The sequence below is a fragment of the Dromiciops gliroides genome, chromosome 3, assembly GCF_019393635.1.
Source record: "Dromiciops gliroides isolate mDroGli1 chromosome 3, mDroGli1.pri, whole genome shotgun sequence".
Taxonomy (NCBI): domain Eukaryota; kingdom Metazoa; phylum Chordata; class Mammalia; order Microbiotheria; family Microbiotheriidae; genus Dromiciops; species Dromiciops gliroides.
In genome coordinates this window covers 421,536,443-421,608,531 of record NC_057863.1, presented here as the reverse complement: position 1 = coordinate 421,608,531, position 72,089 = coordinate 421,536,443, and positions in this window count along the sequence as shown.

Here is a 72,089-nt window from a genome sequence, read left to right as displayed (position 1 = left end):
AAATCTCATCAATATAAACTATTATAGCAACTTCCATTGCCTTCAGCCTAATTCCATCACCTGAGGATTACTCCTAGTACTTGATAACTGATCATATCTCCCAATGATGCAATAGGGAGGTACTAAGATGACACTTCCTCATTGAAATGTATAGCCAATGAGAAGAAGACAAAGCTATGTGGCTTGAGAATGTGCTCTGTCATCTTGTTAATCACTATAAAAGATCCTATCATCCCTAACTCTGGGTCTTTGGATGTTGGGGAAAAGTGGAGCTCTTTTATTGGCAAATGCTCACCATGCTAATTAAGGGAACATTCTCATTTTACCTTAATTCATATCATGACAATTGTATTTAATAAATTCCCAAGCCCTAACTACTGGAATAAGGACTCACCATTCAAAACAATGATTGGGAAAATTTGATAGCATCCTGATAGAAATGGAGTGTAGACTAACATCACAATATGCAGCAAAATAAGTTTCAAATGGATATGTGCAATGTATAAAAGGTTACACCATAAACAAATTAGGGATTGAGGAAGGAGAAGCTTTTAGCAATGATGGATAAAGGATGAGTTCATGATAAAACAAGGGGATGAAAAAATTACAAATGAGTACTTTTGATTACATATAATTGAAACCTTTTTTCACAAACAAAATCGATGCACTTAAGATTAGAAAGGAAATACCTGGGGAAAATATTTTCAGCTAGTTTCTTGAATAAAAGTTTGTTATTCAAGATTTTAAAGAAATTGATTAAATTATACAAAAATAAAACTCATTTCTCAAAATAAATGACCAAAGGATGTGAATAAGCCAAGAAATGAAGGCCAAACTAGAAACAATGAATGAAAAAGAAACCAAATTATTATTGAAATGCCAGTTTAAAAAATTGAAGGTTCTCCCTTATACCCATCTGACTGGCAAAGATGACTTTTTTAAAAAGTAAAATGACATTTGTTAGAGGGATTGTGGAAAGACAAGCATACAAATGCAATGTTAATGGAGCTGTAAATTAGTCCAGTCATTGTGGAAGTATATTCCAAAACTCATTAAATTGTTCATACCCTTTGACTCTGTGATACTGCTATTATGCTTGTACCATAAAGAAATCAAAGAAAGAAGAAAAAGAATCATATGTACAAAGATTTCTATATTAGTCTTTTTCATTGAAGTATAAAGAAATCTAGAAGCAAAGTGAGTATTGGGATATCGCTAAACAAATTTTGGTATATGGATATAACAGAATAGTTTTGCCATAAGAAATGATGAAAATAAAGACAAAGAAACCTGGGAAGAGTCCTATGAACTAATGCAATATGAAGGAAGCAGAATCAGGAGAACAATTGTACAATAACTATAACATCACAAACCAAGCATATTGAAATATTTAAAACCTTTAATCAGTGACATGACTAACAATGAAATGTGCTACTCACTGTATGACAAAGAGGTAGGGGGCTCAATATGCATATTTAGACACACATTTTATATAAGGCATTCATGTGGATTTCTTCTGTATGAATATACATATTTGTTATAAGTTTTTTGTTTGGTTTTATTTTATTTTTGATGAGGGTGATTTGAGAGAAAGAAAACAGAATAAAAATTATGATACCAAAAATAAAGATTTTTTAAAAAAAATGAATGAAGCAAAAAAGCAGGTTAAAAAGTAGAATGAGAGAAGCAGGGTACATTTAAAACTAATATATGGACTTATTATGTAATCTGGAAAATAAATGCAAATTATGTGTGATGAAGATGCAGGGTTTGATTTTTGTTTGTTTGGTTGGTTTTTGTGAGGCAATTGGGGTTAAGTGACTTGCCCAGGGTCACACAGCTAGTAAGTGTTAATTGTCTGAGGCCGGATTTGAACTCAGGTACTCCTGACTCCAGGGGTAGTACTCTATCCATTGGGTGAAGGGTTTTTTATAAGTAAGATGTTTTTTCTATTTTTGCATATGGAAATGTTCATGTTTGTCATGTGAGGAATAACAAATTATATAGGTAAGTAAATTAATTAATGAGAATAGGAATAATCAAAATACACCATACTAAAATGAAGAAATAGAATAGGATTTTCTATAAGTGATAAATATAAGTTAAATAGCTAATATAAATAGTCTTTGTCATCATAGAAATATATAGTATATAAAGAAACGGAATTCTATAATAGAACATTTGACAGGATGTCAAAATATCTTAAACCAAGTTTTGGCTCTTCTGCTAAGTAGCTTCATGACTCTAGATAATTCATTTCACTTTGGGAGTTTGGAGGACTTAGATTTATTAATAAATTTCAGGGCCTTTACTAAATAGTCTCTAAGTTTCCTTCTAGTTTTAAAATTCAATAAATCTAAATTAATATTATTTTAACTTGTCCATCATTGATTGCTCTCCCTGGTTAAAAATTAAAATGTATCTATGTATGTGGTTTTTTTCCACATCTGGTTAATACCTCCAGTAATTCATATTGAGGGTTTGTTTTAAGTTCCAAGAATGCTCTACATTAAAATTACTTCGTATGAATCCTTTGACTTAGAAGAAAAGTGCTGAGTCCAGTCCTAGAAGTGAGAAGGGATTAAATGAGTCACATGGTGTAAATTCCATGGAAATAAGCAGATTCTCCCTATGATACATTTAGGCAGAGAAAGAAGCAATGCTAATGCTGCCTACAGGGACCTAGTGACAAACATTTTTGTCAAATCTGTCATCTGTCTCCTAACTCTGACAGCAGAAAGAAAAAAAAAAGTTTTCAAGGGAAAAACACAAACAGTTTTTGTGTGCGTGAGGTGGATCTGACCTATACCTCCCTAAGCCCTTAGTAAATCAAGAAAACCAGATCTAAAGCCTGCTAAAGGTCATATATTGCATTTACACAATACTTTATAAAGAGCTGCCACAATGGGATTGGTCGTGGCTGTCAATCATTTCCAGATACCAACCAGATATCAAATAGGAGAGCCCTAAAATGAAGGATAATAGGGAGTAATACTTGGTTAAACTTACTTGACAATTTCTTTTAATTTCCAGAACAAATGGAAATCAAGTAGATATAGCCTGACTAAACTGGAATTACATGATAAGCCAAATAACTTTCACTAGACTGGACAAGTTCATTTATGTACATATGTATGTGTGGTTATTATGAGTAATTCCTTTCTCAAGAGCAGTAAAACATTTTTACTGCTGTTTGAAATGCTGCTTCATAATGAGAATAGTCCTGGGTTGTAATCTTGTTTTTGACACTAACTACTAACTCTGATAGCTTAGGCAAATAACTTAAGCTCTCTGGGTCCATCCCCTCAACTTTTCAAATGCTAAAGTTGACCTCAATAATCAAGCTCTGAAGTTCCTTTCTGATCAAAGGTTTGGTGATTCTGTGTTTTCAAAAAACTTATTCCAATATTGTTATGCTAATATAAGTTCATTCCACACTTCTGTTAATTAGTATATAGGTACAGATACTATTTTATATATAAAGTGTTTTCAAGGGGTATAATAAATATTTAACAAATGCTTATGATATGCAAGGCACTGTATTAGATCCTAGAAAAGAAAAGACAAAAAATAAAACTGCTCCTTGCCCTAGGAAAGATTTCTTTCTATTGGGGTGAAGACATGTCCAAAAATGAACATACTATAATGAAAACTGATTCAGACATATCTTTAAGAATGAGGGGAGGAGGGGTTGATAATTAATATTATTATAGAAGAGGGTAGAAGGAGATTTAACTGGTGAAAATCACACCTCAGTTGAGCTTTAAAGGTAAACAATAATTCTGAGTCAGAAATGAGAAGAAAGTGCATGCCAGTCAGAAAACACTTTTGGAAATGGACAGCAATAGAAGGGAAAGTATTATGATTGGAGAACTATTAGTAATCTTTTTTCATTAATTGAAACAATTTTTCTAACCATAAACTGTAGATTTCCACTGAGTTCATGCTTTACTCTCCCTGTTATTAATGACAAGAGCATCTTTGTCATAAACCTAACAACTTGTTCTCATCCAGAAAGCAGGGATACTATAGAACTTCCAGTAAATCTTCCCCAGTAAAGATACTAATCAAACATACTCAAATTGAACTTCATTAATAATTGTGCTAACAAGTTATAGTACATGGAATATCATATCACACTATCATAAGAATGATAAATAAGATGAATGCAGGGAAGTAAGGGGAAATATATTAATAAAGTATATGAATATATGAAAATATATTTAAAACATATGCTAAAATGAAATAAGCAGAACCAGACAAATAATAATATATACAATTGTCACAACAATGAAAACAGAAATAATAAAAATAATAATAAAATTGAAGCTGAATGTTGGAGAAGTCTACAAATATACAAGTGGGAGTGGAAGTATTATAGTGAGCCCTTGTCTATAACTACACTGACAAAGATCTAGAAAGAACACCAGGCTACATTGTAGTCAAGAAATCCAAACAAATGGAGACAAGATTGCAAAGTACAGAAAGCCCTACAGATGAGTTATCCCAACATTCTCCTCTAAAGAATGTTAAAATTATGCCTCAAATTGAATATTTGGGCAGTAGAGCCAACAAAAGGTTGGGGTAAGATATTTTTCCATGCCAAGACAATTTAGGAGGTTATAAAGAGAGGTCTGTGATGCTGAGATGAGGACTGGCCCAGAGCCCACATGGCTACATTACCAATCATGGACATTAGAGGTGCTGACAGCAACAGCAGCAGCAACTTCAGGAGCTCTCAACCTGATAAGGGGATCTGGCTACTAGTGATAAAGAGATTACAGGGGAGCCCTATAGCACAGGATAAGACACAGTTTGGCAATTACATTGTCCATTTCCACTGCCAAATCCTAGTTTCAGGGCAAAAAGAGGACTTCAATTCTCAAGGGGGCAGGCATCCTGAGGAGCAAAACTATTTGTACCTATAAAGGATCAGGAGCCCTTCCTGGGTAAAGATCAGAGTGCAGACCATGATAGCAGTGATCACAACTCTAACAGATACATACCAACCTGGAAGAACTGTAAACTTCAAAAACAAACAAACAAAAAAGAATTAGTCCTTTTAGCTATAACATTTTAATTAAGGTGTGTACATTGTTGTTTTTTGACATAAAACTGTTGCATGATAAACAGTACACAATATAGTATAAACATAACTTTTATATGAACTGGGAAACCAAAATAACCATATGACTCACTATGTTGTAATTTCACTTTATTGAAGCAGTCTGGAACTAAACCTATGATATTTCCAAAGTATGTCTATTACCAATAAGACCCCGCAGGAAAAGAGAGAAAGAAAAATTCCACGTTAAATAACTTTAGACTATTTAAAATACTTGGGAGTCCACCTGCCAAGACAAACTGATGGCCTATAATGAACACAATTACAAAACATTTTTTATACAAATAAAGACAGATCTAAACAATTAGAGAAATTTGAATTGTTCAGGGTTAAATGAGCCAATATAGAAAAAAAAATTACAATCCTAAATTATTTACTTACTCAGTGCCATGTCAATCAAAATACCAAAGATTTTATAAAACTAGAAAAAAATAATAAAAACTACACATATATGTGTGTGTGTATATCTAAATCCATATTCATATCTATATCTGGCCCAAAACACAAACCCAAAACAAAAGATGACTTTAAAATATTGACAAGTAAAGCTTCAAAGAAAAAAACACAGTTTTAACACAAGATAAGAATGGCTGGAAGAGATGAAGAAGGTTTTTATTAAGGTTTAAAAATATTTTTATAGTGTCAGAGGAAAAAATGCAAACATAATGATTTCAAGGAAATAAGCAGTATAATAATTTAGTATGAGGCACAAAACTTTACCCAAGTAACAGATTCCTTTAAAAATAGAATTGATAAAGTAGAAGACAATGAATCAGACAACAAGAAATATTAAAAACAGCATCAAAAACTAAAAGAAAGAGAAGACAATGTAAGTTATCCCTTAGTTCAAAAAAATCACCTGATAATCATATCAAGGAGAGAGAATTTAAGAATCATTGGAATACCTAAAAAGCCATGGGCAAATGGGATCTTGGACATCATATTTCAAGCAATTATGTAAGATATTGGTCTATCCACAATTTCGACCTGACTGCTTTCCAGATTTCTCAACCTTTTTTTTTTTTAACCAAATAATGAAGTCTTATACCCCAAACTTCTCTTTATACTTGTCAAACATAAGGTAAAACAGTTGTTTGCCACTGTAAATTGTATATCTACTCTGTTCCACTGATCTATGTTTTTATTTCTTAGCCAGTACCATATAGTTTGGTCTTAGCCAGTACCATATAGTTTAAGATATGGTACTACTAACCCTCCTTCCTTTATGTTTTCTCTGATATTCTTGACTTTTCTTTTATTCCAAAAACATTTTATTATTTTTTTTTACTTCAGTAAAAATGGGGGTGGTTTTGGTAATTTAATTGGGATGGCATTGAATGCATAAATTAGTTTAGGTAAAATTGTCATTTTTATCATATTGATCCTGCCTACCAAGGGACATTTAATAATTCTCCAAATATTTAAATCTGATTTTATTTGTATGAAAAGGTTTTTGGTTTTTTTATAATTTTGCTCATATAATTCCCAGGCTTGTTTTGGTAGGCATACTCCAAGGTGCTGTTTAGAGTTATTTTAATTTTTTAATTTTTTTTTTTAGTGAGGCAATTGGGGTTAAGTGACTTGCCCAGGGTCACACAGCTAGTAAGTGTTAAGTGTCTGAGTCCGGATTTGAACTCAGGTACTCCTGACTCCAGGGCCGGGGCTCTATGCACTGTGCCACCTAGCTGCCCCATGGTTTTTTTTGGTTTGGTTTGGTTTTTTGGCAGGGCAATGAGGGATAAGTGACTTGCCCAAGGTCACACAGCTAGTACGTGTCAAGTCTCTGAGGCCAGATTTGAACTCAGGTCCTCCTGAATCCAGGGCCAGTGCTTTATCCACTGTACCAACTAGCTGCCCTAAAGTTATTTTAAATGGGGTATCTCTTACTATCTCTTCTCGCAGGTTTTGGTGATATAGGCATGCTGATGATTTATGTGGATTTACTGTTTATCCTGATACTTTGCTAAAATTATGAATTGTTTCAGCTAACTTTTTAATTGAATCTTTGGGGTTTTCCATGTATATATCATATTGTATGTAAAAAAGAGATAGTTTTGTTACCTTATTTCCTATTCTGATTCCTTCTATTTATTGTTCTTCTCTGATAGCTATTGCTAGGATTTCCAATTGACTGAAATGATTGCAGGGAAAAGCAACGATAATGGTTTTACATACACAGACATATTCATATCTAATGGTAGCCATCTATAAGGTGGAAGGAAGGAGGAAAGGGGAAAAAAAGAATGTTACATGAGATTAATAAAATAAAAAGTAAGAAACCATTTAATTAATAATAAAACTAGGAGCTGGTTTTATGAAAAAAACAATAAAATGGACAAATCATTGGTTAATTTGATTATCAAAAAGGAAAGAAAAAACTGAAATTATTAGTATGAAAAATGAAAGAGGTGAACTCACCACTAATGAAAAGGAAATTAAGAAAATTATTAGGAAATATTTTGCCCAATTATATGCCAATAAATTTGACAATCTAAATGAAATGGATGAATATCTACAAAAATATCAATTACCCAGATTACCAGAAGAAAAAATAAAATACTTAACCCACTTTTAGAAAAAGAAATTGAACAAAGCATCAGTGAACTTCCTAAGAAAAAATTCCCAGGACCAGATGGATTCACAAGTGAATTCTACCAAACATTTAAAGAACAATTATTCCCAATACTATATAAATTAATTGAGAAAATAAGTGAAGGAGTCCTACCAAATTCTTTTATGAGACAAATATGGTACTGATACCCAAACCAGGAAGAGCCAAAATAGAGAAAGAAAATTATAGACCAATCTTTCCAATGAATATTGAAGCAAAACATTTAAATAAAATACTAGAAAAAAGATTACATAAATATATCTTAAGAATCATAGACTATGACCAGATAGTATTTATACCAGAAATGCAGGACAGGTTCAATATTAGGAAAACTATCATCATAACTGACCATATCAATAACAAAACAACAGAAATCATATGATTATCTCCATAGATGCAGAAAAGGCCTTTGAAAAATTACAGAACCCATTCCTATTAAAAAACACTATAGAGCACAGGAATTGATGTAGCTTACCTTAAAGTGATAAGTATTTTTTATCTAAAACCCTCAGCAAACATTATCTGGAATGAGGATAAGCTAGAAGCCTTCCCAGTACAATCATGAATAAAGCAAGGATGCCCATTATCACCTCAGTTATTTAATATTTTACTGGAAATGTTAGCTATAGCAATAAGAGAAGAAAAAGAAATTAAAGGAATTAAAATAGGTAATTAAGAAACAAAACTATCGCTCTTTGCAGATGATATGATGTTATACTTAGAAAATACTAGAGAATCAACTAAAAAAGCTATTTGAAATTATTAACAACTTTAGGAAAGTTACAGGATACAAAATAAATCCACATAAATCATCAGCATTTCTATATATTACCAACAAAGTCCAGCAACAACAGATATGAAGAGAAATTCCATTTAAAATAACTGTGGACAATATAAAATAACTTGATAGTCTACCTGCCAAGACAAACCCAAAAACTGTATGACCAGAATAATAAAATACTTTGAACACAAATCAAGTCAGACCTAAACAATTGGAAAAATATTAGTTGCTCATGGGTAGGCTGAGCCAATATAATAAAAATGACAATCCTACCTAAGTTTATTTGTTTAGTGTTATACAAATCAAACTATCAAAATATATTATAGATCTAGATCTAGAAAAAATAACAAAATTCAACAAGAAAAATTAAATCTCAATGATATCACAGGAATCAATGAAAAAGAAAATATGAAAGGTGAAAGAATGTCTAGCAGTACCAGATTTCAAACTGTATTATAAGACTATAATTATCTAAGAAATAGAGAGTTGGATCAGTGGAATAGAATAGGTAGAAATTATACTATATTAAATTACTATAGTAATCTAGTATATGATAAACCCAAATGTCTAAGCTTTTGGAAAAAAAACCTTATTATTTGACAAAAACAGCTGGGAAAACTAGAAAACAGTATAGCAGAAGCTAGGTATAGACCAACATCTCATACCATATACTAAAATAAGGTCAAAATGGGTACATGATTTACATAAGCATATTAAGAGAGCATGGAATAATTTTTCTGTCAGATTTATTGGCAAAGGAATAATGTATGACCAAAGAAGACATAGAGAGCAAAACAAAATGTAAATAGGTCATATTGATTATATAAGATGAAAAAGGTTTTCCACAAACAAAACTAATATGTCCAAGATTAAAAGGGAAACAGAAAATTGGGGGAATTTTTTTGAAACAATATCTCTGATAAAGGACTCATTTCTCAATTGTATAGAGAACTGAGTCAAATTTATAAAAAATACAATTGTGTGACCCTGGGCAAGTCACTTAACCCTCATTGCCCCACCAAAAAAGTCATTCTCTAATTGATAAATGGAGAAATGATAAAAACAGGCAGTTTTCAGACAAATAAATTAAAGCTATCTATAATCATAAGAAAAAATGCTCTAATCAATTGATCAGAGAAATACAAATTAAAACAACTCTGAGCTATAAGCTCATACATATCAGAGTGGCAGATATAACAAAAAAGGAAAATGTTGCATGTCAGAGGGGATGTAGGAAAACTGGGATGCTAATCCACTGCTGGTGGAGTTGTGAAAAGATCCAATCATTCTGGAGAGCAATTTGGAACTATGCCCAAAGGGCTATAGAACTGTGCATACCTTTTGATTCAGCTGCTAGGTTTATATCCCAAAGACATCCCCAAAAAGAGAAAAATACCTAAATGTACAAAAATATTTATAGCAGCTCTTTTTGTGCTGGCTAAGAATTGGAAATCAAAGGAATGCCCATCAATTGGGGAAAGGCTAAACAAGATGTGGTATATGATGTTGATGGAATATTATTGTGCTATAAGAAATTACAAGCAGGATGATTTCATAAAGACTGGGAAAGACTTGTATGAACTGATGTATAGTGAAGTGAGCAATACCATTGTAAACAGTGACAGCAATAATGTTTGATTAAGAACTGTGCATGACAACTATTCTCAGCAATACAATGATCCAAAAAAATCCCAAAGTATTAATGATGAAGCATGACATCCACCTCCAAAGAAAGAATCGATATTGATTGAACACAAACTGAAGCATGCTATTTTTCACTTTCTTTCATTTTTTTCTTTTATTTAAATTTTCTTGTACAAAATGTCTAATATGGTAATGTTTTACATAAGTGTACATGTATAACCGTTATCTGATTGCTTGCTGCCTCAGGGAGGGGTTAGAGAAGGAAGGGAATGAGGGAAAAAAATTGGAACTCAAAACTTTAAATTAAAATGTTTATTTAAAAAAAAATGATTTGGCAAGCGAAACTAGATATAATCCTATAGGGGAGAAATTTACTTCTAAGCATTCCAAGGGAAAACACTAGAAATGAGTAGGAACATTTAAATACAAAATATGAGTCAAAAGAAACATAAAAAAGTAAATCCAAACCAGCAATCATAAAGGAATAAAAAGGATGAGATTTTGAAACTCTAACAGAGCAAAAGGATACAAGTTTTCTCATCAGAATCTTAATGCCATCAATAGTCATATAAGGAGTTAAGTAACACAAAAGACCTGGGAGTGGTTTGATTTTGATTATCTCAAAAGAAGAAAATGCAGAGGAAAAGGAATACATGAAGGAAGAAAGGAATAGGAAGAGTAGGGAAACTTACCTCATATAGTCAAAGTGCACCAAAGATGATGTTATAAACAACGACAAAGGGTAAGGGAGCAAGATATGTTTTAATCTCATTGATGGAAGGAAGGAAAGAAGGAAGGAAGGAAGGAAGGAAGGAAGGAAGGAAGGAAGGAAGGAAGGAAGGAAGGAAGGAAGGAAGGAAGGAAGGAAGGAAGGAAGGAAGGAAGGAAGGAAGGAAGGAAGAAAGTTGGTTTATCATATCCTTTATTCATCATAATTCAATAAAATTTTTTAAAAATAAGCATTACTTGGAGATAAAATAACAATTCTAAAGAATGGATGAGTCAAAGAATACATCATAGAAGCAAACAATACTTTTACTAAAAAGAACAATGAGATAAGATGTGAAAATTTTGGGGATGGAGCCAAAGAAGTCCTTACAGAAAAATGTATATCTCTAAATATTTTCACCAATAAAAGAAAGAAAAGATCAATGATCAATGCAATTTAAAAAACATGTATATGCATATAAAAGAAAACAATTTTTAAAATCCACTTGAGCACCAAGATAGAAATTTGGAAAATCAGAAATACAAATAACTGAAATTTAAAATGTAAATTGACATATAAGCAACTGTTTACAAAACAATAAAATGTTAGTTATTTTGCTTTTTAAAAGGAAATTTGAATTACCATTATCAAAAATTAAATGGAAGAATTTAAAACAAATAAAGAATAAGGGAAAATGTTAGAAACTATTTTGTCCAATTATATGCCTATATTATCAATAATCTAAATGAAATGGATGACTATTTACATATTGATAAATAATATATGGTTGGATAGATAAACAGATATGGAGAAGACATATAATGAGGGATAAAATGCCCAGATTTAGAGAATTTAAATGTAATTAAATAAGCCAAACACACAAAAAAGAAAATTAACAAGCTATAAGTGAGTCAACCCTGAAAAAATCTCATAACTAAAAGTATTTTCAAATTATTTCAATGTTAAATAAAATTTGGAATCAAGAAAAAAGAGGTTCCTATTAAATCCCTTTCTTGATACAAATTATGTTCTTGACAATTGAGTCAGGAAGAATAAAAATAGAGAACCAACACTATAAATTAATATCCCTAATAAACATTGACACAAAAATTAAGCCAAATATTAGTAAGGAGATCATAGCAACATATCACAAAGATTATACCTAGTAACCAAGTTGAATTTATAGTAGGAATGAAAGGTGGCTTTGATATTTGAAAAACCACCAAAAAAATAGGATATATCAATAACAAAAATATCTGATGATGTTATCAAGAAATAGAGAACAAGATTTTGAAAAGATGCAAACCCATTGCTCTTTTTAAAAAATTGGAAAAAAAGAATCAATGGAATTTTCCTGAATGATAATAGTATTAATCTAAAACTCAAGAGCCAGCATTATGTTTAGTAAATTTAAACTATACTTTTCCAATAAGATATGTTTTAAAGAATGTCCATTATCATACTATTTGATATAGTGCTAGCTAGAATAAGAAAAAAATAAAAAGAAATTGACAGCATAAACACAAAAGAATAAGAAACAAAATTATCACCTTTTTTGCAGATGATATAGTGATATACTTACCAACTAAAAAAATTGAAACAACTACAGCAAAGTTGAAAAACATAAAACAAATCCATATAAATCATCAATATTTCTGCTTATTATCAACAAAATCCAGAAGAAAGGGAAAATGGAACATTTAAATACCTACAGTGTAAAATATTCAGAAAACTGTCTGGCAAGAAAAACAAAAGATCTATATGAATGTAACTAAAAAGCACTGTTTATGGAAATAAAAACAGACCTAAATAATTGTTAATTACTCCTTTATATCCAAGCCATAATAATAAAAGTAACAATAGTACCTAAATTTATTTACTTATTTGGAAGCATAAGTCTCAAACTAGCAAAGAATTCCATTCAGGAAACTAGAAAAAATATTTAGAGGGTAAAAAAGTCAAGAATCTCAAGAGAAATAAGCTCCAAATATATACATCACATAGACATAAAGGGTAACATCATCAATTAGCAGAGAAAGAAAGAAATGACTTGTAAAATCTATGGTAGATGAACAGTTAATGGACAAACAAGAAATAAACAGGATTACAGAAGATAAGGGACAATTTAATTATATACATTTAAAAGTATCTACAAAAACGAATAACTTTAGCTAAAATTAGAATGGAATAACAAAACTGGGGGGGGGGGAATTTTTGCATCATTTCCAAGATAAAGGTCTCATTCCAAAATACATGAGGAATTTATTTAAATTTATAAGAACTATTCCTTAATTGATATGGTTTCAGAGGATATAAATAGGAAATTTTTGGAAGAAATTCAATCTATCAGTAACTATATCATACGAGATGTTCCAAATCAGTAATAAGAATCATAAATTAAAGCAATTCTGAGATCCCACCTCACACTTTTCAGATTGGTAAAGCTGACCCAAAAAAAGAGGTGGGGTAAAATGACATGAACCTATAATTTGGTTCCCAATTTATGGAAAGGACTTAGGAACTATGACCACCAAATTTCTAAACTGTGCACACCCTTTTATTTCAAATTTTGACATTTTTTATTTACATGCCCAATTTGTTGATTTGTTCTTTCTCTGTTTTGTTGATGTGTTTAAAAATATAAATTTTCCTAAATACTGCCTTGGCTACATGCCACAAATTTGGGTATGTTGTCTCATTCTTGTCATTCTTTTTTTTTTTAATTTTTGCACAGCAATGAGGGTTAAGTGACTTGCCCAGGGTCACACAGCTAGTAAGTATCAAATGTCTGAAGCCAGATTTGAACTCAGGTCCTCCAGGGCCGGCGCTTTATCCACTATGCCACCTAGCTGTCCCCTTGTCATTCTTTTTTAAGAAATCAGTGATTCTTTCTATAATTTGTTATTTAACCCACTTGTTCTTTAGTATTAGTTTATTTAATTTACAATCAATTTCAATCTATGCTTCCAATATAATTTTATTGAATTATTATCTGAAAAGGGTGTGTTTAATATTTCTACTTTTCTGCATTTATTTGTGAGGTTTTTATGTCTGATATATTGTTTATTTTGTGAAGGTACTATGTATACCTGAGAGAAAATGTAAACTCCTTTCTATTTTGATTCATTTTTCTCCAGAGATCTATCATATCTAACTTTTCTAAGATTCTATTCACCTCCTTAATTTCTTTCTTACTTGTTTTATGGTTAGATTTACCTAGTTCTGAAATTGAGATATTAAGTTTCTCCACTAATATAGTTTTATTGTCTATTTCTTCCTATAATCCATTTAACATTTCCTTTAGGAATTTAAATTCTATGCCATTTGGTATATATGTGCTTAGTACTCATATTACTTCATCGTCTATGGTATAGATGTCCTACGGTGTAAATGATTTTAGATGATCAAAGATATATTTTCCCAAGCAAGGACTATTCTTTACCTTTTTTTTATATCACAGTGCTTAGCACATTTCCCATTACATAGTAGATGCTATATTTATTGACTGGTATTTGGGGCTATAGGGGAACAGACAAGAGAGGAGGATTGAATAGTGTATATATGTTGAAGTCAACTATAGTTTTTGAGTTCTCATTCTATAGAAAAGAAGTAGTCAGATTAGCATGAATATATAGCAAATGGTTCCCATGATAAATGATCAAGGTTTTTGCAAATTTGGCAGTCCCAACTAAATGTGCTTAGGCCTTTTAGTTTTAAAGATGAATTCCAAGGTTGAATAGTCTGTTCTGACAGCATAATTTATATCACTGATTGTTATGTCAAGTGTTTTGGGTTTTTGTTTTGTTTGTTTTTGTTTTGTTTGTTTGGTTTTTTTAGTGAGGCAATTGGGGTTAAGTGACTTGCCCAGGGTCACACAGCTAGTAAGTGTTAAGTGTCTGAGGCCAGATTTGAACTCAGGTACTCCTGACTCCAGGGCCGGTGCTCTATCCACTGAGCCACCTAGCTGTCCCTCGTCAAGTGTTTTAAAGAATCATTTTTTTTTTGCTGATTGTTGGTCTCTCTTTAAAAAAAACTGTATATGGGATTGAGTATAAAAGCCAGAGGTTGTGGCTTCTCTGTGTTTGTTTCAAACTGAATGAAACACCTGGCACATTGTGGGCATTCCCAATAAATGTGATTTTTTTTAAATTTCTGAACAAGGTATATGTAAGGAAGTCTTCCAGAACAACACTTTGGTAAGGTGTTAAGGTCTTTCTGAGATAATTTATGTTATGGAAAATCTGAAGATTAAGCCTTCTATGTTACATAAAGGAAGTAGATGAAACAGTCGTGTTTCCATCTGATCTACTGTATAATGTTAAGACTGGAAGCAGTTCTAAGAAACTCTCTCCAAAGTTCACAAATTAATTTTAAGAAATTATGCAAAAGTCAAGGCAAAGAATACATAGGCCAATACAATTGTTTCTGACTCAATGGTTGGGTGTTTCCCTCACACTGCTGAATCAGATCTTGCTGGATTTTATTGCTTATTCAAAAACACAATCCCCAAATCTTATATGTCTGACTGCATTAAATGATTGCTGGGGCTGATATAATTTTCATAAATCTCCCTTGACATCTGCAAAGAAACTGAATAAGCTCTTATTGCAAGACTTAGTTCTGACTTGAAGGCAGATTTCCATTCTCCAAAGATTTAAAATAGCTAATAAAAAACTAACCTCAGCTTGTATTTAGCCCCTAAAGCACAATAGTCATCAAAACTAGACCTATCCTGGAATATAATCTTTATAGTGCTTGCATAGTTCTGGATACATACATACATACATACACACATATAAACGTCATTCCTTACAAAATACATATTTCTACAAAAGAATGAAGTTCTCTGATGGCATGAGATTGTTTAGTCTCTGTAAGACCAAGGAATGATTTGACTATCTTCCAGTTCAAGAACAGGGACTAGCCTGCTGAATGATAAATGCTTGGCTCAAGTCAAAGCAGACAAATTTTCTTTAGACCTAGGAGGCAATGGTATGCTAGAGTCAGCCCATACAAGCTCTGACTTTAAATTTCAGGGTTTGATTTACTGTTTTGTTGATTAAGATAGTAATGCACAAAATGCTAATAATGCAGATTAAATTTAAAAGTGTGTCCTGCTTCCCCTCCTTTGGAGAGTTAGTTATTAAACATTTATCAGCTCACTCCTGCTAAGAAATAACTCGCCATCTATAAGAAGGGTAACTATAATGGTGATATGGTAAGGCTAAAAATAAGAATAAAGAAAAATCTCTGGAGATTCTAAAGAGAACACATATTGAGTTGTTACTTGGAAAGATTTAATCTTGCGCTGAGGACCTATATTTGGATCCTGAGATTACTTGTGATACCTTGGGCAAGGAATGTCATCATCCTGGGCTTCAGGTTGCTAATATTTGAAATTCAGAGTAGTTGATTTCAAAACTCTTTTCTAGCTATGATTCTATGATCTGACCTGGAAACATTAACCATTTCCATGAGTAAAGACTGTGATATGGCTCTCAAGGTATCTTCCACCACTTTGAATTTATATGCACATATGAAAAGTTTTGGGTTCAGGGGTCAAATTCACAAATGTCAAAGTGTATGATCCAGAAGAAGTAGTTCTCTAGCATCCTGTCACTTAATGCTTTCATTTGGTAGGAATTTGAAATAACTAAATCTTTCACCCAAACTGATTCTTGGTATAAAATGTAGAGATTCAGTCTAAGCACACAGGAAAACTGATTACAATGCAAAAGTTATAGTTATGGATTCCTTTTTCACAACTTTGTCATATGATTATTTCATTATTTTAGAACCTGCTATGTGATTCCAGGCAAATCTCTTAACCCTGTTTGTCTCAATTTCCTCATTTGTAAAATGAGCTGGAGAAGGAAATGTCAAACCATTTCAGTGTCTCTGCCAAGAAAACCTCAAATGGGATCACAAAAAGTCAGACATGATTGAACAATAACTGTGATATTTTTAGAAACAATGAATGTCTTAAAAGATAGTATACATTATTTTTGACCTTGTAGGAAAAGTTGGTAGAGCAAGGTTTATTTAGTACAAAACAGCAATTCAAATAAAAACTTCAGAAAGGAAGGTATAAACTTACAGTTTGAAATAAATTTAGCAACCAAAATTAATTGAGTTTACATAGCTAGAAAACCTTTTTAGATTAAAATGCTTGAGAGTAGTGTTGCTACAAATTGGGAATGTATATGTGAATCACCACCCTGTTTCACTACTTGAAGTTCAACACTTCACCAAAGTGAATTTTAACATTTTTATGCTGTTATTTTTTCAGAGTGATAACTTGCTCATCTATATCAACTGGAATTATCTATAAGTGACAATATATTCCATATAATATATAAATATAATTTCCTCTTTATCTGTGGTAAATCCACACCTTTGCATTTTTGATACAGTTCATTTGGTTTTCTTTCTTTTTTAATCCAATTAATGAATGGTTTATCTATTTTATTATTTTTTCATAAAACCAGCTCCTAGTTATATTTATTACTTCAATGGTTTTTTTAGTTTCAATTTTATTAATCACTCATTTGATTTCCAGGATCTCCAATTTGGTGTTTAATTGGAGATTTTAAATTAATTATTTTTCTAGTTTTTTTTTATTTGCATGTCCAATTCATTTATCTGATCTTTCTCTATTTTATTGATGTAAAGATTTAGAGATGTAAAAATTTCCCTACGTATTTCTTTGGCTATATCTCCTAAATTTTGGTTTGTTATTTTATTTTGTGTATTATGTTTAATAAAATAATTTATTGTTTCTGTGATTTTTTGACCTATTTATTCTTTAGGATTGGATTATTTAGTTTCCAATTAATGTTAATCTATCTTTCCACTGACCTATATTAAATGAATTTTTTATTTCATTATAATCTGAAAAGGATACATTTAATATTTCTGCTTTTCTGAATTTGGATGTGAGGATTTATGCCCTAATACATTGCTGTAAAAAAGGTATATTCCTTTCTATTCTCATTCAATTTTATCCAAAGACCTACCATATTAATTTTTCAAGCTCCATTGCATTCTATCAGTGTAATGATTGTTCAGGCATCATGTCCAACTCTTGGTGATGCCATTTGGGATTTTCTTGACAAAGATACTGAAGTGCTTTGCCATTTCCTTCTCCAACTTATTTTACAGATAAGGAAATGGAGAAAAACAGGCTTTAATGATTTGCCCAGGATCACAAAGCTATTAAGTGTTTGAGGCCAAATTTGAACTCAGTAACATGTCTTCTTGACTCTAGGTGCCATCTACCTTCCTGTATTCTATCAACATACTTTTCTGGATTTTTGTTTGTTTGTTTTTACCACTACCAAATGAATAGTACTTTCTAATATAATTTGAGGTCTAGAAGTAAAATTCCCAATTGATTTCTGCCTTCCCTCCCCCATCATTTTTTTGTAATCTTTGATATTTTCTTCCTCCAAATGAATTTCAGTTTTATCTTCCTTGCTAAAGTTTCACTTTGCTAGTTTGGTGTAGAATTAAAACTTTAAATTCACTTTTCTAGTATTGCCATTTTCATTGTATGGATATAGCTAAGTCATGACCACTGAATATTCCTCTAGCTATTTCAGCTTTCCTTTTTTTCTTTAAGGGGCATTTTTCAATTGAATATATAAAAGTATTGCATGTACTTTGGTAGACTGACTTCTGAATAATTTATGTAATTTGTAGTTATTTTGAATGTGATTCCTCCTGCTATTACTAGGTAGGTTATTGTATAGCATGCTGGACCTAGAGTCAGGAAGACTCAGTTTTCTGAGTTCAAATCTGACCTCAGACACATTTTCTGTGTGATGCCAGGCAAGTTAATTAATGTTCTTTGCCTCAGTTTCCTCATCTGTAAAATTACCAGGAAAAGTAAATGGCAAACCATTCTACTGTCTTTGCCAGAAAAACTTAGTGTCATGAAGAGTCAGACACAACTGAAACAACTGAGCAAATAATCAGAACTTCTTTCTAGTATTGTCTTTACAATGATGTTATTATATTGAAATGTTATTAATTTTGTGATTTCACCTTGAATTCTGTGACATTGCCAAAGTTAATAAGGGTCTCAATTTGTATTTTTCTGATTACTTAGCATTTTCTAAATAAATCATCATATTGTTGGTAAATAGGTAAAGTTTTACCTCCAATTTACTTATCCTTATTCCTTGATTTTTTTCTCTTCTAATATTGCTATAGCTAATATTTCTAGAATTATGTGAAACAATAGTAGGGAGAAAACACATCCTTGTTTTAGTCTGTTATTTACTAGAAAAGCTTCTAGTGTAGCATTCACATTGTATATGGTGCTTACTTTTGGTTTTAAAGAAGTTTTTATGATAATAAAAAGATCCCTCTTATGATTATACTTTATAATGTTTTTAGTGTAAAAGAGTACTCTTTCTCCTCCTTCACCATCTTCTATTTCCTTCTGTTTCTTTTTCTTTTCTATTCCTCCCTCCCTCCCTTCTTCCTTCCTTCTTTCCTTCCTTCCTTCCTGCTGTCTTGTGTTTTTATAGAATTAAAGCTTCCAAAGGACTAAATTTCAGTTCCCTCTTCTAAAATATTCAAGTTATCACCTTGGTAGTTCTTTTCCACCTTTTTCCTGTTGTTCATTATATTTAGAATGATAAAGTCATGAGAGAAGTAATGATGATAGAAGCTTTGCTCCACAGTAATAATTTTCCTTTGTACCAAATCACCTGGTCCAACCCTAACCCTGCCCTCCTCATGATCATTCTCTTTTCAATTTGTCCTCTGTAGTCCCATGTCCTGCCACTGTTTTGTGGGGTTGCCCTCAGCAACCTTGATTTCCCTTTTCTTTGAGGCCAGATCTTGTCCATGGAGGCTTAAAACCATCTCAGAAGAAATAGGGTCCCTATTTACCAACTCTGCAGCTTAGAACCATTGTGAGGTTCCCATTTCCCATTACAGAATGTAGTACTTCCTCACTGTGATCATTTTTCAGTGAGACCCCCTCCCCCAAGTCATTGAGTCAATATATCTACCTTTCTTTTACTCAATTTCAACTGTTCCCACTACACTTTCTCACATTTTTCTATAGCTCCTCATCTTGCTGAGAGAATACAGGAATTATCTTATTTACCCTTGGGTTTGACTAAAGTACCTCACACATTTATCTTTGTCCTTCACATCCACTCTCCTTTTATGTACCTTCATATTTTATAACTAATATCTGCAATGGTGAAAGAGAGACATAAGAATCTCTATTTACCTGTAATGATAGTGATGGTGTTGGAGTTCTGGGGTTTAATTGATGGTGTTTTAGGCCTCAGTCACCACTTCTCTTATTCTTTAAATTACGTTTCCTTCTTTATCCCCTTGAGTGCAATACAAATTTATTTATGGTACTTTTGTTGTAGTCATTGTTTAACCCAAAAGATATCTTCATCTTTCATTTTTTTTCATTTTATTGTCCAGAGATGGGGTGATTTATTTCATTACTTACTCTTTCCTTGATAGTTGTATTTATTTATCTTTCTTGTATTTCTGTTCTTTGAGGTGGTTGTAAGTTGAATAATCTGCTTCTATTGACTTTATTTTTGCAAGGATGCTTCAAATGCCTGTATTTTTTAATGTCCACCTTTTTTGAATTTATGATTAGATCTAGGTTTGTAGGATATCCCATCAAGAGTTGCATTTTACCTTTGCTTTCTTTTGCTTTGTTGCTTTTCATTTTCTTCTTTACTTTCTGGTTCATGAAAATTGTCTTGTGTTATACACATTTATTTATCTTTATATTGTCTTTATGCTGGTTTTTGTAGGATTTTTTTTTGCCATTTGCATTGTTAAATGTAAACACTGAATGTCTTAAATTTTGAATTCTGTTTTTTTTTCCCTTGAAGTGAACAATGCATTTTTTTCTATTGATACTTTGTTTTCTATCTTATGAAATTCCAGGAATTTGGGGGTATTAATTACTTCTTGAACTTTGATATTAAAGCTTTTTGGCTTTTTATATTCTTCTCAAAGGCCTCTTTACCTTGTCTCTATCTTATCTTTGAGATCAATGTGTTTTCCTTGCATAGAAATGATGTATTCTTTTAACATTATTCCCTTTCATTGTCTAGATTTTCCTTTACCTCAGCATGTTTTTCTTCCTAATCTGTTCTCCTTATTGCTTTTAGGGATGGATTTATCAACATGGATTCATTTTTCAATTCTGCTATTTGTTTCTGCTACATGGCACATATATTTTGACATTTGTTCCTTTTTAATTTCACTCAAGATTCTTATTTCTTTTCAAACTGACATCCTACTGTAGTAACATGTTCTCTTAGGAATCCACTGTATTCTATGCTTCATCAGGTGTTGGTTCAGGTTTCTTTGTATTGAAATATTTATTTAATTAAGTTTGTAATCTTTCCTGGATTCTGGTACTCATTTTCCCTTCTAATCTTAGTCTATTTCCTATGCATTTCTCTGCTTCTGTTTTAAGTTTTTAAACTGAATTTTCTTCTTCCTGAGATTTTTAGTGCTTTTAATCTTTTTTTGGTCAAATATTCCCCTTTTACTCACTTTATGACCTCTCCCCCTTTGATGGTCATTTTACCCTAGGGCTGGATCAAAGCACTGTCTCAGCCTCCACATAGGAATTTACTTTTTACTGGCTTCAATCCCAGCCCCAAATAGCTTGGGGGTAATAGAACTGGTGTCTGTTGAATTAAACACCATTCCTTAAAGCCTAGTAGAGCCTTGTTGTTCCCTGAAGAGGAACCCAAGCACTACTGGGGTTTGAACCCAGGATCTCCTGTTTAGTAGATAGGTACTTTAACCAACTAAGACAAGTCATGATATCACCTGGCAATGTAATGGTTCTCTTTAGGGAACAAAGGACAAACAACAACTAGAGCCACTGTACTGCCCCCCCCTCCCACCCCATTCCATCTAATTATTTTTTTATTTCTCTGGATTTGCTGAATTAGGATATTTTCATTTTCTGGGCTTAGGGGAGAATAGAGTATTATTTCATGCAGAATTTCTGCTTCCTTGGTGTTTCCTAACTTGAAAGTTGTTCCATGCTAAAGGAAGCCTAAAGTTCCATATTTCTATTCTTCCCTATGTGGCCAGGCAAAGTTAATATCCTCTGCTTGTTACTGAGGTGGGGTATGTTGACAGTGTATTTAACAGGAAAGAAATACATAAATAGGTCCCAAATCATATCCCTAAGATTTATTTTGTTCACTATTCTGGAATGTGGAGCTTGAGGAGAAAGGGCTTTAATTAACCTTATGTATAATTCTAGGTAATGGTAATTCATTAGATTATTCATTCATTATAGATTAGAGTCATCCATTATAAATTCATAAGGCATATTACCTTTTTGTGTTTCTTGAGCTGAATTTGCTTTACACTAATGGTGCATAATTCATCTTTTAGTAGTTTGTTTTAGTTTCTATTGAGTTAGTAGGGAATGAAGAAAATGACATCTTAAATCTTGTTGGTCTAACCCTTATTTTTTTCTTTTTAAGATAAAATTTTTTTCCTGGAATTTTATATTGTTTTGCAAATCATAAACAGGATCAGAGTAATAAATAAAAATCATGCCTGTTCTCTTTTGTTTCTTAATCCTTGAGAAAAATCATTCTGCTCACTGCTTAGACATATGCCATTCATTGATTCACTGTAGTAAATTGCTTCTTGGGAGCTGTGTTCAATAAAAAGTTAGTTTTTAAAAAGTCATATTTTACCTTGAATCATCATTTCTCCTAAATGTTTTTTCTCATTAGTGTAAATCTCTTAAGTCATGTTCTGTTAGTACTTTTTGCCTTTGTTTAGTGATACATCAGCAATGTTCTTCTTAATAGGTTAAGGAAAACATGGAGGGATGTGATATGCATGTTGAAATGCCCTTTACCAGGAGGCCTTCAAGTAGAGACTTGGATCATCATTTGTTGTTTATCTTTAACAACGAAGGATTGATCTCTTATGAGCTGGATTAAGTGACACCATAGATCTCTTACTTCTCTGAGATCGTGTAATTCATTAACCAATATGAATTCAGTATTATTTCTTCTTTTTTTTGTGGGACACTGAGGGTTAAGTGACTTGTCCAGGGTCACACATCTAGTAACTGTCAAGTGTCTGAGGCCAGATCTGAATTCAGGTCCTCCTGAATACAGGGTCGGTTCCCTATCCACTGTGCCACATAGCTGCCCCAATTCAGTATTTTTTCTAATGAATTACCATTACCTAGAATTGTATTTAAGGTTAATTATTTGATGGTATTACTGTTCTTGGATGATTGTTTAAAGTATGATCTTTGGAATAGTGTTTTTCAACATTTAAAGGTAAGTAAAGTTTAGATGCAAGGTAGGCACATAAATTCTGCTACATTCCCCCAGTATTATACTCCTTAAGCATAACCAAGGAACTCAGTGGAGTTTTAAATCAGGGAGAAGAAATAGTTGATATGACATTTGCTGCCTGTCAACTCCACATGAAGTTCCAGGAGCAGAACAGAGGTCTACATACCACTTTTGTTGATTTGACCAAAGACTTTGATATTGTTAGTCATGAAGACTTGTGGAAGAAATTTAGTTGTTTGGAGAATTGAATAAGTATTGTGCACAGGTTTCATGATGGTTTCTGGATGGATTATTATCTCCCACTTTCTTAGTCACTAGTGAAGTGAAGCAGCGTTGTATACTCACTGCCATGCTTTTTAGCATGATGTTTTCAGTGATATTATTGGGTGCCTTTAAGGAGGATGTAAATGGCATCAAGATCAGCTACCACACTGATAGTAAATTATTTAACTTGAAAAGACTATAAACCAAGGCTAAAGTGGAGGGAAAGTTTGTGAACAACTTTTTGTTAACTGATGATTGTGCACTCAATGCAGCCTCTGAGGCCAAGATGCAACAGACTATGGATCAATCCTGTGCCTTTTGTGCTAATTTTGGCCTGACAATTAACACTAAGAAAACTGAATTTCTCCACCAGGCATACAACACCATCCATGTGTGGAGCCATCAGTTATAGCAAATGAAGAACTTTTGAATGTTGTAAATAAGTTCATTTAGTTTGGCAGTGTACTTTCCTGGGATATACACATAGTTGATGAGGTTGATGCACACATTACCAGAGCTAACTCAACTTTTAAGAAGCTTTGAAGGAAAGTGTGGGAGAGAAGTAGTATTAGACAGTTTACCAAACTGAAGTTCTACAGAGCCATTGTGCTGACCTGATTGTTGTATGCCACTGAAACTTGCACATTCTAGCAGTGCCATGACAGGAAACTAAATCAATTCCATTTGAACCCTGAAAATCACCTGGCAAGATAAGGTACAAGATAATGAGGTACTTTCTTGAGTTGTACTGCCAAGCATTCAAACTCTACTGCAGAGAGTTCAACTTTGATGGGTTGGCCATATTCAAATGCCAAACATATGTTTGCCTAAAAGACTAGTTTATGGAAAACTCACACAAGGCAAGCACTTATATGGAGGTCAGAAGAAGTGGACAAGGAAACTGACAAGGTCTACCTGAAGAACTTTGGAATGGATTGTGGGACATTAGAGAGAGTGGCATTGGACAACACGGGATGGCATGCCCACATCAATAAAGGTGCTGTGCTTTATGAGCAAAGCATTATTTCAGTAGCTCAAAAGAAACTTGAGATGTGCAAATGTAGAGACATCTCAACTCCAAATGTCATATGGACTCTGTGCCCATCATGTAGAAGAGCCTTCCAAGCTTATATTGGTCTGATTAACCACAGTCATACATATTATATACCTTGACCTTGACATAGTAATGCCATTTTGATCCTCTTTGAGAATGAAGGACAACAAACAACACACAGCTAGCATAATGTATTAGAGAGTTGGGCTTACAAATTTAAATCTAGCTTTAGGCACTTACCAGTTGTGCGACCCTGGCAAGTGACATAGCCTCTGTTTGCCTCAGTTTCCTAATCTGTAAAATGGGGGAAATAGCATCTACCTCTTAAGGTTGTTGTGAGGATCAAATGAGTTCATCATTACAAAGCTCTTAGAATAATTCCTGACACATAATAAATGGCATATAAATGGTAGGTAATATGTATACACACAGACACACACACACACACACATATATGTATAAAGAAAGCAAGTACAAAAAAACTCCTCAAAACCAAATTGTGAGTGCGTTGTCATTTTTCAGTTATTTCTAACTCTACATGACCCCATTTGGTTTTTTGTTTTTGGCAAAGAGAGTTGAATGGTTTGCCATTTCCTTCTCCAGCTACAATGAAACTGTGGTAAAGAGGGCTAAGTAATTTGGCTAGGGTCACATAGCTAGTAAGTATCTGAGGCCAGATTTAAACTCAGGAAGAGGAGTGTTTTTGACTCCAGGCCCAGCATTCTATCCACTTCACTACTCACCTGTTCCAAAAGCAAATTACTCAGTCATATAAAATAAGAACAACTCTATGAAAAAGTACAATAAATTTAATTGTCCATTTCATTCCCCAAGTGTAAGGACCTATGCAAAACTCATAGCATCTCTTTTGGTTGCATATTTTTTCTGACTTCAGATAAATGGTAAACTAGTTTAGATTGGGACAAAACACAAATATAGCACATATATAGTGTCTATGTATTTACTCTATAATTCAGGCATTTCAAAAATATATGCATAGGGGCAGCTAGGTGGTACAGCAGATAGAGCATTAGCCCTGGAGTCAGGAGTACCTGAGTTCAAATCTGGCCTTAGACACTTGACACTTACTAGCTGTGTGACTCTGGGAAAGTCACTTAACCCCAATTACCTCACCAAAAAACCCCTCATATATATATATATATGTGTGTGTGTGTGTGTGTGTGTGTGTGTGTGTGTGTGTGTGTGTGTGTATGCATAGATACAGGGAAGGTAGATGAACTTCAAAGGAACAGTGATGAAATGGAAAATGGAAAATGGAAATGTTTCTATCAGGGAGAGTTATTTTCCATGTTGTTTGGACTTTCTTGCATTATCTAATATTATACTGATAAACTTTAATATAACAGTAAGAATAAATTTGCTTTTAAACCCTTGAAAATCCCAATTAATAGCTAAATCATCAATTCAACTCAATGATATCTGTTAAAGGTCCTATATAGTGATGTTTTACATGTCAATTTATAATTTGTAAATGTCTGAGATCAGATTTGAACTTGGGAAGATGAGTCTTTCTGACTCCAGACCTGGCCTTCTATTCACCATACCACATAGCTGTCCTGCAAAACAAAACAAAGAAACAAAAACAACAACAACAACAACAAAAACCCAAAGCAACTTAATTTAGGTCTGTTTAAAAATTCTGGGATATATATATATATATATATATATATATATATGTATTCCTTTTAAATTTTGGACTATCATGAATGAGGTTCCATGTTGTTTTAGGAAAAAATATTTATTTATGATAGAACCTGATATTTTTGTTATTATAAACTCCATACTAGAGGCAAGTTGTAGATCTCTAAGAGGATCAGTGTTTGTAAAATTAATTTATTAACAAAAATAAGAAGTTGATGAGGAAGTACCTGAAAAATTGTCTGTCTGTCTTTCTCATTCTTTCTTTCTTTCTTTCTTTCTCTTTCTCTCTTTCTTTCTATCTATCTGTCTGAGGGAAAGATTAAATCCTTCTTATTGGAACATGACAGTTATAGGATTTATGTATGATACTGTGCCTGGCATATAGTAAATGCTTATTAGATGTTTATTGACTGACTGCTAGTCTGGCATTCCACTTATATGACTGCAAATGGTCTCTTTAGGTTCTGGGACAAAATGAAAAAGAGTCAGAGGGAACAGGAAGATTGTTCTTTTAATTAATCCCAGCATGCAAGAGAGGAAAATGTACCATTAGTGACTTTGATAGAGGGAGGCTGTGTCAGCAGAGCCATCATACATGGGGGCCCATCACCAAGGTAAGGATTTATAGTCATTTAGAAAGAAGGGTTCAATTCAGGCCTATGTTTAAATATAGTTTTAGATCAGTCTGTGACTGGCAACTTCCCTTAAATTCACCAGGAACTTATCAAATGCTTGCTATGAGCACAGAATTATACTAGCATCATGGTAGGGAGCTACAAACAAACTCCTTTGTCTTTATGTATCTTCCCTCTAGTATGATAGAAGATAAATAATTTGTAGATGCAAATGAAGGTTGGAACAGTTTACTTTGCGAGGTTTGTGGTGGGAACAATCATTACCAACTTGTGGGGAAAAGAATGGGGTGGGGATTCATGACTTGAGATTTATAAGATGAAGTGGAATTGAAAAGGCTAATAGGGAGAAAGAAATTATTCTAGGCACAGGGAGCATCACAGAAAAAAGCATAGGAAACTGCTGGGTATATTCATGGTAGAAAGAGTGGACTCATTTGGCTAGAATATAGAGGGTGTGGCTAGGAGTAACATGACAGAAGACTGGAAGTAGACTGCTAAAAGACTGTGAAGGTTCCCTCAAATTCATTAAACATTACTTGTTGGGGAAGGGAATCGATGAAAAACTTTGACGAGAGGTGCAACCAGAATAAAAAATAATTGTTTGGCACTGGTATGAAGGTAAGAAGTGTTGGAGGAAGAGAAACTCAAGGGGGAAAAAAAAAACCTATTGATATAGTGGAAATAATGCTGACTCTAGAGCCAGAGGCAACTATCGCAATAAAAAACATGTGGTAGAACCACTGGGTAGGGGAAGGGGATCTGAATGCCTTTCATCTAAGGCTGAGCCATCATGAAATCCATCAATTGTTCCCACCCCTACCTCCCATGTATACAGAATTGGCTAAGCTTTATTTAATTTCACTTTTTTTTTAAAGTGGCAAGCTTTTCAGTAATAATTAGCAGTAGCCAGAATACTCTGAAAAGGGCAGTGTTTTTACTCTTTTAATCCCTCTTTTTCTAGATTCAGAGGGACAACCCCTCTAGGACTTTAGATACTTCTTATCTATCCCGCTGATGAGATTCATTTCACACAAACCAAAATTCTGACACTACAAGATAATGGAAAGCAATGTTGGGTTACTCCATTAAGGGCAGCACTCCATCCTTCTTTCCTTTGCCACCACATTCCCTCCTCCTAGCCAGCCATGTGTGCATCATAAATTTCAACTGATACTGCCAACTATCCCAGATGTCTTAGGCCCAGTGAACACAGTTCCTAAAATGCAAGTTCTGGATTTGGAAAGATTGAATAAATGAGTCATATCAGAAAAATAATTTAAAATTTTATTTTACTAAATATATTTGTATAGTTTCATTAATTAATTTTTCCCCTTTTTTCTCATTCCAAAGTTGCCAAACTGAGTCAAAATATCAGTGTATTTCTAAAAGTTGTTTTCTTAGTACTTCAACATCTTTGTGTCACATTGGCTCTTTCACACTTTATTATTCATTATGTAGTCCTTATAACACAATCTTTTTCTGAATGAATATCTTAACTCACATTATGTAAAGATATATAAACAAACATTTGGCCAGATATACATGTACCACTTTCTATGGGTACATCTATGTCAGTAATTCTAGTAATCCTCACCAGAATAAGCAATTCCTCAAACTCAAGGAACTGTTTTCCATTCTTGATACTGATTTATAGGAGTCCTCAAAAAGCAAGCCTTAATGCATTCAGTGTTCACTTGACTCTGGACTCCATGACTGAAGGCAATGAATGTACTTTAAAATATTAACATCATGAAGCATAAGCAGCCCCTCAGGGCCCAGTGGCTTGGGCAGAACAAAAAATAACTGATCCATCAAGGGTTAGTAGATTTCCTTTGATGTTGGAACTTCATTTAATGAACTCCTCAGTCATTCTAGTTGTTTTTTGCTTACATGACTCACCATTCTCTCATGGGAGGGATTGACTACATTGGCTGTAATTGAGAGAAGGGTTTGTTTGGGGACTTGAGAGGAGAGTAGGACTATTTTTTAACATCTCCTGTGAGGAATGAAGATTAACAGGTTGGGAACAGCATATGCTCATATGGAAAATGATTCAAAGCTATTGTTAGTAAAACATTAAATGGTACACCACGGGGCCAGAACTGGCATGGCAAGGAGTATGGGAAGTCAGAATTGGGGAGAGAGCCTGGGAGAAGAGGTATAGATGAAGGGAATCGAAGTCATGGTAAATGATAAGTAGATTTTGTGTTAGTGAGAGCTTGGGGGAGGTGGAAGAATAGGAGACTATGGTTGAAGAATATCATTTCAAACTTGGAGTTAGAGGAATTATTGGGTCAGGCTGTTAGAATGATCTATGGCATAAAATATTAAAGTCCCTAAGGAGGATGTCAAGAATAGGTTGGAGAGGAAGACCTTGAACTAGTTATAAATGTTTAATGAATGATCTGGGGTATGGGTGTGTGTGTCAGTAAATAATAACAACATGGTTTGGGAGAGAGGCTAGCATCAATGAATTCCATAAACTTCAGAAGAGATAGGGTGGTAGAGGGTTTGAAGCAGTAGAAGAGAGCAAAGAGTATGCCCGGTATTCCATGCTCTGTGAATCATGATGAGTGGGAAGAGGACCCCAATGGCGAGAGTTTGAATGAATGTCTTTGGGGATGCCATTTAAAGTGAAGAAGAAAGAGTGATGGTTCAATAGTTTGGTACTAGCTCAAAAGTCACAAAGAACATGGTGCAATGGGTTAGAAGTAGGGGGGTGGGAGGAGGGTCCTGGTGTCAGACCCCACTGTTAGATTTCCAGTAGGATCATTTAAATCTCATAAATCCGAAATCCTTATAAATTAAAGTGTGTTTTATGATTTTGTTGATTGTTTAGACTTGAGACCATGTTAATAAAGCAGGTTAAATTTAGAAGTATGTTTCTTCCTGCACCCCCTGACCCCAAGAGCCCAGTTGTTAAACATTTACTAGCACACTTCTATATTTCTATATAAAAATTGCTTGAGCTCACAGTAGAAATGCAGTAGAAGGCTTGGGGAATGGACATCACTACTATAGAGGGCTCATGAATATAGGCCAGTAATAATGACGATAACTGGCATTTATATAGCACCTTATTATTCCTACAACACCTAGCATTTCTGTAACACCTTGCAAAATGATTTACACCCATCATTTCACTTTAAGCCCTGCAAATAGGTTAGGAAGCAAGTGAATAAGGTGTGTGTGTGCACTTGGGAAGGAGTAAGGCTGTTTTAAACAAGGATGACAGACCTTGACAATGGTCATGCAGCTTTCACCTAGGGCAGCAAGACCAGAAAAGAAAGACTGAAGGGATGTTTTCATTTCTATTTTTATATCCCTAGCATCTAACACAGGGTTTGGCACATGGCAGGCCCTTGATCAATTCTGGTTGATGTACACATTGATTGAGACTGGAAACAGTACAATTAAAGTAGATTGGTGTGACAAATTCTGCAGCTGCAGAATTTAAATGTTATTTGTGGAGTTAATGAGTCTGATATGGAATTCAAAATTCTGGTGCTTTGGAATGTATCCACACTGAGTTACATTTCCAGCTCCTCCTGCCCCTTGATAATCAATAGAACAATAAAGTGCTTACTATTTGTTAGGCACTGAGCTAGATCTGGAGTTGTACAAAAAATTAAATAAGCCCCATTTGTAAATCGATTATCTTCTAATGAGAAAGACAGTTCTATGACAGGGGAATCAAGAAGAAGGGGATGATGGTGAGGTATTTTAGAGGTAGTTTTCATTTAGCTAAAAGAGTAAATTATCAAAAAGACAGGCAAACAAAACTTTATCTGTTATAGACCAATTGTTAGGCCAATTTATTTGAAGCTTGCTTTAGACATAGCCAAGACACCATCTTTCCTCTGGTGACAATGCACCCTAATTATAGGCATAGTGCCTAAGGGGAAAAAAGGTTCTTATGCATTGAAATCTATAAAGTGATAGTGACATCACACCACCAAATAATTATAAATAAGGACAAAGGATCTTAATGATATACCAAAATAACTTAGGACCTGCCTTCTGAAAGACATATGGAGATATTATCAGATTTTGTAGGAAATTATTGATTCTTATTGTTTTACCAGGCAGTCAGTGTAAAAGCTAATACCAGGCTCTCTTAAAAAGACACTCTGACCCACCTGTTTTGAAATTTCTCAAAGTAGAGATATTCCACTTTTAGAATTTTACCACACTCTGAATTTTGTTCACAGGAAAACAGCTAGTGTTTCTTTGAAAAAATCCATAAATCACTGTCACTCAGTATTAAACAATAGTGTGGGAACAAAATTTGAAATAAGTTTTGTGCTTGGAGTATAACAAGTGTGTAGTTAGGGAATGTGATTGACATGACCTTCTTTTGCTAATTATTTACATAAATTTATCTATGAATAAGTAGTCTAGTTTCTGACACATAATGAGAATTACATAAGGATATCAACTAAAGTGTTAGGGAGTGAAAAAAATAAATTTTATTATTCATTGTTAAATATGATTGTTATAAACATTTTATAAAGTTTATGACCAGTAATGAGTATTTGTCTTCAACCTGACCATTTATTTCCCAGTTGCTTCCATTTTTAAATAGAAGTCAGGTGACAGAAAAAGGAAGAAAAAAAATTTTAGTCTCAGGGGTTAGATTTGAGAATCACAATAAAGTGACTTGATGGAAGTTCTTAACAATTGTCTGATATTAAAAGGGAAAAAAAAGAGGTTTTGTAGTTTCTGAAGAACAATTAGACTAAAGGTTTCTTTCTTAATCTGTAGGAGCCAAACTTAGCCAAAATACTCTTGTGTTTCTAAACATTATTTTCTCAGTACTTTGGAATCTTTATGTCATATTGGGTCTTTTGCATTTCATTATTCCTTATGTATTGCTCATAAAATTTAATCTATTTCTGAATGAAAATCTTATTTCAGAATCAGATCTGACACAATTGTAAGACTATAAGAAATAATTTCTGGAACTAATAATTTCTTGAGACTTATTATTCTTCAAAGCTAATCTTCAATTTTTAGCAAATCATGTTTTTTTATAAATTAGAATATTTATAAGAAATATTCCATCTGCCATGTTTGAACTGACTCTTTATGCCAAATAATTCTGTTGTAAATAATTATGTCTGAATTCATAAAATTCAGCACCATAAAACCATGTTTTCTCATAAAGACTAATTTAGGGAGTAGAAAAAATAAGGAAAGTTCAAGTCTGAAAGAATGTTAGTTGCCAGGAAGATTAGAGAAAAATGTTAGTCAAATCAACAAGCATTGATGGAGCTCCAACAGAGTGCAAAATATGACTCTGGCAAAGAAAGACAAAATCCAGCCCTTGCTTTTAAGAAGCTCACAGTCTAATGTGGGGAGAAGACATGCAAATAGCTATTCACAAATAAGATACGTAAAGGATTAATTAGGGCTAGTCTCCAAGTCCACACTGGAAGTCCGGTGCTCTTTTATTTAGCAAACAACCTCTCTTACTGGTGATTTCCTTACTCTAAACTCTTTGAACATAATAAATATAATTATTGTGTCTATAAGCATAGAGATAGTCTATGAATAGGCTGATAATTGGTTCTATCTTCCTGGATTGTTTGTTGTTGTTTTTTTCTTTGTATGTAGCAAGTATAAGTCTCTGAATAGATAAAGACATGGCTACTCAGGCACAAATAAATAATTTTCCAGGACAGTCTCATGTAGCTAGAGTCTTCCATGGAGAAAGTAGAATTTTAGATTGAGATAACTTACATTTTTTTCTTGGTCTTTTTTTTTCAAAATTGAGAATAAAGACATTAAAAATATAGAGTACTTAATAGTAAAAACAAGGTTGAATGGTTTCGTTAGAATAAAATTATGTATGAAAGAAAGAATTTTGATTTGATCAGTCCCAAAATGATCTTTCTGCCTAAAAGTTTTATCAGATACATGCTTTTAATTAGTGTGCAAAGATCATGTGGATTGATTATCCACTTAACTACCTTACCTCAGAGTCTCTTTGTATGAGAATTAAGTGCCTATAGAATATGTATCAAAAAGGGAATAATGCTTCAAAGGAAAATTTAAGATTCAAAACTGAAATTGTTAATGCATGCTGGGGATAGATTGTTTTTAAATATATTTGTGGAATTCTATAGGAAAATGTAGTTCAATATAGATTTTTCCCCTCAAACAACTTTTTAGTAATGCACCTAATGTACAAAGTAAATTTAGAAATAAAGAAATTTTGTATATAAATTAAAAGTAAATTAATTTGGGGCAGCTAGGTGGTGCAGAGGATAGAGCACCAGCCCTGGAGTCAGGAGTACCTGAGTTCAAATCCGGCCTCAGACACTTAACACTTACTAGCTGTGTGACCCTGGGCAAGTCACTTACCCCCAATTGCCTCACTAAAAAAAAAAAAAAAGTAAATTAATTTGAAGATATCATATATAACACCTTATATTTATGTTTGGAATAAGTTTGTAGATGGCGACATGGATATATTACATGCTAAATATCAGAGGGATTAGACAGCTGTCAGTAGAAAAAAGAATTTATGGGAATGGGAACTAACATTTAAATAATAGAATCCATTGGAATAAATTTCCTTCCCTCCTCCCTTCCTTCTCTTTTCCCCCTCTTTCCTTTTAACCTTCCCCTACTCTCCCCTCTCAACTCTTTCTTTCCTTTCTCCCTCCCTCCTTCCCTCCTTGGCTCCCTCCCTCCCTCCCTCCCTCCCTCCCTTCCTTCCTTCCTTCTTAGATTTTTCATATAAATTTATGAAAAAAATAGTCTGATTACTGAATAGTGGTTGCTATGGGTCCAAACTGTCCATAAAAGAAGTTTAAAAATTGAAACCGGGGCAGCTAGGTGGCGCGGTGGATAGAGCACTGACCCTGGAGTCAAGAGTACCTGAATCCAAATTCGACCTCAGACACTTGACACTTATTAGCTGTGTGACCCTGGGCAAGTCACTTAACCCTAACTGCCTCACCCCCCCCCCCAAAAAAAAAAAAGATATTGTAGTCCTAGATGGTAAAGTTGGAGTGGAGAGAGGAAGGTAGTTGAAAGGTATAGTTGATAGGAAGGTCTGAGTTGGGTAGTAAAGAGATGGACAGAGGTAGTAGATAAATGGGATTGTTACTTAGACAGTGGCTCTGAATCAGAGGGATTACAATAATAGGAGGTAAGAATTTTGTAGACACAAGGTAGTAGAAGTGTCAAGTACAAAGTAATTTATAGACAAAATGGGACCTGATGTTCTAATTATAATATTGTTATGATAATTTTCTGTGACTCTTGTCTCCCACAGAGCCATCTCACCTGCTGTTAGGAAAAGATGCAAGGGCTAAAACTTATGGTCACTGAACATAACTTGATGGTGGAAGGATAGCAGCAGAACCTGTTTGCCTGGTTGAATTCAGTCACATAATTTCAATCTAATATGTAGGTAACTGCTTTTCAAATACAATCTAAAGTCCTTAGGAAGGCACTCATGGCTCTTCATAATCTGTATCTAATGGGTCTTTCTAGCTTTATTTTGGAACCCTTCTCTTTCGTGTACTCTGTATTCCAGACAAACATGACTGCTTACTTTCCTAGGACCTCATCTTGCCACTGTAGATTTTCATAGATCATCTCCTGTCCTTGTTTTAATCCTCTTCTCTCAAGGTGTAGCTCAAGTGTGAAGCTGATTTCTAGTCACATGTAATAACTGTGGTTGAAATTGCTGAATTAACCATTCCAATCACCTTGCATTTATAAGAACAACATTTCAAGAGCAATATTTTCTCTTTTGCTAACCCATTGAATACTGTAACATAGGTGTAGATCCTGATGAGACAGAAGAGAAGACATATCATCTGTAATTAATTTTGTGCATAATAATCAGTAGGTGGAGAGCTTCTGCTGAGTAAAAACCATCATTAGTCTGAGGCAGAGAAACATACAACTGAATCTGCCCACAGAACCTAAACCATTAAGCCAGAGAAGAGCATATATGTGTTTATTATATGTAGGAGGACTAATCTTTCATCCCTTTCACCCATCAAAATAGCAGTCACTTCAACAGTGTTATCTTCAAACAGAAAGATCAATTTCACTAAAAAACAGATTCCAAAGGAAGGATGGCTTCACAAAGACCTAGATCTTTTTGTACAATGATCATATTAAAGGAAAGATTCTTGCAAAAACCTCCAGGGTTAAGAAGAAAAAAAAAATGTTGGGTTTTCCTCTTCTTACTGGATTTCTGATCCCAGATGAATATGTTAGGACAAATTTAGAAGGATGTCAAGGCTTATTTTAAATAATCACTTTATTGAATGGTTTAAGGAACACAAAAATCTGGGTAGGATAGCAGGAGTTTCATGGTTTTTCATAGGTCAAGGCAAATGATGAAGGGGGGATTTGGATACTTTCTATTAATTTGTGTCTAAATCTTCATGATGTTATATTTATGTTAGTTTGAAGGAAACAAAATTCCTTTAAACAAAAATGTGCTGGTTACAGAAAGAATTGAAGTGTAAGCATTCTATTGACAGGGCCATGATCCAATTGGCAGAAGACTAAATTCCCAGGGGTTGAAAAAGCTCTTTACATAAAAGGTGAAGGTTTACCTGGACCTTAATTTGTGCAGTCTCTGTGTCATTGTATGTAAGAACATTGATGGAGAAGTGGATATATATGTGGTACAAGATGAACCTTCCTCACTTAGAGGAGAGGAAGGTAAAGAATATTCTTTAAGGTATAGCAAAGAGGGACTTCATTTCCTACAACACAATTTTCTCTCTCTGGTTATGAAGTTTATGTTAATGATGCATGTTGTTAGAACACATATTCCTTGCATTATAATGAGAAATAATAACATGCCAACCCAAACCATGTAGCTCATCTTAATAAATACTTATTGATTGAATGAAATTTAACAGAAATCTATTTTAGAATTCTGACCTCTTTATTTCAAAACTAAAGGTTATTGGCGGGTAAATCAAACTGACTAAAAGTAAAATTTGTGAGGTACACCAAAATGACTGTTTATTGTGCTTAAATCATATTCTGTAGTATATGAAAAAAATCTGTCTATTAACATCTCAAGGACATTATAGAAGACAAATAAGTCATATGCTCTTATCTATGAGGTTTTAAAAAGTTTAAATATGACTTCACTTCTCTGTCTTTTTAAAACTGTCATTAAATATTCTGTTTGCTTTGAAAACTTTTTTTAAAATCAAGAATTGACCCACTCTGGACTGAGTGCAAGATTAACTTCAAATCAAGTTGATATACAGGTACAATTTCCAAGTCACCAGATAGTATATACTGCTGAGATTGGAAACAGAATGTAATTGAATGTGCTTTCCCCTATTAGCTGCTTAGTCTGAACTAAGGCAAACAGCTTGTGATATTTAGACCCTTGTCTTTGAAACCCAAATCCTCACATTTACAGCATACCAGAAGAAAGAGCAGAGCAATCACTATTTAGAATCCACAATGATTTATTGTTCATTTCTAAGCCTTGGATGACCAGGGTTTGTAATGAACAGCAAGAGGACCAGGTATGTCTCTATGATGAGGATGGTACAATTACAAGTGACACATGGCAAAGTTGGAGAAATGAGATGTCTGTACTGCAAGAGACCCAATTTCCATTTGCTAATATACTGTCAGAAAAGCCCACTGGTCTGCTTGGCTGCTGTCCTACTGAGAGAGGGCCAGTTGTCAAGCTCAGTTAGCAGGGGTATTTTTCTTTCCTTGCTTAAGTTATTTATAGCTTTACCTATGGGAGGAAATTCATAGAGCAGATTTCTCAATAAGGTGATACTTGAACAGATAATTCTATGGATAAAGGAAAGACAAATATAAATGAAGTTTGCAACTCATTATAATTCATATGTTCTTTTACCACCTAATTCAAAGGAGGCTATTTTTGTTCTTAAGAGAAATCTTAAAAGGTAGAGTCTGGAGTTTAGGGAAAGGGAAGATAAAACACAGCTCATAATAAATGAAAATGATGATTCTTTTTGAATGGTATGATAGTTTCCAAATAGAATCTTTATTTAATGATGTTGTTTAAATTTTAAAAAAAACTAATGATATACTATAGAAGATAAATGTGATCCCCCCATTCGTTTTTCTATTGTAGTAGAATATTCTGGTTAGGAGTTGTGGAAATTTAATATTTGTGTAATCTTTTGAAATAATAGGTAGTTATTTCTATTGGTCTTCCAAAATCAACAAAGAAGAAGGTATGCAGAGCTGTAGGTATAAAACTGGTCTCTAAGTCTGGAAGACCTAGATTCAAATCCTGCCTTTTAACATATTGGTTTGAAACCCTGGACAAATCACTTAACAGCTCTCAGTGATTCAGATGGTTCTCTAAGTCTAAAAGGTTCAGTTGCTGATCTATATTGGTGATTTTTCTCACTGGAAGTTCCCATCACCAATTAAATCACAGGTCTGGGGAGAAAACATCAACAAATACATCGGCCAATTTAATTTCTATTCTTATTTCTACCAACCTGGCAAAAATGAGCTGTCATTAATACATACCTGGATGATTCTAATGCCTCACCAATTATGGCAGGTAGGTGGTTCAGTGGATAGAGCACTGACCTGGGGTTCAAATTCTGCTTCAAACACTAACTATGTGACACTGAAAAGCCACTTAATCACTGCCTGCCTCAGTTTCCTTATCTATAATATGTGGATTATAATAGCACCTCAAAGACTTGTTGTGAAGACCAAAAGATAATATTTATAAAGCATTTTCCCAAGCCTTAGAGTGTTGTATAAATACCAACTATTAGGTTCTTGTTTCTTTTTTTTTCTTTTTTTCTTTCTTTCTTTCTCTTTTTTTTTTTTTTTTTTGGTTTTTAGCTGAGGCAATTGGGGTTAAGTGATTTGCCCAGGGTCACACAGCTAGGAAGTGTCAAGTGTCTGAAGCTGGATTTGAACTCAGGTCCTCCTGACTCCAGGGCCAGTGTTCTATCCACTATGCCACCTGGCTGTCCCAGGTTCTTGTTTCTTAACAGGTATTACAACCTTCACTCTCTTCTACTTCTAGTCTTTCATATTACTTCAAGAACCAATTTCATTATGCATATATTTAATCATTCCTCTGTTCTTTTCAAAACCTTTCAATGCCTCCCTATTGCTTACCAATATGACTTTATCTAGGTTTTTTTTTTTCATGTTACTCCCTTTAATTCAATATCTGCTTCAATCAAATTGTACTCTTCTACTTAAGCAAAAATGTTCCTTCCTCAGAGCCTTTATGCACACTGTTGTTATTTATGTCTGAAATGCCCTTTCACACTTTTATTCTCTTCAGTTCTTTCTAATCCTCTAAAGCTTTGCTTGTAGTAGATGTTTAATAAAAGTTTGTTTAATTCAAATGAATAAAATGGAATGTAATGAACTTAACAGTGAGGTCAGTAGTGGTATGACACAATCTAGCTATTGTGGGTATATTGGTAAGAGTGCCATGTGTAGAGTCAGGAAATCAGGGTCTCTACATCCAAACTTTGATATTACTTGCATGACTTCAGGCTAGAGTTACTTAACCTATTCAAGCCTCAGTTTGCTTTTCTGTAAAATGAGGGTATTGGACAAGATGAGTTCAGTGCTACATCCTACATAGTTTTCTTTTTACACCTGGAGCCAGTAGATAGCAGATGTCTCAGCAACTCAATGAAAATAGTGGTTAAAATAACTATCTGCTATACCTTTTTCTTCTAATTTCACATATTTTAAAATTTATTCAGGGAAATAAGTAGTATAGAAGAGAAAATATCTTGAATCCCAGGCTATACTGGGGACCCAGATACTAAAGCTATTTCTAATAAGTATTCAAAGATCAATGTGTTGGATTTTTTTGTTTTTTTGTTTGGCAGGGGAAATGGGGGTTAAGTGACTTGCCCAGGGTCACACAGCTAGTAAGTGTCAAGTGTCTGAGGCTGGATTTGAACTCAAGTCCTCCTGAATCCAGGGTCAGTGTTTTATCCACTGTGCCACCTAGCTGCCCCAAAGATCAATATGTTTTAAAGATAATGTAAAGAATTAATTGTTATTTGAGGTTTTTATGCCTCAGCAAGCACTGGCCTGGGGCTCCACAAACTGCACAGTGCTCCACCCACTGGTTGTAGCCCTTGCCAGGGCTCTGGCACCTCACATCATCACCACTCGCCCACGCCTACATGGGTCTGGCAAAATTATAATGACTGGAAGCCTAGTGAGGGCAGTCATGTGACTGTCAGAGTGGCCATCCCATTGGCTGGGACTGTGTGGGGTGTTTCTAGGTTTGGGGGAGGAGAATTGGGCATTCTAGGTGGAAGCTGGAGAGCAACAGGCGTTCTGCTGCGTATTTTCAGCTGATTCCTGGGCAGTGGTATTTTTCAGGTATTATAATTTCCATTTCCCCATTTTTATTTCCTTTCCCTCAATCCTATTGATCCTGTTTGTGTTGTTTTTTTTTTTTTTTAAGTTCACTCTTGTTAAAACAAATCTTGTTTTGTTTTGAGGGAGGTTGCCGGTTTCCTTCCTGGCCCCAATATTGCGGCGAGTCGCTTAGCTACCACTCCCCAATTAAAAATTGGTCCCCACAATAATTAAGATTTCAAACAAACTTTGCACCAGATATCAGTATAGGTGAGTTGACAATACTGAAGAAAAGATACTCAAAGAATCCATTCAGTACTGCTTTCTGCACATCAATTTGACTAAAGTCTTGCTTCAGAATGAATTTGGTTCATAAAAAGCTAAAATAATGCTCAGATATATTGAAACCCTATCTCTATGAATTATGATTTTTCTCTTTATTTCTCTCCCTCTTTGTCCTCTCATGTCTTTTTTTTATTGTCTCTGTCTTTGTCTCTTTCTCTGTCTCTCTTTTTCTCTCACTTTCCCTAAGAAAATGCCATAGTTTAGAGCCCTATATTCTGTGAACTGTATTAGACTTTCAGTTCTTTGAAAGAACTAATCTATCTTTTTAAACTCTGATTTCTATGAATTATATTTTTGGAGGGGTGTGTCACAAACTTGTAATGTCATAGAGTTGGAACTCCTAGTGTGGAAACTCCATCAAATTAATGCATATCTGGCTACACACACACACACACACACACACACACACACAGATAGATAGATAGATAGATAGATAGATAGATAGATAGATAGATAGATAGATAGATAGATATGATTTTTTAGAATTTACAAAGTTTTTAAAATGGATATTACTCCAAGGAAATATATAAAAGTCATTTCTTTTAAAAAGCTCATATTTCAATAACTGTTGGAGTTATTGTAGTGGCTTTTACTGTGGCATTGTCAGACATTTTGAGGATTATTTAAGTACACAATGGAACTGAATCATCAAAACTAAAAGTCTTAAAGAATTACCTTAGGGTACTAAACAGCCTGAATGACTTATCCAAGTAGCCAGAAGTTTCAAAGGCAGCTTGAATCCAAGGGTTCTTGACAAGGCTCTTAGCTACTATGTCAAACTGCCTCTAATTCATAGTAAATAGAAGATGCTTAATAAATATTTGAATAAATGGCCTCTGGTTCTCATTCTTCCAACCTTGTTCCAGAGGCCTGTTCTACTCATGTCCAGAGAGTATCTCTGATGTTGCTAGTAAAGGGTTACTTGTCTGACCCAGACAAAACACTCAGATTACAATTTCAGTAATGGACACATTCATCATAACAAACTGGAAAAGGAGGCTATAGGTTGAAATAACCTAATAGTTATTTAAATATAAGGTTCATGTGGGTCCCTTTTCTTCTTAAAGTTGCCCTTCCAACAAATAACTAAATTTTAGAAAGGAAAGAAAGATTTTAAATTTATAGGGAATGAGTTAGAATATCTCTAGTGACATCCATATCACTGCTAAATGGTAAAATTTCTTGTTATTTAATTTCTATCTAATAGGAGTTAGCAATCTCATTATTAGTATCAGCAAATATAAAGGACCTTTGAGTCCATTATATTTCAATTACATTCAGTTCCTGAGGGAAATGAAGTAAAACCCATGGTAACATCTAGAGATAGAATAGAATGTATTTCTTTCAACTTAAATTAACCTGGAATAAATTTTCTTTTTTAATGCCATTTTGCCTTTAAAAATATGAAGAATGTCTAGTGTAATCAATGGATTAACTAATGTAATTCCATGACTTAGTTCTACATTCCTATATTTTAATGTATTTTACTTGAAGTTCTTCCACCCCAACACAAGAACATGATTATCTTATGACATTAGAGACTGTAAATAGAATCATAGTAAGAAAGTCCTGGGTTCAAATCAAGTCTCTAGCATTTTTTAATTGTATGACTATTGATAAATTTAACTTCTCTGAGCCTCAGGCAATTCTATGGCTGAACAAGTTGTGGTATGTGATTGTAATGAAAAATTATTATTCTATAAGAAATAACAAGGGAGGTAAGGCAGTGAGCTCCTGAACTCATGACACGATCGCTCCAAAAAACATCAAAATAATGTCATAGGAAAATGCCCAGAGCAGCAAAACTCACAGAAGAATGTGCTGAAATCATCTTCTAAACAAGAACAGCTTGGAAGGTCACAAGGAGGGAGCTGCTGTGCTGATACAGGAGTCAGGCCCAACCCCACAGTCACCCTGACACAGATCCAGTCTCAAGGAGTTGTCACCAGAGAAGGAGACCCCCAGAGCCTCTGAATCAGCTGAAGCACCAGTGTCGTCTGGAACTAAGCTCACAGTCTGGTGAGCTGGGCAGGGGAGAGACTACAGGGGTCTATGCTGGTGCTAAGGCAGAACTTGGATTTTGCACCCCTGCTGAGAACAAGGAGGTAGGCTGAAGTAGCAGTGGCCCAGGTGGGGGAAGGACACAGGCTCTTCAGAGCTAACAACCACAACACACAAAGCTGGTTGATTAGCAAGTTGGTCTGGGGTCATCTAAGGACCAGGGAACAGACCAGGCAAGTGAAGAACCTGATCCTCCTTAAATCATACCACCTGGGACTTCTTAAGCTTGGGATACTGCAGCCTGGAAACAGTGGCCCACTTTAAGGAGCTAAAAGTCAAGTAAAAGGAAGGCAAGATGAGCAGACAGAGAAAGGTTAGGACCATAGAAAGTTTCTTCAGTAACAAGGAAGACCAAGGGGGCACCCTCAGAGGAAGATGTCAACATCAGGACCCCTATATCTAAAGCTTCCAAGAAAAATATGAATTGGTCTCAGGCCATAGAGGTGCTCAAAAAGGACTTTGAAGGTAAAATTAGAGAGAGAGAGGAAAAAATGGAAAGAGAAATGAGGGTGATGCAGGACAGACATGAGAAAAAATCAAGAGCTTGAAAAGTCAAATTGGCCAAAAGTAAAAGGAGGTACAAAGCTCTCTGATGAAAATAATTGCCTAAGAATTAGGATTGAACAAATGGAAGCCAGTGACTTTATGAGAAACCAAGACACAATAAAGCAAATCCAAATGAATAAAAAAATAGAGGGCAATGTGAAATATCTTCTGGGAAAAACTGCTGACCTGGAAAATAGGTCCAGGAGAGATAATTTGAAAATTATTGGTCTTCCTGAAAACCATGATCAAGAAAAGAGTTTAGACACCATCTTCCAAGATATTCTCAGGGAAAATTGCCCTGAAATTCTAGAAGAAGAAGCTAAAATAGAAATTGAAAGAATCCACCAATCACTTCCAGAAAGAGATCCCAAAAGGAAAACTCTGAGGAATATTATAGCCAAATTCCAGAGCTCTCAGGTCAAGGAGAAAACATCGCAAGCTGCCAAAAAGAAAGAATTCAAATACTGTGGAGCCCCAGTCAGGATAGCACAAGATCTAGCAGCTTCTACATTAAAGGACCGGAGGGCATGGAATATGATATTCCAAAGGGCAAAGGAAATGGGATTACAACCAAGAATCACCTACCTAGCAAAACTCAGCATAATCTTTCAGCAGAAAAAAATGGGACTTTAATGAAAAAGAAGACTTTCAGATATTTGTGATGAAAAGACCTGAACTGAATGGCAAATTTGACTTTCAAATACAAGACCCTAGAGAATCATAAAAAATTGGAGCTGGGGTATATACCTGGGGTCGTACAGTGGGCAACTGTCTTGTGTCTGAGGCTGGTTTTTGGCTGCGATCCCCCTGGGTCCAGGGGTGATGCTTTATCCACTGTCTCACTTAGCTAGGTGATGACATCTTTAGGGTTAAATTGAGAGGGGAAGGGAATTCACTGGGGGAGGAGGAAGGGCAGAGGTGAAATCCTACATGAACAAAAACAGGAAAAGGCTTATGGAGTGGGGGAAGAGATCTGAGAGGAGCTGGCAGTAATTGAATTTTCCACTCATCAGAAAAGGCTCAAAGACCTTAAACTCTTCAGAGCTGCCTCAAGGAGGGACTAACAGACACGCCCAACTGGGTGGAGTAATCTGTTTAATCTGGGCAGTAAAGGAGGCTAACACTCATCAAAATTGGCTCAAAGACCTCAATCTCATAAGAATTGGCTCAAGGAGGAAATAATGTACCCACTCAATTGGATGGAGTAATCCCTCTAACCCTGCAGGAAAATAGGAGGGGAAGGGGATAAAGAGAGAGGGGCAAAAGAAGGAAGGACAAAATGGGGGAGGGGACAGACAGAAGCATATCCCTTTTGAAGAGTGATAGGAGGAAACAAGATGGATAATAGAATAAAAATCATGCGGAAGGGAATAGGATGGAAGGGAAACAGTTAACAATAGTAATCATGGAAAAGAGGGAAAAAATATTTTGTACAAAAAATATTTATAGCAACTCTTAGTGGAGGCTAAGAATTGAGAATCAAGGGGATGTCCATCAATTGAGGAATGATGGAAAAAGCTGTCTTATATGATTGTAGTGGAATGGTCTTGTGCTACAGGAAATGACAAACAGGATGATCCCCGAAAAACCTGGAAAGACTAATGAACATCGATGTATAGTGAAGTGAGCAGAGCTGGGAGGACATTGTGCGTAGTGACAGCAGTATTGTTCAATGAGCAATTGTGAATGACTTAACTACTCTCAGCAGTGCAATGATCCAAGACAATCCCAAGGAACTAATGAGGAAGCATACTATGCACCCCTATAGAAAGAACTGATAAAAGGAACACTTGTGGATTGTACATATATAAACTCATTGTGATCTTGTGGAGGGGGGAGGAAAGGGAGGGAGGGAGGGAGAATAATTTGGAACTCTAAATCTTATGAAAATGAATGTTGAAAACTACCCTTACATGTAACTGGAAAGTAAAATGTTTGTTGCTAAAAAAAAAAAAAAAGAAATAACAAGAAAGATGATCTCAGAAAAACTTGAAAAGACTTACACGAACTGATCCAAAATCAAGTGACTAGAACCAGGAATACACTGTGCATAGTAACAACAATAATGTACAATGAAGAACTATGAATGACAGCTGGATCTCAAAACCAAAAAAAAAATGTTAAAATTGTTTTTACTTGTAAGTGGGGGAAAATAAAATCTTCATTTAAAATGGAGCATGTAAAAATGGAAAACAAAAATCTCAAATGTAATAAATCTGAAAACATAAAATACTTAGGAAAGTACTCCTTATATGAGAAAAAACTACTGGGAAAACTGTAATCAGGAAAAAATTGGGAATGGACTTTTTTACACCATATTCCACAAAAAAAAAAAAAAATGTAAATGGATACAAGACCTGACTATTTAAAGTTATAGCATAAAAATGTAAAAGAGGAACACATCATAAATCTTTCATGGCTATGGAGATAAAATAATTTCTTAACTAAATAAAGGATAGAGACAATAACAAAAGACAAAACAGATTATTTTTATTGTATTAAACTACAAAGATTATGTGGGAAGAAATATAATTCACATATTATACAAAGGGGGAAAGTCTTTGTTGCAAATTTCCCACATATTAATGCGATATCCAAGATGCATAGACAACTAATACAAATATAAAAGACCAAGAATTCATTCCCCAGAAGATGTGGTCAAAGGATATGAACATTTATCAAATAAAATAACTATCAACAACCATGTGAATAAATGCTACAAATCATTAAGAGAAATACATATCACAAATATACAGCGTTCCCCCATCCCCCAAAAAACTGTTGGGTTTTTTTCCATGGAAAGCCAGGCACACTAATTATTATTGGTGAGTTTGTGCATTAATATAAGCATTCTGGAAAACTATTTGGAATTAGGCAAGTAAAATATCTAAAATGTACATACCCCATAACACAGAGATTCCACTTCTAGTCATATTCCCCAAGGAGTTCATTAACAAAAAGTAATCTTGGCTCCATATATTGTATCCCACCCAAACCCACTCCCCAACACACACTCAAACTGCCTCATAGTGGTGATGGAAATATTAAATATTCCATATAATGTCAGATATTTTAAATGTGTTAATCTACTTTCCTGAGTTTTCTTTTTTCTTTCTAAAACTTTTTTGCTATAAGGTGTACCTTTCTAGGATGGAGTAGGTGAAAGGATATGGAGGGAAAGATAGGAAATGTAAACACCAAAGATATCAATAAGAATCTTTTTTTTTGGGGGGGGGAGGCAATTGGGGTTAAGTGACTTGCCCAGGGTCACACAGCTAGTAAGTGTTAAGTGTCTGAGTCCGGATTTGAACTCAGGTCCTCCTGAATCCAGGGCCGGTGCTCTATCAACTGTGCCACCTACCTGCCCCAAGAATCTATTTTTAAACTATGGATCAGATTTTACTGAAAACAAATTCAAACAAAATGGTTTTTTCCCTCAACAAATATGATTGTCCAAAAGTTCCATGTCCATTAAATTTGAAACTTAGACAGAAACTCTTTTTAAATTCATTCTTCTCATCATAAATGTATTATTAAAGTAATGAATATCAATGCAAATTTTTTACCTATATTATGTTTTTGAAAAATCTGACATGTAAAGCAGCACCCACTATAGAGTACGTGCCTCACAAATACTTGTTGATAGACTCACCACTATGTTTTTCACCAGGGTTTCTAACTTCATAAAGATAAATATGAAATGAGGAATCTTGTATTTGAAACCAAATTAGTCAAATCCTATGGAATAAGTAGGCTGTTTCCTCATCATAAAGTATTTTGAGGTTCCTTAGTTTTCCAATTACTGCAGTGAGTTAAAGCATGAGTGACTTGCTTTATTCCAGAGTAATTTCAGAGTAATTTTGTCACCCTGTGCCCTCAAGCTCATGTTGTCTAATGCCATTGATTTTTGCATGTTGTACTTATTACTTCAACAGTCAGTCTTCAATCATTTGATCTCTAAGCCTTCTCCTCAATAGATGTTTTTTTAATCTTGATAATAATAATATACATGTATACATATATAACGTGGTATTTTAAGGTTGATAATGTATTTTGTGAATATTATCTTATTTAGTTGTCCCAATGACCCTGTAAGGTAGGAACTACTATTATCCCAATCTTGGAGATAAGGAAACTAAGACTGAGAGAGGTTAATTAACTTGCCCAGTCACAAGGCAGAGAGTTTCAAAGACAGGATTTAAATTCATCTTCCTGATTTCAAGTCCAGCATGCTATCTATTATGCCACCCATTACTTTAAGGTTTTCAAAGCACATTACAAATGTTTTTGTTTAATGTAAAAAATGTAATACATACATACATACAAACATATATATATATGTCAAAAATGTAATGTTTTTGTTCCTATTTACCTTAGAATACCATTGCATCCTAGCTATCTCTCTCTCTCTCTCTCTCTCTCACACACACACACACACACACACACACACTTCTCATGAAGCTTTTTTGTTTTAATCAAAGTCTGCTTAACATAGTTTTTCTTTTTTTTCTCAGAGATCCTTGTCAATCAATACCTAAAAGGGTTAGATACATCTTGGCTGTTATGGGTAAAATTGAATGCTTATTTTGCCAATGCATTTCTCTCTTCAGTCAGTAGACAAATTCCCAACAAGGCCTTTTACCTTAATCCATGACAAAGTAACAATTCATAGAAAATAGATTTAAAGTTGAAAGGGACTTCAGAGGTCATTTAATTCAACACACTCATTTTACAGACAAGGAAACTAAATTACCAGTCCAAGGAACCCTCATAGGAAGTATCAGAGATGAAATTTGAAAACCAGTTCCTCTGAATAGAGAGCTGATGTTCTTTCCATTGTAGCCTGCTTCCAGCCACTTGTATATTCCACTGAGACCAGGGGACATCAGTTGGAAGGACAATTCTGGTAATGTTATTCAGTTGTTCAGTCATTTTTTTAGTCACGTCCAACTCTTTGTGAGGACATTTGGGGTTTTCTTGGCAAAGATACTGGAGCAGTTTGCCATTTCCTTCTACCACTAATTTTACAGATAAGGAAACTGAGGTAAACAGGATAAAGCGGCTTTTCCAGAATCACAAAAGTAATAAGTGTATGAGGCTGAATTTGAAATCAGGTCTTTCCGACTCAAGACTTGGTGCTCTCTCCATGCACCACCTAGCTGCCCCAATTTGGGATCTTATTCCTTTATCCCAAATCCCAAAGGATATATTCCCAGAAAAGGGAAGGGAAAAAATAACTTTGGCTGAAATAAAGAGGAAAGTCATGATGTACATATTAACATATGAACTGGGCTTCAGAATATAGAAGGGAGGCAGAGTCACAATGACACCATAGAAAAAAAACTCATGTAAGCTCTTCCAAATCACACAGAAAGCAACACTAAAATAATGCCACATACTGAATTGTGGAGTGGCATAATTTTTGAAAAGCTGGGTGAAACAATTTTCCAGCCAAAGACAACTTAGGTGACCGACAAGAAAGATCTGTCTTACTTGGGTGATGGTTAATCCTGGAACAGCAGCACAGAACATGCAGCCCAAGATATGCCATAGTACCAGCAAAAGCCCTTGAAGGTGACTGCATTGGCAGTGACATCTCTTTCAGGAGCTCTCAGCACCAAGACTGTGGGTGAGTGGAACAACTAGTTGGAAGGAGCTTGCAGAGGACCCCTTGTTGGTACTGGGTTCAGGACCCTGGTGCATTGCCAATATGCAATTCAATTTCAGGCCATATTCCTAAGACCAAATAGGAGTGAAAACAGGACACAGCTCCAGTTCCGGGGCAAAGAAAGGTGCTTGTGGTCATTCACAGGGAGCAGGGACCCTGATCTCAATTCCAAGATAGAGGAGACCACTAGCAATTGTGGCTACAGAAGAGCAGAATACCTGGTCACAGTACCAGGGCCAGGAGAAGTGCTAGGTCTGATCACTAAAAGAACAAAGTACCTTATATTCCTGGAGACCAAAGTACAGGCCAGAAGCACAGTGGCCATACCTCTCCCTAGATCATACCACTTCAGAAGTACAGAAAACCTACAGACTCACAAAGTTAGCTCTGAAAACCTTTCATACCAGAAGCAGAGTCCAAAATTAACATAAGGCTAAAAGTCAAGAAATAGACTGTAAAATGAGCAAACAATAACAACAACAAAATAAAAAGAACCTAACCTTAACAAGTTATTTTGGTGAAAGAGAAGATCAGTACATAAAACTTAGAAGGCAAATATGTCAAAACAGATAAAATAAACAGGAAAGAAGCTAAAGAGATTAATAGAATTTTAGAAAAGTTAGATATGATAGATTTCCGGTGAAAACTGAATGGGAATAGAAAAGAGTATGTCTATTTTTCACCTATATATGGCACCTTCACTAAAATTAATCATTATTAAAATAAAAAAACCTCACAGCAAAATGCAGAAAAGCAAAAATATTTAATCCATCCTTTTCAAACAATAATGCCATAAAAAATCATATTCAATAAAGGGCCATGGAAACATATTGAAAGTTAATCAGAAGCTAAATAATCTAATTCTAAAAGGTGAGTTGGCAAAACATCAATCATAAGCAATCAACAATTTCATTAAAGGGTGAGATAACATACCAGAATTAATGGGATGCTGCCAATGTAGTACTTAGGGGAAAATGTATATCTCTAAACACTTAAAACAATAAAATAAAAAAGTTTAAAAAAAAACAGAAAAAGAACAAATTTTAAATCCTTAATTAAACTCCAAATTGGAAACCCTGTTATAATGATCACAAATTTCTTTCTAAAACAAAGGCATATCTTGTTAATACCACCATTGTACCTATATTTTAGAACAGCTATGAGTCGTAGAAAGCTAGGGTCTCTAAAAGTGAGTATCAAGCAGAAGGCAATGGAGAAGCACAAAGTGAGTGTGAACATACTTAACACTTAACAAATAAGGAACTATGAAGAAGAAGCAGAAGAGATAGATAGATAGATAATCCCCCATATCAAAAGTTCTTAATCCTTTTTTTTTTTTTTTGGTATCATGAACTCCTTTGGCATTATTATAAAATTTATGCTGGACCCTTGCTGAACAATAATTTTTTTTCAATGTATAAAATTAAAATAAAATCATAGTATTGCAAAAGAAACCAATTACATTGAAATGAAAATGTATTTTTCTATTGATGCTCAATACCACCTGAACTCTATCCATAGGTTTATGGGTATACTTGGATTCTAAGCAAAGAACCCTGTCAGAGTTGTTCTTTCAATTCCAAAACTATCATTTCTACCATAGAAAAAAATAGATAAATATATTAGACCCTCCCTTTCCTTTTGTTGATATTATATGTAATCTATTAATTATACCCTTTCTATCATATATGATGCTATTTTGAACTATAGCACTATGACAGATATTTTCAGAAATATGATGATCTAAGACAATTCCAGTGGATTTATGATGAAAAATGTAATTTGCTTCCAGAGAAAGAACTGATGCCAATTGAATAGAGATTAAATTGACAATTTGACAATTGCTACATTATGCTTCTACAGATAGATGATAGATGAGAGATATATATATATACAAATACAGGGTGGAACAAAAGTCATGAAGGGGTCTGATGCTTTAATAACTTTTTGAAAATTACTTTTATTTGTTTTTCACAATTTACATGATTTGATTTTGCACATGTAATGTAAATTCATTTCATATATACAGATATATAGTATATAATGCTATGGTATTGTAAATTAAAAACAAAAAATAAAAGTTATTAAATTTTCATGACTTTTGGCCTGACCTGTAGATCTGTGGATGGATAGATGGATGGATGGATGATTGAAAGAGAGAGAGAGAGATGTGCACATATGCATGTGTGGCAAAGACTGAACCCCACATGTAGCATGGGAGCGTCATTAGGTGGCTTGAAGAAAGGCAGAATTGGCATCTCTAGCCTCTTCTCCCCACAACTCCCTCCTCCAAGGGAGACTTTCTTCCAGGAAGAGAAGCAAAAAGGTAAGGCAAGAAGCTAATCAATTTGCTTTCCTCAAACCAGAAGCATATCTAGTTTAGAATTATATCTATCTGCTCATTTAAATGTTGTTAATGTAGGGGATACAGTATTCAGGTTCAAGCTAACTTCTGATCACTTTTATCAAGGGTGGGAGCAGGACTCCAAAGCTTTATGTAAAAGACTTGACTCCCCACCAAATACTAGTTACACAATGAATACATTTATGAAAAAATAAAAAAGATGCATTTATGCAAAAAAAAATCCAGAAATCTAAATCAGAGAAAATATACTTAGGAAAATACATACTAGCCAATTTAAAAGTGAATTAAGCCTCCACTTGGGAAAGAAGTAACTCAGCTTAATCAAACCAAAAAGAAAAGCCAGAAATCTCATTTAAAAGTAAGTTCTCGAAAGTTTCTAATATAGCAAGCTGTATGTAGGAACTTTCTAAATCAGTCATTTTGTGGAAGAAAATTTAAACAAAACAAAAAGAATAAAAGAAAGAATGAAAAAACAAAGGTGAAAAAACAGAATGCTTTAATCTCTATTCAATTGGCATCAGTTCTTTCTCTGGAAGCAAATTACATTTTTCATCATAAATCCATTGGGATTGTCTTAGATCATCATATTTCTGAAAATATCTGTCATTCACAGTTCATCATATAATATTGCTCTTACTGTGTATAGTGTATTCCTGGTTCTGTTCACTTAATTTTGTTTCAGTTTATGTAAGTCTTCTAGGTTTGTCTGAGGTCATCTGGTTCATCATTTCTAATAGAACAATAACATTCCATTACAATCATATATCACAACTTGTTCAGCCTTTCCCCAATTTATGGGCATCTCTTCAATTTCCAATTCTTAGCCACTACAAAAAGAGCTGCTATAATATTTTTATACAAATAGGTTCTTTTCTCGTTTTATCTCTTTGGGACACAGATCTAGTAGTGGTATTGTTGAATCAGAGTATGCAGGGGCTTTTTTGTTTGTTTATAAGGTAAACCAACCAATTTATTTTTCTCTGATTAGTTCAGGAATTTTGATAGGCAGATAGATCTTTACATTGGCTTTGGAGGGGGTCTGAAGTGGGGTGGGGGTGTCCAATCCTTTCGTGCCTCACCAGACTGATTCCTCACTACCTTGCTGTGGATCACGTAGCTCACACAGTAATGCAGTTTCATACAGTTTGGGGAGCACGTAAGAGTCGAAAACACTGGCCTCGGAGATGTCCCTGATGGCCGCAGCTTCCACAATGTTGCAGATGACGAACTTTTTGATGGCCTTGTTCTTGGGCACACAGTGGGCACAGTTGGTGCAGCGGATGATCTGCACGTGGCCTCGGCCCTTCTTGGTGCACCCATTGTTCCTCCTCTTCTTGGTTTACCTATTTTCTTTTTCATAAAACCAAGTCCTAGTTTTATTTATTAGTTCAATGGATTTCTTACTTTCTATTTCATTAATTTCCCCTGAATCTATTTTTCCAGATAAGTTCTTTTTCCAAAGAGCAATTTCTCCTTTTCTTTAACTTTTTCATTCTTTTTATTTTGTTTAATCATTTCTCGATGTCTCACTGAGTCCTTAGCTTCCACTTCTCCAATTCTAATTTTTAGGTAATTATTTTCTTCAGTGAGCTTTTGTATCTCCTTTTTCATTTGGCCATTTCTAAATTTTAAGCTGCTTTCTTCAGTCAATTTATGTATCTCCTTTTCCATTTAACTATTTCTATTTGTTTAAGGAATTGTTTTTTTCAGTGAATTTTTTAATATTTTTCCTCTTTTTGTTCTTTCTTTACCAAGCTGTTGATTTGTTTCATGGTTCTCTTGTATTACTTTTATTTCTTTTCCCAATTTTTCTTCTATTTCTCTTATTTTTTTAAGCCTTTTTGAGCTCTTCCAGGAGTTCTTTTTTGGGATATGAAAACAATTTACATGTTTTTTTGTGGGTTTACAAGTAGTCATTTTAACATAATAATCCTCTGCTAAGTTTGTACTGTCAGGAAATTTTTTAAGTTGAACAAAGAACAAAAACAACAAAGTTTCCAGGCTGAAGCAAATAGGTTTATTGAGAGAGGGTTAGTCCCCCAACAAAGCCAATAGGTTTATTGAGAGGGTTTTAGCCTCCCAATAAATCTGGTCAATCAGGCATTGGGTCTGAAAGACCCAGAATTACACAATCCATGGGTTTATATACCCTTCCAAAGTTATACTTGTACAGCATTATATCATTAGTTGTGCTTCTAAAATTAAAACAAATTCTTAGAAAATATGAGGAACTACCTAAATGACCATAAATGTCAGCATTATGATAACAATAGGGTGGGTCATTATCAGGCCACAGGTCAGCAACGTGAACTCTTATAGGAAAGTATGTCACTTGTGATTATTAAAATATAGTATTGCTGACTACTAGATCTTGTGATATTACCTAATGCTTGACATTGGAAAATTAGGAAATATGAGAAAAGACTTAACCTTTTGACCTTATGCAATCTATATTAAATAGAATAAATCACAATTTTTTAGTTAATATATTGATTATTATCTTAATCAAATCACTTATAACTATGGTAAATCTCTTATAACTAAGGGATGGGGAAAATCTCACTCACAGGACTCTCATCCTCCTTGTCACCATTGTAACTTATTATCAGTTTCTTTTTTGTTTGTTTTTTTCTGCATATTTTGAGATTTTTATTTTTTATTTTTATGTAGCAGTTGAGATCTTTTTCTGAAATGGAAGGGCACTCTCCCAAGTTTCTTGTGCTGAGGCTGGTGCCTTACTACTGGCTTGTACTGGAGACACTGCTTCACTGCTGGCCTGCTTAACTGCTGGCAAGCAGTGGGGGGGTGGAAGGGGGGGGGGACGGCAGCACCATGCAGGTAGCCTATTCTAAGGGTGGGGCCTTGATGTGTTGCTTATCTGCAAAGACTGCTGGTTTGCCCTGGGGTTCTGATCTTGCTTCTGGTTTACCCTCAGGGCATGGTCTAGCAGTTTTCCCTCAGGCTGCTCCCTGGGTTGCTGCCTGCCCCTGAGGCTTGCTGAACACACTCCCCTCCTATCCCAGTGAAACAGATTTTTCCTGCTAAGCCTTCAAGCTTTCCTGGGCTGGTAAGTTGCTTCCTTGCTCCAAAATTTCAACTGAGACTTGTTGTAAGGTTATTTGGAGGAGAATTTGTGAGGGCTCTGGGGAGTTCCTTCCTTACTCTGCTATCTTGGCACTGTACGTTGTCAATATTCTTTTCCTTTTCTAACTAGCTGTATACATATGTTATGTCATATTGGAAATTTAGAACATTTTCTAACAAAATATTAGCAAATGCTGATATATATATGTGTGTGTGTATGTGTATATAAAACCTATTTGATAATATTTTTGTTAAGAAGTACTATAAAAGAGATCCTGATTTCAACAATTAGAATCTCACTAATCAAGATGACTTTTAAAATCAATACATATATTGAATTTCTTCTAACATGAAGATCATTTCAAAAAGTAAGATATTATATAAAACTAACAGTGCTGTGAGGGATTTGAGTACTAATGCATGTATTTCAAACAAAATTTTTAAATCTACAGTTTTCAAAGGTGATTAAATTGTGGAAGTAAGAATTTTATAGGTGGCAATAGAGCTTGATAAGAGAACAGATGTAACTCAGCAATTTAAAAATGCTTTGAATAGAATTTCCATTTTTAAACACAGGACAAGGAGCAATTAGTGAATGATGGAGTTAAGACAATCATTTCTTTTACATTGCTTTCATTAAAAATCTAAAACAACAACATTTGATAGAAAACATAAGAGAGTCTGAGAGATACAGTGTGTAAGCTTCATATACTAAGCTTTAAAATGATACAAAACAGAAATTTGCATTTATTTCCTCTTCATCTTCCTTAGATTGTGTAAATCAATAACTCCAAAATAGGGGCACCCAGGATAATCTCTATTCTTTAGGAGATGAATGTTTAATAAAAAGTAATACTGGGGGCAGCTAGGTGGCACAGTGGATAAAGCACCGGCCCTGGATTCAGGAGTAACTGAGTTCAAATCTGGCCTCGGACACTTGACACTTACTAGCTGTGTGACCCTGGGCAAGTCACTTAACCCCCATTGCCCTGCAAAAAAAAAAAAAAAAAGTAATACTAAAATTTTACCCTAAGATAGTAATCTTGAGAGAGTTTGTTGATGTATTTATATTCTGTAAAGTTTCCTACAGTGCCTGACTTAAGTAAAGTCACTTTAAAAAAAAAAAAGGCAATAAATGCACTTAACAAGAAGGGAACTATAGAAATTATCTACTGCGGTCAGATAATAGAGTACATGGAAGGAAGTCAAGTGTAAGAAGACTAAATTTCCTTCAACTGTTCACATATCCCTCAACTGTTTCACATATAGCATTGATGTTCTACTCTGGATATTCTGCCAAGTTTACCAATGTCCTTCCTAAAATGTGGTGATCCAGTTCTAAACATGATCCTCCAATTTGGGCCTAACCAGAGCAGAGTTGAGTGAGGTGATTGCCCTTTGCCTCATAATGAATTCATAGTTACTTAAACTCCCCAGATATTGGTGTGTTTTTTTTTCAGATAACATAATAGTGTTTTGTATTATTTTATAAAAAATTGATGGTATTAAAAGGTAAAGTCAAATTAACTATGACTTATTAAAAGGAATATCACTTGAATTTAGAATGCACTTCAGATACATTAAAGTAAGATTAGTAATAACAGAAAACTTGGTTCTCCAATCAGTAGGTCGTGATTCAAATTCTATTTGATGAGATAACTAAATCATTACTATTGACATGCCCATCTTCTCCTAATTTTATGGTGTTCCTAATTGGGATGAGAAGATAATCAATCATCATATTATCCCCATCCATGATTTATTTCAGATACTTTACTCTCATCATCACCTTCCCAATTCAAGGCCTTCAGTTTTAGTATGCCACCTGCCAGTGACATCCAAGACTCAAGAAAGGAAAATTAGCTCTTCCTTGCAAGAAAGGTTGGGTAATCCTCAACCCAAATTAGATGGTAAAATCTATGCTATTGGAAAAAAGAAAACATGAACAGAGTGACTCATATTGATAGGTATTGGATATGGGTTTTGGTTTATAATGTAGTTCATGAAAATAATCTTTAAAGCAGTATTCATGTGGTAGGGGGAAAATGGAAGACAAAAATTCTGGCTTTCTATTTCTTCCTTGGCGTCTTTGTGCCAATTTAATAAAAGACTGTGGCTTTCTCTTATGGAAAATTGTTCCTTGTTTATAACTAAAACAGAGCCAGTAAAATCTATAATAGGGCCAGAGGACCAAAGTGCTTCTCTTTTTTTGTGTGATGCACACATCAGAATTTCAGCAGACTAGAATTTGCATTTTGACTGAGGTTATCTGTCTGTACTTCAACAATAGTTTTAAACAGAGCACATATGCATTATAGGTTAGATTTTCAGTATTTGAAATCCTGGAGAATTTTATGAGTAAAATTGTTATTCTAGAACAAAATTTAAAGAAAAATTCACTTTACATTAAAGACATTATTTTTTAAATTTGTTGTAATACATTATAATAAATTCCTTAAAAGCCCATATGTATCAAGTACATAGACCCCCATTCCAAATAAGTATATCATAAATTAATTAATTACAGAATTATGGGGGTTTTGCCTTAACTAAAATCTTATTCTGATGCCTTTTTCTGGTGTGAAAGTGACCGTAGATTCTTAAATACTGAGTAAGCAGAATACAAGATCTGACAAGGCATATGATCATGGGTTTAGAGAATAGAACCTAAAGATGATCAGGTTCAATTGAGGCCCAGAGACGATATGTATTTTGACCAACTGATATCAGAGAAGCAATAAGTAGCAAAGCCAAGATTCAAATCTATTCTTCCCACTCAAGTATATTGCCCTTCCTCCAAGCTGGAAATGCCTGAAAGTACAGGCTCAATAATGAGCTATATATCTATTCATGTAAGGATCAGCCTAGCTAAATTCAAACAGACATCACTAGGTTTTTTGTTTTTTTGTTTTTTGTTTTTTGTTTTTTTTTACGGGGCAATGGGGTTAAGTGACTTGCCCAGGGTCACACAGCTAGTAAGTGTCAAGTGTCTGAGGCCGGATTTGAACTCAGGAACTCCTGAATCCAGGGCCGGTGCTTTATCCACTGCGCCACCTAGCCGCCCCCATCACTAGGTTTTTAATCAGAGTAATGAAACTCTGTGGACAAAAAAAATTCTCAAATACGGCTTTGTAAGTAACAGAAAGGCTGAGGACTGCTTTGGTAGAGGGAATATTCACACCAATGAATGCATAGATCTTTGAACTACTGAAGTTTAGGTATGGGATTAATTTTCTAATTTTAACATAGATTTTTGAAAAAGTTATCTTTTGCTTAGCTCTAATGAAGAATCAGTTGGCTCAATGGAAAACCAGCTAGTTAACAAAGTAGATAGAGTGCTGGGTCTGGAGTCAGCAAAACCTAAGTTCCTGCCTCAAACACTTCATAACTGTGTACCTAAGCAAGTCAGTTATCCTCTATTTTCCTCAGTTTCCTCAACTGTAAAATAGGAATAATAATAGCATTGACCTCCCAGGGTTGTTGCGAGGATCAGATGAAATAATATTTGTGAAGCACTTATCATGCATGATGCTTGGCAAATAGTAAGTACTTAATAAGTTCTTGTTTCCTTCCTTCCAATTAAAGGCTAGGTATAATTAATTAATTCAATTCTTCATTGAACAAACATTTGCTAAACAAGTACCCACTATTTATAAGACTATGGGGAAGCCTGGAAATGAATAGGACTTAGAATAATATCTCATTGCTATTCAAGCTAAAATGAGCCCCAGTCTGTTTTTAATTAAATTAAATTCAACCAATTTATTGTGTCAGGTGCAAAATTAGGTAATGGGTGTACAAAGACAAATATATAATTATCCCTACCCTCAAGGCACTTACATCCAACTAGAGTAAACAACAGATATATATATATATGTATATATATATATATATATATATATATATATGATCATAGGAAATTTGTACAAACTTCAAAATCATTGCCAAATGAAGAATCAGGAAGGGCCTCTTACATGAAGACAAACTTGAGTTGAATTTAAAGGGGGCTAGGAAGTCAAAAGAATGAAATAATTAGAAAAAGTATGGGGAGGGGAATTCTGCGCATGGAGACAGAAAACAGGATGCTGTTCATGGAGCACAACAAATAGGCTAGTTGAGCTAGAACAAAGAGTGAGTGAGAGTGAAACTGGGCAAAATCCATCTGTAAGGAAAGGCCGGAGCAACATTCTGAAGGGTTTTAGGAGCCAAAGCAAAAAGGTGTGTGTGTGTGTGTGTGTGTGTGTGTGTGTGTGTGTGTGTGTGTGTGTTTTCTAGAAAAAAAAATAAGGAACCGCTGTTTCTGGGGGGAAAGAGTGACAGATAAGTTTCTGGATTGCCAATTTGGCAGCTCTGTGGATAATGAATAGAAAGGCAAGCTGGTTGCAGAGAAACCATGGAGAGGGTGATTGGAATAGTTCAAATTAATTGTCTTAACAGAAAAAGTTTCAGAAGTTCAAAAGAGTTGATGAGAGTTGAACAGGTCCTGAATCTGGCTGGTGTTGAAAGATTCTTTGGCAACCAATAAAATATAGATGGTGAGAAAAAAATCTAGGATGACTCTGAGGTTGCAAACCAAAGGACCTGGAAATGTGTTAATGCCCATACATGAAAAAGGAAAGTTATAAGGCAGAATAGATATAGGAGGAAAAGTAATTAACTCTGTTTAAACATGTTGAATTTGTTAAGTCTATAGTATATATAACTGGAGATGTCCAAGAGGCAATTGAAAACACAGAACTGAAGCTCAGGATAGAGAGGGTGGCTAGATATTTAAGTTTCAGAGTCATCTGCATAGGTCAACTGCATGGACCCCATGGAAATTGACAGACCAAATGCACTTCATCATCTCTACCTCTTAGAATCCTTTTTCCTGCAAAGCTCAGCTCAGCCATTAATTTCTACAGAAACTTTCTTTCTTTCTTGTGGGAAAGCATATTATTAATTTATTAATATTATGCCAGTAAAAGATTGACCACATGTCTCCCTAACTTCTCATGGTCTCAGGCCATGTGGTAGAGAAAGCGGGGAGAGAGCTTCAGCACTCCAGTTAGCATGAGCAGGAGAAAAGTCCCAAAAGATCCATCTTGTTTCCCATAGAGACAACATGTAGTCTCAAACTGCCAAGGGAAACTCAGAAGATGCCCCAGAAGCCCCCAAGTGTCATTTTCCAAGGGTTTTTATCCTCTTTTGATAGAGGTGGGTCATTATACAATGATCAAAACTAATTGGATCATTATATATCAAACAAATCTAATTGGTTAGTATCATTCAACTCTATTGGATGACATGACTTGAAGGTGGTCTACATTAAAATGAACTCTATGAAGTTAATGTCTAATTTATGGTATGATTTAACTACTTGTCAATGAAAATAAAGTTTTATTTTATTTATCAAAAAAAATGAACTCTATGGATGACATCAGGGAAAAGAATCCAAAAGACCCTCACTGAAGTTGCTCAAGGAAAAGTCCATTATCTTGGTGCAGTTTAATACCATTGGTCCTTCACCCATCTGGACCAAAGAATCTAGCTCCATTCCTTTTCTCCCAGATGAGATTTGATGAAGTTTCCCAAGGAGAATTGGACATTCTGGGTTTGGGAAGTAGGACTGAGAAAGTGATCTCTGGGTCCCCCAAGAAATCCATTATTAATAATTGTTTTCTCACAACTCCTCATCTGATTCATTAAGAAACTATTATTTCCTCAATGAATCAAACTAATATTATAAATATTTTACAAAGGGTTCTTAAGATGGGTTTATGATGGTTAACAATGTGAAGGGGAAAAGGGGGGAAAATTGAGTGACATTGAAAAAACTAAAGGAGCCAGTCCCCTTTAGTGAGTAGACCTTACAGATAGTGTACACAAAAAGGAAAAGGAAAATGTCCATTTAAGTCTTACAGAAACTGACCAGGTCTCTACTTTGGGGAGTTGCTGAAAACAGAAAGTCACCATGCTGCCTAAGGAAGAGTCAATCAGCAGAGGCTCGAAAACCCAGAGAAAGTCAAAGCTTCCATACTCATTGGCACTGAGATTGGCCCATGAAAGGCCACTGTACTTCCAGCCCTAGAGAGAGAAGGATACTGAATTATAGAATTACAGATTAGATAGACAGACAGAAAGATAAATGAAGCTCACTAACTTCCTTCCTCTCATGACATTGAGAGAAATAAATTCTCTTGCTACAGAAAGAGCTCACTAGTTGCTTCTTCTATCTCCTACATATTCTAGATTTATTGAAGTTTATTGTATTACTTCTTAAAATGAAGAATTTCAAAGAAATTGCTCACAACATATAGCCAATTTACTGAAAGTAATATCATTATAATCTTACCAAAATAATGAAACTTTATGACCACATCCTACTATCTATAACTCATTTTGAGTAAAAGTTACTTGATCTACTAAAACTGTTTCTCTGAGTCAGTTCATTTAAAATTAATCTTTTCATTCTTTACTAAAATATATTCAATTTATTTCATTACACAATAAAGTATTTAAGGAAAACACTATTACATCTAGTTATTCTGACTTACATCAGTGCTTTAAAGAGTTGAATTGAGCCTTCTCTTCATAATTGCCCCTGGGCTACTATAACAGAAGAATCTCTAAATTTGCTGGTATGATTGATGTCTATATATCCTTATGAGAGGATTAAGATTGATCCTGTATCATTTATTCATTTATTCTATTTATAAGTAATTGATTGTATCCTGTAACTGCTTTTGTCCTTCCTATAACTGCTGAAGTCATGGTTCTTTGTCTCTGAATTCAGTTCAGAATTCAGCTGGCCTGTAATAGGTTAATTTTAGAAATCCAGCTCTCCTGCTAATCACTGATGCATTCTTCTTTCAAGGAATTTAACTGACCTTGATAATGTGTGTGAATGCAAGGAAGTCAGGCTTGGTATCTTTATACCATCAAGCTATCCTTCAAAGATGACTGGTTTGTGGTCCAAATGCCTAGCCTTCTATCTCACACTTGGACTCAGACAACAAGATCACCTTACTCTCATGAGAGAAATTTCCAACCAATCATGTTGTTCCCTGCACCTCAGCTTTGTAATCAATCATGTTGCCTTTAATCCCATGATGTTAGCTACCCTTTTCTGTTCTTTGTTCTCTACTCCCCAAAATCTATATAAGGGGAACTGCCCTTTTGCTTGGGGATCTAAAAGAGGAAATACAATGAACCATTTATTCACAATCAGCATGTCCCTGTTAACAAATCTTATCCTGCACTGAAATTTGTCTTAGTCTACCATTTTGTTAAATTTCAATCATTACATTTAGTAGTTGATACTTCTAAATCAAAATGGTCCTCAAATGAATAACTATGCTACCAACTTGGTGATAAATTGCTCCAAACTTAGCAAATCTGGTCCTTGGATAATGGACCCATAGTCAAAGCTTTTTCAACACTATAGGACCTAAACCTTTCAAGAACCCAGAATGACCTATACACTATAATGAGAGCTGAGTCAGTCATTCAATAAGCATTTATTAAGCTCCTTCTATATGTTAGGCATTGTGCAAGTTCTGGAGATACAAAGAAAGGCAAAAGATAGTCCCTGCCCTTAAGAAGTTCACAATCTAGTTAGAGATAACATGCAAACAACTACATAAAAACAAGCTATTTAGAAGATAGTTAACAGGGAGAAAGATCTAGAATTAAGAAGGATTACAAAAGGCAATTACTTATAAAGCCTTCCTTCAGACCCCATCACCTCTTACTTGGACTATTACAATTACCTCCTAATTCATCTTGCTACCTCTAGTCTCTCTTTTCCCATCCATCATCATCCACATAGCCACAAAATTATTATTCCTTGTGACCATGCCACTTCCCCCAGCCAACAATTTCCATTGGCTCACAGTTGCCTACAGAGTCAAATAAAAAAATCCTATTCATCATTTAAAGTCAGTTAGTCAATAAATATTTAAGTACCTCCTATGTGATCAGAGCAGAATCCATTAAAAGTTACCTAACTGTGGTTCTCAAAAATGGAAGAAATATTAAAAAATAAAAATAAAAAAGAATTCTGCCCTAAAACTTTGATACTTAGATGGCTTCATGATTCATCAGTGTGAGCACACCTCCAACTATAAGCACTACCACACCTCCATGCTTTTTTCCTGTGCTATTTTCATCCATGTCTCTTTATAAATCCTTAATGGAGGACCCACTCAACACTAAAGAAATATGTTTCATTCTTTTCATATTTCTTGGGAATGAATGTAACACACATACTATCTATCTGTCTATTGTTCCTCATACACACCAAATTACTCATTTGTCTTGCTAATCATAAGTGTCCATGTTAAAGCATTGCATGTCATTTCTTGTTTACAAATCATTGTTGGTAGGGGCAGCTAGGTGGCGTAGGGGATAAAGCACTGGCCCTGGATTCAAGAGGACCTGAGTTGAAATCTGGCCTCACACTTGACACTTACTAGCTTTGTGATGCTGGGCAAGTCACTTGACCCTCATTGCCCCACAAAACAAAAACAAAAAAAAATAAAATGAATCATTGTTGGCAATATGCTGTAGCCCACTCATATCCAGCATACACCTTTCCATTGGGTCACCTGAAATTTTGATACTTTTGAAATCAGATATTCCATATTTTGCAAATAAATAACAACAAATTTAGAAAAATAAAACATATGTAGATAATAGTTGATTCCCTAATCAAGTCAGTGTAAAGAACTATTGTTGTCTTTTGCAAATAGTTGATAGGATCTCCTAATTCCATGAGGTAAACAGTTTGTTCTTTTACATAAACGAAATTAATGTGGCTAGCAAAAAAGGGAAGCTACTGATTATGGAGGAAATAATAAGTTCTCATCAAATGGCTCATGCCTGATATCCAAGATATTAATGGGATTGAAAAAAATATATAAGCCATTTTCCAATAGATAAATGGTAAATGGGTCCTAATAGACTGTTTTCACAAAAGCAAATTATCAAAAACCCTATGAAATAATACTCTAAATTTTGAAAAATAAGGTATACAAATTAACAGATGAACTTTTACTTTATATCTATCAGAGACAAAAGAAGAAAATAAAAAATTTTGGAAGGCCATGGTAGATTCCAATGCCTTGTATGTGGAAATGCAAATTGCTCCAACTGTCCTGGGAAACATTTTGAAACTATGGAAAGAAATAGTACATATATATTTACTTAGCAGGACCACTACCAGAGAATGCTAGATCAAACAATACACATTACAAAGAGATCAAGGACTAAGTTCAATAAACTTCAATAAACAAAGTGGTTAATTATCACTTTGGGATTGGCTAAATAAAGTATGCTTATGAGAATTATTGATAATAACTAGCATTTCTATGGAGCTTTAAAGTTTACAAAGCACTTTACAAATGTTATCTCATTTTACCCTTATAATGACCCTACGATTTAGGTGCTATTATTATTCTCATTTTACAAATAAGAAAATTGAGGTAAATAGAGGTTAAGTGACTTACCCAGTGTCCCACAGTTACCAAGTATCTGAGACAGGATTTGAACTCAGGGCTTCCTGACTTCCAGGTTCAGAACCCTATCTACTATGCCACCTAGCTGCTTGGATATGGATGTCATGGCATAATATTTCACTGTAAGAAACACAATTCATGGAAACACTGGAAGGTTTGTATGAACTCAAGCAAAATAAACATAACCAAGAGGAAAATGAAAACAATTACCACAATAATATAAAGAAAAAGAACATTGAAAGATATCAGAACACTAACTAATCTTAACCTGAACACTGCCAATGAAATATACATAAACATATTAAATTGACTTGTCCCAAACTGAATCCATTGTCTTTTCATACATATAACAGTTGAGGATACCACCATCTTCTTAGTTACCCAGGCTCAAAACCTAAATGCCATCCTCAACTCCTCACTCTCTCACCCCTCATAGCCAATCTGTTGCCAAGACCTATTGATATTACCCTTCAAACATCTCTCCTATACAACCCCTTCTCTTTTTTAATATTGCTATCACCCTGGTGCAGACTTTTATCACCTCACACCTGGACTATTACTATTGCCTACTGTTGGTCTCCTTTGCTATAAATCTCTTCACACTCCAGCTCATTCTCCATTCAGCTGTTAAAATGATCTTAATGTTGGGGCAGCTAGGTGTCGCAGTGGATTAAGCACTGGCCCTGGATTCGGGAGATCCTGAGTTCAAATCCAGCCTCAGACACTTGACACAAGCTGTGTGACCTTGGGCAAGTCTCTTAACCCTCATTGCCCCAGAAAAAAAAAAGATAAAATAATCTTAATGTGTAGCTCTAACCATATCCCTTCCTCAATAAAGCCCAGTGGCTCCCCATTATCTCTGGGATCAAATATAAATCCTCTATTTGGTGTTCAAAGACTTTCATAACTTTTCCTCCACCACAACCATTCCAGTCTTCTTAACTTACACCAAACCACCACCACCCCAGTGACACTGACCTTCTTGCTGTTCCTCAAACAAAATATTCCATCTCAAGACTCTAGGTGATATTATTGGCTGTCTTCCATTTCTGGAATTTTTTCCCTCCTCATCTCATGCTTGTGGGTTCCTTCAAACCCTAGCTCCACAGGAAACCTATCCTAATTCCCACTTAAACATTCTTTCCCTCTTTCAATACATTTGAATTTATTTTATTCATATGCAGTTGTTTGAAAGCTGTCTCCCCCCATTAGACTATGAGCTTTTGGAAAAGAGGGACTGTCTTTTGCCTTCCTTTGCATCCCCAACATTTAGCACAGTCCCTACTTAGCATGTAATAGGTGCATAATTAACATTTATTGACTGACCCATGTCTATGTCCTCCAAGCCAAAGGTATGCCTATGGTAGCCTATAGAAATGGAAAGAGACATTTTTTATTTCATTTAACTATACTTTTATTTTTGCTACAAGGGAGAGTTCTATTAGTGGAGGGATCTTTGAAAACCAACAGATTTTTCTTAATCTTGTAAAAATCACTTTTTAAAACTATCTTTAATGTTTAAGAAAATTAATTTATTTCATTTGCCCCTAAATTATTTTTTGGGATTCTTTAAATTCACCCCATCCTATTTCAGGAAGCCCTTCTTAAGGAATTGTCAAGTATAAAAAGCAGAGCAAAATTATTCAATCCCATCAATGAAAAACCAATATCCAAAAGATGAAGTATATAATTTCTAAATTCCTTTGAGTGCATACAATCTATGAACTGTTATAGCTTGAACTACATTCAGTTAATCCAGTGATGATATGTCAGCCAAATGTTGTCTTCTGTCTTAATTTCAATTTAATTCAAACAATATTTAACAAGTCTTCCTTATATGCATGATGATGCAGCTGATGGCTCAGTCAGTACAGCAGTGAGCCTGGAGTCAAGAAGGTTTGAGTTCAAATCCAGCCTCAGATACTTCCTTAGCTCTGCAACCCTGAATAAGTCACATAACCTCTCATTACCTGACAAAATGGCAGGAAGCAGGAAATGATAAACCACTTTAATATCTTTGTCAAGAAAACCTCAAATGGGGTCACAAAGGGTCACACCTGACTGAAATACCTGAACAACAACATATACATGACACTGTCCTAGGTACCAAGGATAGATAAAAAGACATACACACATATGTGTATATAACCCTAACCCTGTATATGTATATGTATATGTATATGTATATGTATATGTATATGTATATGTATATGTATATGTATATGTATATATATGTATATGTATATGTGTGTGTATAAACACACATACATGCACTATTCTTGAGAAACAGGAGGAAGAAAAATAACATAGTTGGAAGGAAGATAGGAGGAGGGAGGAAATTACATTTGATACTACATTGCCTTTTCTGTCCCCCAAATGTGTTTTACAGTTCCAGGCTAACTTACCTAACACATAAATGTAATAATTTTTCTTTGTCTATGTTTTTGTTTTATAGTTGAATAACGAAAGTAAGTTAATGCAGAGATGGTCTCATATCATTCAAAAGCTCAATGTTTTTAAGATATCATGTGTTACTGTCACAGCTCTCTTGATACTGTACTTACTGAATCCACTGTCAAGATTTTACTAAAGATCTTAAGTAATGTTTCCTTCTGTTTGTGTTTCCAAGTAGCCCATCCTTCCTTAAGGACATACAATTCATGTGTCAATTTCCATATCCATTCTAAAGTTTCTTATTTAAAGATATCAAGGAATCATTATGGCCAATATGATAATCAAATCATATTGCAGGAAGTAAATGATTTTAGGAAGTACCCTGGATTTTTAAAAATTGCAAGTTTATAATCCTGTGATTCCATGAAGAATATAGCATTAGTGCCTCAAAAAGAAAAAAACAAAAAAACAAAAAGCATTCAAGTTCAAATTTTAAGCTGAAGCATAAAAAGACAAATTTTAAAACCAGCAAATGAATGATTTTTTTCACTTCTTAAACTGACTTGTTCTGAGATTATGTGTTTCATAAACATAAATTTCTTTTTGAAATTTTTAAAAAATAAGATTAATCATACTTGGCAGATGTTCTGTGAGGTTTATTTTTTTGAGACTTGGATAAACTTATCCAAAATATTGAATGTAAAGTAATTCCTAAGTGGGGGGTGGGAGATTTTTTTCAGTAAAACTGAAGAGGAAAACTTTTTGAAAGCCCAAATTAGTTCTCCAGTGTCTTATCCCTAAGTAGTATTCAGCAATTGGTTGTGAAGGTCTTAGGTGGGGATGTTCTGGACCATCTGTTCAGTTTTCTATTTGGTATTTTGAAGTAACCAGCACCTGGCATCTGAGGCAATGTTAACATCTGTGTTTTGCTTGCAGTATGCCAGGTATTACTATCAGAACTCCAGAACATTGGTGCACCTCTGTTCTCCTGGGATACAGTCCTAAATTAAACCAAGGTCAGTCAAATGTTCTCTGAAGCCAATTTGAAATAACAACAAATGAATATTTGGGCCAGCATTTGATTGCAGAGATGTCTTTGCCTGTGTCCATGAAGTATTAAGTCAGGAGGAGCTCTTAGAATTTTCCAGATTACCCAGAAGGTCAAATAGATTCTAGGTCCAGCCCTGGTTTGTTTATCTACTTACAGTAAAGGCATACTTAAAAAAAAAATCTTCCAGTTCACTTTGTTCTGTGTAGACTCCAACACAACCCAGACTAAGATTCCATTCTCCAAAAGGTTTCACAAAAGCCTTTTATTTCAGAATGTTTCAGCCTTGAAGAGGGGATATTTGCAGTTGAAGATTCCCTTGAATTGCTTTGGAAAGAAGTTCACCTTCATGTTGTGACATACATAATCACAAGCAAATAATATTTTAAGAGTAAATGTTTGGGCCAAGTCAAAAAGTACATTTGAAAATATTGGCTTCCTATTGATCCAGCCACAAAATAAAGTATTCAGGTCAAAGAGGAAAATTAAGTCTTGCAAGGTTCTGGGTTCCCTGTCTTTTTCAACTTTGGTTCAGATAATTTACCTCCTGGTAAAAGTGGAAAAAAAGAGGGGTAAAAGGGGAGACTTATTTACTTCACATGAGTGATAAAAGAATCAAGAGAAGCAGAGAATGTTATAGTTACATAATTATATACAGGGTCTTTTTAAAAAATTTATTTTATTTTATTTATAATATAAAAAAGCATTTCCATAACATAGTAAGAATAATAAAGTGCACATGAAACTGCAAATCTATTATGTAAAACTTGCTATTTTAAAATATATAATGAAGCTATATAAATTTCTTTTTTTCTTTTTCTCCCTCCTCTCCACCCTAGAGATGATTGCCATTAGACAAAAATATGTATGTGAGTACATATGTATGTATGTATATATGTACGTATAATCATTCTATACAAATTTCTATTTATCAGTTCTTTCTCTGAATGCAGATAAAACTTCCTTCATATGTACTTTTTAGTTAATGTGGGTATTTATAATAGACAAAATGACAGTCACTCAAAGTTGTTCTTAAATCAACATTACTGTTACTGTATACAATGTTCTCTTAGTTCTGCTCATTTTGCTCTTCATACATTGTGCTTATTTTGTGCGTCTGTCCATGTTTTTTTCTAAAATCAATGAATTCATAATTTCTTATAGTACAGTCATATTCCATCATGATCATACACTACAACTTGTTCAAAAATTCCCCAATTGATAAGCATCCCCTAAATTTCCAGTTCTTTGCCACCACAAAGAAAGCTGCTGTAAACATTTTAGAACATATAGGTTCTTTTCCTTTTTCCCTAATCATCTTGGGAAATAGACCTGGTAGTGGTATTGCTGTGTAAAAGGGTAAAAGCAATTTAATAGCTCTTTGGACAAAATTCCAGATTGCTCTCCAAAATGGTTGGATCAGTTCACATAATAACAACATTGCCTAAATGCAGCAGCCATAGTATCTGTTATAGTTGTACAGAGACAAATAAGAACATACTTTCTTTTTTTTTCCCCTCTTTTTTTTTTAATGAGGCAATTGGGGTTAAGTGACTTGCCCAGGATCACACAGCTAATAAGTGTCAAGTGTCTGAGGCCGGATTTGAACTCAGGAACTCCTGAATCCAGGGCCGGTGCTTTATCCACTGCGCCACCTAGCTGCCCCCATACTTTCAAATATTAGACTATTAGATTAAACTTTAGAGGAAGTTGCATTGCTTTTGACATTTGAAACCTGGTCTGGATGGAAGGAAAGCCAACTGCAGTCAAGCTCCAATCCCACATGCAATTCTGACTAGTAAAAATTATAATTCTGTTTGGCTCTTTCTCTGAAGAGGAAAGAGAAGAGAGCGGGTATCAGACTTCAGATGATGGTGTTCAAACTACCTCATCTTCAAAGTGTACTTCCACAGGTGAGAAAAATCATAATCTTAATTTTCTTCCCAGGATAGCAGATTTTCTTAATCCAGTTGAAATAAATCTTTTAAAAGTTTAGAGTTACCAATCTTTCAGAAGGAATATTTGATATTTACATGTTATTTTAGAAGAGAGTTTCTAAACCTAGAGTTCATGATCTTTAAATGACAACTATATTTTAATACTTAGTAGTATTAATTCTTAGTAATAATGAATTTAGCTTATTCTTCAATCCATATGTATTCTATACATTTTTTTCTTTTTTTTTTCTTTTTTTTGCAGGGCAATGAGGGTTAAGTGACTTGCCCAGGGTCACACAGCTAGTAAGTGTCAAGTGTCTGAGGCCAGATTTGAACTCAGGTACTCCTGAATCCAGGGCCGGTGCTTAATCCACTGTACCACCTAGCTGCCCCTATTCTATACATTTAAAAGCATTATCCTATGGAGGAGTTCAGAAATTTCATTAGACTTCCATAGTGGTATCACACACTCAGAAAGAGAGAGAGAGAGAGAATACCAGTGATTTAGAGTTTGCAAAGTACTTTATACTAACTCATTCACGCTTCCTAAAAGGCCTGTAAATGGTAATTATTGCAAATGATAAAACACAGGCTCAGAGAGAAAAATGAAGTAATATTCCACAATCATATAGCCAGCAAGTATCAGAGGTACAACATGAATCTATGTATTCTCTTCAAGTTGAAAGCTTTATTTACTACAATGGCGATTTTCAGCATTTCAGAAAGAAAACAGACTAAAGGATCAGAGTAAGTTAGAGTTTGGGGGTTATCTAGTTCAAACTTCTCATTTTACAAATAAGGTAATGTGAGGTTAACTAACTCGCACAGGGACACACCATTAGTTAGTTTCAAGAGAGCAGAACCAAGAGAACATTATACACAGTAACAGCAATATTGTATGATGATCAATAGTGAATGACAGTGCTTCTTAGCAATACAATGATCTAAGACAATTCTAAAGGACTTATGGTAAATAATGCTATCCACCTCCAGAGAAAAAACTGATGGAATCTGAATACAGATTGAAGCACACTATTTTTGCACTTGTGTGTGTGTGTGTGTGTGTGTGTGTGTGTGTGTGTATTCTCCTTTCATCTGGGTCTTCTTTCACAACATGACTAATATTGAAATATATTTTGCATAATTGTACATCTAAAACCTATATCAAATTGCTCAGGGAAGCAGGAGAGAAGGGAAGGAATGAGGGAGAAAATTTGGAACTCAGGTTTTTTTAATGAATGTTTAAAATTTTCTTTACATGTAATTAGGAAAAAATAAAATAATATTTTTAAATGGGACTAGAGCACAATTAGCTTTAATCATAAACCACTGCTTTCCCCCTACACCAGGGTTTCCCAACCTGAAGGACATGGACCATCAGGGCATAAAAGAAGCTTGTCAGGGGATACAGAGACTATTTATTTGACTGTGTTCTGATAAACATTTAATAACTTAATGAAACTAAAATTCTTATTCCTAAACATATTAATGAAAAATTAATCTTATTTTTTTCTTGAAAGCCAAAGAGCTTGGGGACTGAGGAAGGCTAGAACTCCAGTCCTAAACTGTGCTGTTATTAGCTTAAAATTTGGAAATGTTTTTTGTTTACTTGCAGATGTGTCAGACTTGGCTCTTATTCCTTTTAATGAAAAGAGATTTTATATGGTTATGACTGCCAAAGTACTGATCCTAATCATCCATTTAAAGGAATAAAAAGTTTTATAATCACCACCACCACAAATAGTCATATAAGGCTTTTTAAGTATTGCCAAGCAATCTATTATCTCATATCATGAGGGAGATGCTATTGATTATTCTTCCCATCTTACAGATGAAGAAACTGAGGTAAGTAGAAGTTAAGGGATTTGCCCTAGTAAGTTTCTGAGGAAGGATTCAAATTCAGATCTTCTTAACTATGAGTCCAACACTATAGTCATCTAACAATTTTCAATCAGTCAACAAACATTTAAGTGTCTACTTTATGCACTGTATCAAACACTAGGATTAAAATGATAAAAAAGTAATACAATCCCTACTATCAAGAAGCCATCATTCTGACAGGGAAGAAAATATGGACATATACAAACATATACAGGATAAATACACAATTTATGGAAAGTATAGGTGACTTAGAACAGGAGGGCACTGGCAGTTATGAGGATCAGTAACATCATTTGCCTCTTCAAAGAAGAGAGGTTTCCTTGTATATAGGAAGGAATATATGTGAGACTGCAATGACAGGTTAGGGCCAAGTTGTAAAGAACTTTAAAAATCAAACAAACAAGTTTATATTTTATTCCAGAAGAAAGAGGGAGCCACTATAGTTTAGTGAGTAAGGGAATGGCATGGTCAGATCTGTACAGATTTGCTAGCTTGTGAAGGATGGATTGGGATGATCATCATTCACCAAATGAAAGTTATAGGTATAGTTAGATATAGATATAGTTATATTGATAGATAGATATAATTATATATAGTTATATATATATACATATATATAGTTATATGTTAAGTTAGATGTATAGTTAGATTGTTGCAAGAACTATTCCCCACAAGTAGCATTAGGGTATCACTTTGTAGCTTGAAAGGAGGCAGAATAGATATCTCTAACCTCTTCTCTCCCTACCTTCCTCCAATAGAGACATTAATTCCTGCCAGGAGAGGAAGCATGAGGTTGAGACCAGAATTTTAGTGACTCTTCTCTCCTGGAGGTTCGGTGCGGGGAAGCGGGGGGAAATAAGGATGGCCAAGGTAAAATTATATCTATCTGTATTTATGTATTATTAGTTCTGACCACTGTTTCATTAATGGAGCAAACCAGGTTTTTACCCAAGCTTTATACCCAAAGCTTGACCCTTTTCCTACAAAATACCAGTTCCACAATGAATACATAAGAATAATCAAAGAAATTTCTTCATGTAATTCCATAGCAAACAGAAATCAGAGAAAGTAAGCATAAGAGAATATGTAACAGATAACACAGAGTGTAGTTTCCCCATTGGGAGTGAGGTAACTCAGCTCAATCAAGAGAGAATTCTAGATCTTAGCCAAGGAGAAATTTCTAGGGTCTCTAATGTAGCAAACTAGGGATAGGGACATGACAAAGTCTGTCCACTTGTCTTGTGTCAGCTTCTTCTAAAAGTCTTTTCCTTCATTAACCTGAAGTGGTTGGTATTGTCCATTCTCTCTCACACAGATGGAAGCCAAAAGCCAGAAACACTAGAAGTGACTGAGGCACCTGAAGAGTCCCCTTCATTAAAACAAAGGTCATGAAGCAAAAGAACCATCACAACTAGTAAAAGTTTATTGACAAATATTTCAAGGTTCCTTGGATAGGATTTTAAGAATTAGTGAACTAGGGAAACAGACTTTTTAACAATATTTTTATTAAATCCTTATTTCATACAAGGTACTATGCTAGGTGTTTGAAATACAAAGGAAAAAAATAAATTCCTGCCATCAAGGAATTCCTCAAGGAACTTGGATTTTACTGAAAAGATGCAACATGTACACATACATATATAGGATATGAATGTATATATTTACAGTATATATGTGCATACATATAATATGTATATGTCTACACATATACTTATATAACATTTTTATATAAAAATGTTATAAATATTTTATTTTACATAATTTTGTTATATTATAAATATGTTTCTATAATTGTGTAATATTATAAAATTATGTTTTATTATTTTATATAAAACTCTATTTACATGATTTTATGTGTTCTATACATGTATAAAAGATAAAATTAGAACACTAAACACTAGGGGGCAGCAGAGTGGATAAATAAAGGCCTCATATCAGAAGGAGGTGGCAACAAAATTGTACTTGGAAGAAAGCTAGAGATTCTCAGAGGAAGTTTATCATAGACATGGAAGATTACAACCAGAGCAAAGATATGAAGGTGGGAGATAGAATAAAATATTCAAGAGGTCATCTAACTAGTTAGCAT